The sequence below is a fragment of the Haemaphysalis longicornis genome, unplaced genomic scaffold, assembly GCF_048455015.1.
Source record: "Haemaphysalis longicornis isolate Haplotype H1 unplaced genomic scaffold, Haemaphysalis longicornis Haplotype H1 scaffold_4, whole genome shotgun sequence".
Lineage (NCBI taxonomy): Eukaryota > Metazoa > Arthropoda > Arachnida > Ixodida > Ixodidae > Haemaphysalis > Haemaphysalis longicornis.
Window position 1 is genome coordinate 221,700,342 of NW_027526361.1, and position 72,089 is coordinate 221,772,430.

At 47.6% G+C, this 72,089-nt stretch overlaps 1 protein-coding gene across 1 annotated transcript; it reads left to right on the forward strand.

The window, feature by feature from the left end:
- Window positions 1–10,529: 10,529 nt before the first annotated feature.
- LOC144180231 (gamma-secretase subunit Aph-1-like) lies at window positions 10,530–46,874 on the forward strand. The gene is made up of 4 exons (XM_077708610.1): window positions 10,530–10,751; window positions 14,281–14,773; window positions 24,659–24,870; window positions 46,860–46,874. The coding sequence occupies exons 1-4, from the start codon at window positions 10,530–10,532 to the stop codon at window positions 46,872–46,874; spliced, it is 942 nt and encodes a 313-aa protein (XP_077564736.1).
- Window positions 46,875–72,089: the final 25,215 nt, after the last annotated feature.

Below are 72,089 nucleotides of genomic sequence, written 5' to 3' on the forward strand. Positions count from 1 at the left end.
TTGCAAAAAACAGATCAACCCAGCACCTTAAAGCAAAAATGGTGACACAACAACAAATATGACACGAATAGCCTTTTCTTGTTTTAGGCTTGGTTCTTTATGTATGTCCGCTTTCTTAACAACAGATGTTTCAACCCAAATCTGATACGATTTGCATGAACCGGTTCAGTATGGTTGCTTAAAGAAGGCGGATTAAAGCACCTAAATCTATACTTGCTGCCCGCACTTCTCCTGTGTTGATGTTTCTTGGTATTGATTTTCGGTACTCTTTATTTTTTTCTCAGAATGCGGCATACTCGTGAGGATGTGGTAGTCTGGAATCAGCTTTCATGTTCAACTTGTCACGAAAAAAGAGTTGGCCGCACGAACAAGGTTGATTCCACTACCGGTGGATTTTGCCGTCTAAAACGACCAGCTGAAAAGTTATGGTAACCGCGATGACCATAATCACTCAGCGTGTGCAAACACAGACCCGCGCACACACACACGCAGAAACACACACACACGCACGCAGAAACACACACAAACACAGACACACGGACACACATAAACATTGTTGCACCAACTGTTATTCACAAAGCCATTCTGAGGGCCCCTGAGTGATATTTCCGCACCTACTGCGCATTTTATACAAGTACACTAACTGCGGAAATAACACCGGTATGAATACCCAGGCGAACTAATTGAGGCCGAACTATACAGAACTCACGGCGCTAGGCCTGAATACATACCACATACCCCCAACCCTAAACGAACTCTCTGACCCTTGGCACACAGGCGATAATACGGGAATACTGGGCGTCTGTCGAAAGGTCGGGGTGAAAATGACACTCACCTGGCGAGCAAGGAAACCGGGTGTAACCACGTCGTTGTTTACACCGATGCGAAGGTAACCTCTCTTGAAGTCCAATAATGCGGCATGACAAATAGTGCTTTCTGGGACAAAGGAAACCAAAGCACATCCAGCAAACCACAAGAACCAGGGGCTCTGGCCCCGGCCGCAGCTGTTGCCGCTCATCTAATCCGGGCTGTCCTTTTGGCGGGCACGAAGCCTCATCTGGCGTCAGGATGATAAAGCACCCGCGGCGCCTCTCTGGGCGCGGCCAGAGATCCGCTGAATAATTGCAGCGGCTACTGTACGTCCGTGTGTGGCTGCCAAGACTGCCACCTACGAAGCGACCGGTCGAGCGGCGCACCATCTTACACTGGCAGGATATTTATCTTTGCAGAAGCCCTTTCTTTGGACATCAGCGTTCTGTCTGGCGTGGCTTGTTTCCTGTTTTCCGGCTGAAGGTTTTACTTGCGTAGTGCTTGTTTTTTACTTGGTTAGCGTTATTTTACCTCAGGCAGGGCACTAGCGTACTTGATACCGCTGGGGTCGTGTTCAGCGGTTATCTGGATGGCTCTCCTTTTCTTGGTCAGTGACAGCTGTGGGGAGGAGCGAGGCTGAGCCTGAGGGACTGCCTTTGGCTGCGCTACGCGGCCTGGCAGAGAGAAAACGATGTGGTGCTGGCAAAGCAAGTGCTCTCCTAATCTGTAAGGCAGCAGATGGCATGCTACTCACGCCCATTACAGCGGGAACATTGGGTGTGCGCGTAAAGTTTCTTTTCCACGTTATTGGGCAATGTATTCGTGTAACCCTGAAAGAAAAACACTGCAAGAGACGGTGAGCAGTACCTGTTTTACATGATTGCTCTTACTTCTTTGTAAGGTGACCCCGGTTTTACAAACGTGGGTTATAATCCCTCAAACACTACTAATCTTCTTGGCATGTTAAAGGAGTACTGACACGAAATTTCTCGCTTTCAGTTTTTATGCTGTAAAGAATACCTATTGGCCCAGTAATTACGAAAATCGAACCGAAAGCCGTCAGCCGCCAACACAGAATTAATTATAGCGCGTTTATTGCAACCAATTTCAAATTTGGTTGCCGCGCGGGAAAATGGCCGTTCGAAGGCCAGCCTGCAAGCGGGCAGCCTTACGTCACGGTCTCACCCGTGACGTCAGGAACGTTTTTCTTTCCTCCATGCGTTCGCCGCATCGTCTGCTACGATTGCACATGGTCCGCGACTCGCCCGCGCAGTCGACATGTCGTCTGAATCTTCAGACTCGGATGAGTCACTGCCACCCGACAGACAGAACAACTTTATTTGGCCAGGCGATTAGGCCGGCGATGTCTTTGCCGTCGTCCGTTTTTTAATATCACTGCGGCTCGAACCGGCGCAGACCGTGATAGCAACAGCTTGTCGCCACTCTTCTAATCAATCTGATCACGAAAAAGAAGCTCTACATGCGAGAAACTAGATGTTAGTGTGTTGAAAATTGTGCTAGGAGTTGTTATCAGCGCTGAATTTAAAAGTGGCGTTCAGATATGTGCCGCGATGGTAAGCCTACGCTGACCAGCAGCGGAGGTTCGGCGTTCCGACCCAGCACTGTCGGCACCACGGTGCGGCGAGCGGTCGAAAGATGGCGCCACCTGCGCGCTAGAATTAAAGGGGCACTGACACAAAAATTTTGCATCTTGTTTTTGTTGCGATAAGTAGCTAGTGACCTACTTATAACCTGTAGAAACCTCATTTGCTTGAGCGTGCGACGGTTCTTTAATTAGAGGCATTTTCAATGCGGCCAGTCGCAGTTTCGGTTTCAGCGAGTGCCGCGAAACGATGGATTTTGTGGATTTTGTGTGAACAAAGCTGACCACGTGACCGTCGGAGGGATATCACAGAGCAGAGCCGCCGTAGCACTGTCGAATCCGCATCGACGGCAGTTTCTGCGAATGCCCCCACGTACTGATCTCGTGAGGCGCTTAATTAAAACGCGACCGTGGATGTGACGCAGGCGCTGCGAGTGCAAATGCTACCGCGGCTAAAGAACGACGCACGACGCTCGAGACGGTGGGTGGCAAGACGCGCGCTGGGAGCAGCCGGCCGGTCTGCCTACAGGTCCGCCTACAGATGTGTTCGGCTCAGCACTGCGGCGGATATTCGAGTGCCGCTCTCGTAAGCGGCGCAGATGACAATTTTTAATGCAACCCGCCATCGCATCATTAACTCCTTTCTCACCTAAGCCACCATGGTCGGGACTTGGGGACAATTTCGTGCAGCGGTAACAAGCTATCACTCGAGCTACCTGCGCCGGCCTGGGCCACTTCGCGGCCGTGGCCGCCGCCTGCACAGCGACCGTGCGGCTAGCTCAGTGAGCTTTTCGTGCCTCCGGCGCGTTTTCGCATCCAATGGTAATAAACAGTAATAGAAACAGAGTGCCTGGAATCGCTGTAGAACTTTGGTCGCGGCCAGCTGCCCGATTAGCTGACGAAATCACGGCGCCTCCGCCGCCAACGATCGGGTCGTTCGTTCTCGAGAGCAGAAGCTCCGCCCTCCGGCCCTCCGATTGGAGCGGCGAGCCGCGCGAGCCGGCGCAAAACGCCGGTAGTGCGGAAGCGGCAAACACAAACTCGTGACGTGTTTGGATGTTGTTTATTTACAATTGCGCGTGGTCCTCTGCTGGCTGCTCGGTTGCGTTTCGCACACTTCAAAACTGATTTTAAATATGTTCTAGGCTGTATTCGCCGCTGATATTTTGCAGATGATGTATGTGTGTTCCCACCAATCTATCTCCGAAGTTATCTCGCCTTCAAAATTTTGTGTCAGTGCCCCTTTAAAACAGGCCGCGGCAGATGTCTTGGTCACCGATCGCAGAAACGGAAATTATTGCCAAAATAAAGCTTCATATGCGAAAAAGGGGATGATAGTGTGGTGAAAAGTGGTGTAAGGGATGGTCATTCGCAGTTGTACAGATAACAGCGATCAAATAGTCGCCACGATACTAAGTTCCCAACACCCAAGGTGACCCGTGCAACCCCGAGCCCGCTGGCTTGGGCGACAGTTCTTGCGGCCGCCGGCGTGCACGAACTCCACGAAGTCCACATTTAGCGCTGCATGTCGTCGCGTGGAAAATAATGCACCTTGGCGTCGTCGTCGATTTGCTCGGGCAGGCTTCCACGAGCAGTACTTCGCATACCGCGAGCTTGCCATAGCACAACTTGGGCGAGCTCGGTGACGCGCACCGCCGCATCGCCGCGGTGCCCGTCGACATCGCGCACCACGCCGTTTTCGGCACCAGTGCCGAACACCATGCGCCGGAAACGAACTGAAGAGCAAAGACGTCGAACACGCAACGTTTACAAGCATTGCTCACACAGCTACGCCCACGTCTCCTGCCCAAACGAATACCACCGACAACAGCAGCGCAGGATATCGTTTCCGGTTCTGAAAACGATTATATGACGTCACCCTGAACCGGCCAGACACGTAGGCCAATGTTTCGTCACGCCGATAGCGATTGCGCTAGTGCTGCCGATTTGTGGAAGCTCGCGGCCTGGGCAATCAAAATCGATTTTAGATGTGATTCCGGCCTCGGATCGCTGCAAAAATTTCTGTGAGGCATCTGTACAAACTACTGAATCCAATTATATCATTTTTTAGGTATCAAAATTTGGTGTCAGTACTCCTCTAACGCTTCTCTAGAACAAAACTTGCCCCCCAAAATACGCCTGTGCTCGGGCATGCACAAAGTTGCACACACGAAAGTGTGGGGTCCTGGTACACCGTGGCTGCCAATGCAGATATGAAATTTTTTCCACGAGGGTGGGAATGAAGCTTTCTACAAGTAAAGGGCGCGCAGAGAGACTTGACTAGCCTAAATAACTTGAAACAACTCCCATAGGCGCTTTGCTTCATATTTGTGGACTAGCCAGGACTAGCCGCTGGTGCTTTCCGTCAGCGTACACATCGATTTCTCGGGCTCCCTTGCTATTGTACTGGAGAGCACAGTAATTCTTTTAGCAAGCTTGTATCGATTTTAGAGGTTAATTGGGTTAAAATGGCAGAACCGGTGACCATTGGAATCGCTCAGGGGTGAGAATGTGCGGGGACTGTGGAGGATGAAGAGTATCCGAGGCCAGTTGTATTCTTTGCTGAATGTTCCATTGCGAAAAACCACGACGACAACAGGTTATATACACGACACATTGCGTAACTTTCAACTAACTGCATTATGCAGTAAACTCCAGTTAATGCATTCTTAGGGACCGTAAAAAATGTGTTGATATTACCAGAAATTCGTCTTAAGAGGGCGGGTTTTGCGCTGTGCACGTTGCAAGGCAGCAAAAGGGTTGTTTGTCCTCACCATAAAATTTGCCTTAACCGAGTTCGTCTTAATGAGATGCGCTACTATATTAAAGAAAAACAGTTAAACCTCGTTATAACGAAATTGAACGGGTACCGCGATTTGCTCGCTATTACCAATATTTCGTTGTAGCCGTAGCGGGCATTTACTGCAAATATTTCGCACAGTAGTTACCCTAAACAGATAGGATAGCGGGTGAAATGGGATCTCGCCACATGGCGGTAGACTCTATATGGCAGTTTAACTGTATATAGATAAACATAAGGGTGCTCCTTCTAAATGCCTTACGATACTTCTGGGGCACCTTTCACCCCCGTTTTCGTTGTCTCCATAAAGACTGGGTTGTCTCAGAAAATACAAATCTGTCTACCTAGTGACAGGAAGAGTGTGTTCACACACACACACACACACACACACACACAAATCACAGGCTCGGGCAATTTCATCGGCATCTATGATCTCTCAAGTTATCAGACATTATTTTTGGCTATGACGCCACACTCAAAAACAAAGGGGGTGGGTACACAGTCACGACCAATGGCATGCTCACGGACTTGACAATTTATACAACGCCCCATCTTCCCAGCGTACGACTTGCTAAAGGACAACGAAATGACGCAGGCAACAAACGTCACCACCACCACCACCACCACCATCATCATCATCATCATCATAATTATCAGCCTACTCAAGTCCATTGCCGAACGAAGGCCTCTCCCATTGACCTCCGACTACTCCTGTCCTGCGCTGCTCGAGTCCCGAGTTTACCCCCGAATTCCCTCACTTCATCTCTCCACCGGAATAATGGCCTTCCCCTTCTTCTAGACCAATCTTTTGGTATCCACTCCATTACCGTAATTGTCCACCGGTTGTCGGTTCATCTCATTACAAGGCCAGCCAAAGTCCGTTTCTTTTTCTTTATTTGGACTGTGATATCCTCTATTCTACTTTGTTCTCTGATCCAGGTAGCCCGTTACTTGTCCCTAACATGATTCCTAACATGATTCGTTCCATAGCCAGTTGAGCCGCCTTAACTTTGCTTTCAAGTTGTTAAGTTAGGCACCAAGTTTCCGCTCCATATGTCATATCCGGCAGAATGCACTAGTTGGATATTTTTCTTTTGAATTACAGAGGTAGCTTACTTTTTATTATTTGGGAGTAATTGCCGAGTGCTCCCTAACCCACACCTATTCTGCGCCGGATTTCTCTCTCGTGGTTGGGGTCAGCACTAAGCATTTCTCCGAGGTAGCTATACTCTTTTACTTCTTTTAGCGTTTCGTTTCTTGGGCTGAGGCGGACGTAATTGACATGCTTATTCCTCATTAATTTAGATTTACTCTTATTTATTTTTAGCCACACGGCCGTGCTTTCTGATTGTAGTTGCTCAAGCATTGTTCGCACGTGTTCTGCGGTCTCACTCAGCAATACTGTGTCGTCTGCAAACCTCAGATGGCTCAAGTTGTCCCCGTTTATCCTTACTCCTATGTTTTCCCAGTAAAGCTTTCTAAATAGCCCCTTCTCACAAGCTGCGAATAGTTTTGGCGAGGTGGTATCCCCCTGTCTTACTCCCTTTCGGATCGGGAACTTATCGCTTTTCTTGTGGAGGCTTATCCTGCTCGTGCATTCCTTATATATGTCTTCTAGAAGTCTTATGTAGGTCTTCTCTATTCCCTGATATTCTAGTGCTTCTAAAACGGCAGCGGTGAGTACGGAATCCAACGCTTTCTCATAGTCTATGAATGCCATGTAAATGCGTTTAGTGTATTCTGCGGATTTTTCTATTACTTGACTGACAACATGTATGTCATGCATGGTCGAGTACCCTTTCCTAAACCCAACCTTCTCTCTGGGTTGTTGGAAATCCAGGCTGTCACCAATGCGGCTAACTATAACTTTGGTAAAATGCTTGTACACAAGAGTAGGCTGATGGGTGTCTAATTCTTGAGGTTCTTGTCATCTCCATTCTTATGAATCATACTAATGTTGGCGTTTTTCCAGGCTATGGGCACTTTCTGACTTTTCAAGCATTCCGAAAATAGTACAGCAAGCTTTTCTAGCAGAATATCTCCTACCTTCTTTAAAAGGCTCACGGTTATGCCGTCGTCACCCGGAGACCTTCCTCTTTTCGTGCCTTTGAGAGCCTTTTATACCTCCTCTTTAATTACTAGTGGGACATCGTAAGTTCAGCTTGTCCTCTCAGTAGTTTTCCTTCGCCTAACGTCACTGGCATACAGCCTGGTGTAGAATCATTCTGCTACTTTCGTTATCTGGTCCCAGTTGTCCGTCTGTTACTCTGTCTGCAACGGCTCGCTTTCTCTTAGTTGCTTTTAAGTCTTTTCCTATTTGCAGCGTTTCCTCGATCACTGCCATGTTATATGCACGAATGTCGTTTGTTTTACTTCTGTCAATCAGTTTCGGGAGCTCGGCTAATTCAATTCAATTTGATCTGCCGTAGTTGACAATTTTATATTCTACGTTTGGCAATTCGTTTCCTTAGTTTTTCAGTTTGTTCTCTACATGTTGCTTCTTGCACATCTACTGCTTATTGACGGACTGCCGATATTAGGTTGTCATTTAGCCGTTTTACACTGACCTCGTCCAGCTCATCTAGAAGCGCAAATTTGTTTTAGAGAGAGAGTTATTTTAAACTTCTACGACCTCGCTATGAATGACTCTATGCGGGGTTTCTTAGTGTTCGCGAGTTTTCTCCTTTCTCTTTAGATTTTTCGTTTTAGCTGCAACTAAATGATCCTATGATCGCTGTTCCGAATCTTATTTAGCACCTCTACATGTAGCGCGATACCTGGATTGTCAATTAAAATCAAGTAAATTTCGTTTTTTGGTGCACCATCGGGACTACTTCATGTCCTTTCCTACTCTTTCGTTTCTAGAAGAATGTGTTCACCAACCTCATGTTATTTCTCTCTGCAGGTTATTTATCTCTCCTCAACTGTTTCGATTGTCTATTCCAAAGTTTCCCAATGACCTTTCTCCCATTTGCTTCCTACCGACCTTTGCGTTAAATTCTCCCATCGCAATCGTGAACTGTGTTGTTGCCTTATTATAGTTCATTCGACATCCCCGTAAAAGCTGTCTATGGCTTCATCCTCATAGCTCGTTGTTGGCGCATAGGCCTGTACTCTTTTTAACCTGCATCGCTTGTTTAGCTTGATCACAACCGCCGCAAATCTCCCGCAAATGCTGAAATATTCTTCCACGTTTCCTTCTATTTCTGTCTGGAATAAAAATTCCACCCCGTGACCTTTCTTCTCTTTGGCTCCACAGTAGCTCACTAGCGGGCCTTTCGAGTGGGAAATGCCCGCTAGGGAGTTCCATGAAGCCTTCTCATGTCCTTCTAACTTCGTTTAACCCTATAATATCCCACGTAATGTCCGAGAGCTCCTCCAGTAATACAGCTAAGCTTCCCTCGTTAGGAAGAGTGCGTGCGTTGAACCTTGGCAGTGTCAAGTTCCGATAGTGGCCTGTCCGTCCGGACCCAGAGATTTTTACCACCCTCTGCTGTATCGCTATTCTGACCGCCGCCGTGGACAGGTGCTCTACAGCTGCTAGGGACTGAGGGCCGAGAGCTCGGTGGTTCAGTCATGGGAGGTGGCGGCCATCTGTACACCAGGGTGGCCAGATTCTTCTTTGATGAGGAAGTGCTGCTTGTGTCCCTAATAGCCTTCCTATCATGGTTGAACCTTTCTAGGGCAGCCTTTTAGGTATCCGGGATGATGGTTACTTCCGGAGCAGGCACCACTCCATACCTGACTGGGTACGGCACAGAGCCAGACGAAAGAGAGAGAAAAGGAGAGAGAAAACCTCACACAATGCAAAAATTTACCCTCATGCTTATTTTAACATGCTGGATGCTGCAAGCTTAATGTTTGGATTGCATGATTCCACTGGATCCCTCCAGAAAGAGCACTTGGATATATACGGGGAATAGTACTGAGATGGCCAGGTAGGCCCTCGTTACAGCAGGCGCGAGTACAGGAGTGAGTTTGTTGGTTGGTTTCTTTGTATCGTAGCAAATAATTATGTAGGGGGATATGGCCCAAACTGGAAAAAGTGGACCAGAACCTAGGTTACATTAGATAACAAAAAGTTAGGAAAGGGCAAGAGAACAAAAAATGCCTTCGAATGTAAATGTGTGATCAGAAAGAAGGAATAGCAAATGTGAATAAATAGCATATTACGAGGAGATATACATCGGATAAACTTTTATTTGAAGCAAGCGCTGATGCTGGGGCGCCCACACGGCGCGGAAAACGAGCCTGTCCGCGCAACGAATGGTACGCATAACTGTTATTAATGTTCACCGTCTTTTTCACCCTAAAAGCCTACTTCGAATGTATTTTATATATATTTCAATTCACTTCACTTCAATTTATTGTTCTTTGTGGCGCTACAAAACACGCAGAAACTGTTTGTACCCATAGCCAGCGGCTAGAAGGGGTCCAATAAAAAATGTAAGAATTGCAGACAACACATGTCAGTACACATGGTCGACAGTAAACATATAAAAACGTTACAAGGCACTCTAAACACTCGTTAGAGTACAGATTTCTTGAATCAATACAATTCTATAAGCTCATGAAATAAACAAGACCACATTAAATTTTTACCAGCAACTTACAACGGCAATGGTATATGTCACTCAGGTTACAATGAATGCATCATATCAAAATACAAGAATCACATAAAATTCAATTGGTTACCACACTATATAAGAAGTAGACGTCATTCGATAACGGGGGTATAAGTATGGAAGTACGTGCAAATAATAGCTGCAAGCATGAATTCAAAGTGCGTCATTCATTTTAAGGTGGCGCGTTTATATTGAAACAGAAAAATTGTTAGCAACTTTTACGTCATGCAGCAGGCTGTTCCAGATCTTTACCCCAGTAAATTTCAACATACGTTCACCGTAAACGTTTCTTTTTACGGCTAAGTTAAAATTTCCGTAGATACGGCCCCGTGTTGCGAGTGCATGCAGGAATATTAAGGGCGGACACGTCGAATGGAAGGTTATTTCTTATTATGTTGTGGATGCATTCAGCAGTTTTTTTTCTCACGAAGGAGATGAAATGGTAAGACCGTAGTTCAGTAAACAGCGTTTTGGTGGGTCGAGAGCAGCCAGAAAGCGTAGTTATTCCAAGAGCAAGAGCTCGTTCGTTCGCTCGTCTCAGGCGCTCATAACCCTGAGCACAGATTCTCTCAGCGCCATTTTGCTGGCCAATGCCCCTGAGTGGGTAATGCCAATCTTCTGTCAACACCACAACTGTATTTCACAACAAGAAAGACGAAGAATAATAAGGAGGAGATGAAGAAGAAGCGGAATGGCTCTGATCGAGTACGTCGGGTGCTGCCTGCTGGGCTTCGGCCCGGCCCTGTCTATGTTCCTGCTGACCGTGGCCGGTGAGCCGAGCCGCGTGATTGTATTCGTGACGGCCGCCTTTTTCTGGCTGCTGTCGCTGCTCACTGCATCGCTCGCCTGGTTCGCCCTCGTACCACTGCGCTCATACGCCGCCACGGGGGTCGCCATCGCTGTCCTCTGCCAGGCACGCAACGCATGCATTTCGCCCAATCGTACTTCTTGCTTGAGCGATTCTCAATGGTCTTACTACGTGGTCTTTCTATCATGGTTTTTCCATTCGCAAGTGTTAATAAGCTCAATTCTCCTGTCCAGAGTAATGGCGCTGGACAACAATGAGCTTACATTTTAAGTTAGCAACACTTGAACATCAGTTTTTGCACGGAAGGTGTTTAACACTATTTAAAATGATGTATTTTTCACGAGCGCGGAGGAAATTACATACCAAATGTATGTTTCATGCTGTCGACTAAAGCCATAGGCGGTCAGGAATTGGATTTTGCGGATGTTGCGTTCTGAATACGGCAATTGCTGAGGGCTTCGGACCAGTGCGGTTGCTCTTAAAGAGATGGGAACTATGAAATTTTATTAATGGGTTAAATTTCAGTTCTAATAAATATTCGAGACAGCTTCAATATTCGTACGACGGTTTAGAGTGGAAAAATTTCTCTACTTGGAGAAACCCGCAGGAACTGATCGACATTCGCAAAGTGTACTCCATCATCAATCATCATCCTGGGGATTCCTGTGGCATGTCAATGAAATTGTCTCAAGACGTTTCAGTGTAAAACATATAGACACAATACCAACTATTATTCCAGGTTATAAATGACAGTTTCAAAAAAATGTTTCACCTATCCACAATGCTGCCGCAGTTCAAGAATCCAGAAGTGGAAACTCTTAACAGAACCTGAGTATACACAAGGGACTGTGTTCTTTTCAGCAACCTTGGACTCAGACTAACCTACATATAAGGCTTTGGTCCGTTCTACAGGGTTCCTTTTTTGATCAGGCGTGTATTCACCTTCATGCAGATGACTCTGTTGTGCGTTTGCTTCTCATGCGATTGATGCTGAGTATTCGTACGCGTGAGAGAGAGAGAGAGAGAGAGAGAGAGAGAGAGAGAGAGAGAGAGAGAGAGAGAGAGAGAGAGAGAGAGAGAGAGAGAGAGAGAGAATAAATTCAACGGTGAGAGCAATGTTAGCCGAGCTGTTTCGGTTGGCTTGCTATGCCAGATGACAAAAAAAAATGCAAATGAAAAGACACCATATGATGCCCAAGGTGATTCTCAGTCACACATACATCAGTTTTTCACAAAATTCCGTCTAGCCCTGTGCTTCTCATCAACTCCAACCGAGCTTTGATTGTCCGTGAAGCCTTATCACGACCCGACCATGGGTCCAAAACAGCACTAGAGTCCCGCATCAGGTGGCCTATCCAATGATGAAGTGAGTGTCTGCCTGGGAATAATGGGCTTCGTATTATTTCGTTTATTAAAAGTACGAGTGACAAAACTGGATGTCAAATGACAGAGAACAGCTGCTTGTATTTCATCCTCTGCGCCGTTAAAATGCCAGTCGCGCACAAAATGTTCCAACTATCCGCGCTACTGCATTCCTATGGGGCTGAGCTGATAAGCTTAATTATGCCCTTCATGGGAACATACTTGAGACCGCAACTTACTATAAATACTTAGGCGTCTATCATCAAATCTGTCCAATCTGCATATAAACCACATAACGAACAATGCGAACCGTACACTGGGCTATTCACGATGTAATTTCTCTGTTATAACATTTTCGCTGAAACTACAACTGTCCAAAACTCTTATGCTCCAGAAACTTGAATACGCCGCTTCTAAATGGAACATCACTGCGAGCCGGCCTAGTTGGAACTGATTCATTTTGAAGGTAATAAACCACTCAGTTGATAGAAGGCGCTTGTCCGTGTGTTCCTTTCTTTGTCCCAGTTTCTGTGCGCTATTACCTTCAAAATCTAAATGGAACCCTGTCCTCGCATATTTAGCTGTCGAATCCGTCCGAAGCTGCTCCGCATGCCTCATCCTTCCGGAATACTATCGCACAGCTAGTGTAACGACCATGAAATCCCAGTTGCTACTACCTGATCTGTCTTTACGCCGCCGGATACAACCTTTGCGCTTATTTCACAAAATGTTTTGTCACGAGAGGCTTCACGGTTTGCTTCTATCAAGTCCATCTTTCATATCTCGTCGCTTGGATCATCGCCATAAGATTGAACTTATTCATTGTCATGTAAGTCCGTTCTATAACTCTTTTCTACCCCAACCAATCACCCATTGGAACCGCCTTTTCGAGCCGCTTGCATTAATCGGGACAATAAGTTGTTTTGATCAGCTTTGACGGCCCAGGCTTGTAAGCATACTGTATCATAAAATTTTATTTAGCGCTGTTGTGCCTTGTTGTCCTCATTTTGTTCTTGGTTTCGAGCTGTTCACACACCTCGCTTCTTTTCACTTGAATATAACTAGCCAAATTTATGCCAAATATGTACCGCATCATGAACAGTTTTGTTGCGATTTTTTGCCTTTTTATGTCCCTTAGGTGTCGTTTTTCAAATGCATATCTTTCGCTATGCTACAGAGGCTACATTGTTGTGCGTTTCTTGTGCCTCTTGACTTCATTTTGTTTTTTTGTTGTTGTTAATTCTTTATTTTGCCTTGTACACTTGTTTATCTTGTCTGCTGATTATTTTATGGTATACCTGTATCTCTTATACCCTCTTTCCTCGGGAACACCCTACTCGGGCCTCGAGGGTAACACGAAATAAATAAATAAATAAATAAATAAATAAATAAATAAATAAATAAATAAATAAATAAATAAATAAATAAATAAATAAATAAATAAATAAATAAATAAATAAATAAATAAATAAATAAATAAATAAATAAATAAATAAATAAATAAATAAATAAATAAATAAATAAATAAATAAATAAATAAATAAATAAATAAATAAACTATCTTCATTAGCGAAATGATGAACAGTGAGTTCACGTGTGGTTCAGCACCCCAGCCCAGAACTACTGGTCTCCAAGAAATTTGATATTGGTGTTAAGGCATCCATGGTGTACGTCCGCACTACAATATGTTCAAGTTTTAGGGTGAAATAATGAAGATAATCCTTACGTATTCGTGGTGCCCCAGGTCAGCAGGTAGTGCGGTATTAGGATGTAGCCTAAAATGTTTTCTGTGTTGGTCTGTAAGGGTTGCTGTGACCGACCATTTCAAGAACATCCACATTAAATAAAATGTGTCTCCAGTTGTGACACCGTTATAGCGATGTCTGCATGCTGTAGCGACTAAGTCGGAATTTAATCTGAAAGGGCACGTCTGGTTGCGCTCACAGGATAGTTTTTCTGTTCATATAAACAGTTTGCGAATATGGACAGAAATGTCAAGAATTGGAAGTTTGAATTGTAACGTGCGGATGACGTTTTAGTTCGCTCCGCGCCTGCAAACACACTAAGCAATTTTTCCCCAAGAAAACGCCCTACATATCAACGTGAAAGGGCTGAACTGCAGCGAGACATAGAAGGTCCGAAATTGTCGTCCACAGGAAGCTTGAAGTTTCTCTTACTCAAGCTCAACGTCGATTCCCTGCCGCTTTTTTTCTGCAGGCCTTTACTTTAGATGAAGTGGCAACTTTTCCTAACGAGACTGCATTGTTTGCAGGAAGGATTCCGACTGCTCTACTTCCGCGGGATGCGCAAGGCCGAGCTCTTGCTGAACGTCGTGACCGGAATGGACGAAGGTTCGCGCACTCGCGCTCGCCTGGCGTTCGCCTACACGGCTGGCCTTGGCTTCGGCGCCATGAGTGGCGTGTTCTCGCTGCTAGGCCCCCTCGCGGACGCTCTGGGACCAGGGACTACGGGGCTGCACGGAGGCTCTTCGCGTGACCTGGCTGCCGCAGCGGTCACCGCGGCCGGCTTCAGCGTCCTGCACGTCTTCTTGGCCCTGGTGTCCTTTAGCGCCCTCGACACCCACCGCTGGTCCATGCTGGCGTTCGCGCCCACGGCACACCTCGCGGCTTCAGCGGCGATGCTCTTCAGACAGAACGGTGGCAGTGCTTTCTCAGTGGTAGCCCTGTCAGCAGTGCTGTTCTCGGCATCGGTACTGGCCTTCCGCGCTGCGGGAGGGAGTGCCAGAAACGTCCGCGCGTGCTTTCGTTTGCCCTCCGTAGATGCGTGACAATAATTAATGGCTGTGCTTCCGGCAATCATTTGGCGTGCGCCTTAGTTTTTTTTCAACATCTGATTGATTGATTTTAAGGGTTTAGCGCGCCGACGCAACGCAGGCGATGAGGCGCGCCGTAGTGGAGGGCTCCGGATTAATTTTGACCACCTGGGGATCTTTAACGTGCGCCGAAATCTCGTACACACGGGCGTTCTTGCTTTTCGCCTCCATCAAAAAAGCGGCCGCCGCGGCCGGGAATCGAACCCGCGACCTCGTGCTCAGCAGCGCAACGCCTTAGCCACTGAGCCACCGCGGCGGGTTTTTTCAACATCTGACGCTTGAATTAAAAGTGTACCTTTCATACTTTCCCCAACGACGTTTCTGGCTTTCAGAGACCCAAATGCAGGTCAGATTGGATGAAAGTTTGCCTCTGTTCTTGAAACAAAAATTATTACACGTGGAAATAAAAGAAACGTTGCAATCCTTTTAAGAGGGCGAGGTGTCGCTAACTACACTAAACGAACTGAAAATATTTTTCAGTTAGAACCAAGGTGTTCTGTTCTAAAACAAAACTTTTAAAACTGGTGGAAATGCAGAGAGCGTGACACGGGAGTGTCTTAGAACAACTTTACACAAGACCCTTTTCCCAGCTCAGTCTTAGCACGTAGTCATCCAGTGTATTCCCTAACCCACTCTCGGTGAAATTACAAAATCGGTACCACTGGTCTACCTAAAAGATACATGACAATCTATTGCTAAGGTACACTTACTAAAATATAAACTGTCATATGCCAGGACCCAACCCCTCAGTCGGCATTGGAACTTTGGCAGGTGCGGCCATTCCTGGCGTGACTACGGCTCCTGAATGTTCGCACTATACAAGAACGCGAAAACTAAGAAAATTGAACTTATCGCGTTTTAGCAAAATTAAGTCACACTTCTGAACGTGTGCAAGCGGCAGCAACGCTTTACGTCTGGCGCGTCCAGAAGCGCTATTCCAGAATGCCCGAGATAGCTTGCTCCCGAGTTTCCAGCAGCTCGAGTTATCAAAGTAGTGATATCGCAGCATCCCATAAACCTCAAGCAAAACCGGCGCAATCGCGCGGAGGATGCAGGGCATTATCAGCGCGCCCAGTTGAGGCCGCTCACGTTGAAAAAACACGGCTTGTGCCGATGATGATGATGATGATGATGATGATGCTTAGTGGCTTCCCCTTTGTAACGGGGTGGCGTTGCACAGCGGCCTTAGTCGCAACGCCACTGTACAATCACCCCGATCCTGTAGATATCTAAGGACTCCTTCGCATCCATCCTCTTTTTTGAGGTCGTTGTCTCTGTTTCTTTCACTTCATTTATTATTGCCTTGGTCGTTTCCCCTGCACTTCCAGGTTTCATATACTTTGTCCTGAGCCTTCTGGTTCTTTTCCTCCACTGTGTGTCCACGCTTTTCATGTAAAGATACCGTAACACTTTGGCCGCCCATCTCTGATCATTCATATTTCTAAGTCGTTCTTCAAAACATATTTTGCTCTGTGCTTCTCTCACTTCGAAGGATGCCCATCCCATGTCTCCCTGCACTGCCTCATTTGTTGTTTTACTGTGTGCTCCTAATGCCAATCGACCTACGGCCCTCTGATGTACTTCTAGCGCTGATTGAATCTCTGATTTGACACACACTACTGCGTTACTCCCTTCCAGGTTCCTCTCACTACTTCATATCTGTTATATCCCCACAGTGCTCTGTTATTCATTATAGAGGCGTTTCTTCTTCCTTTCATTCTTAATGCTCCTCATGAGTTTTTAGATACGCCTGACCTTCGTTTAACCATATGCCCAGATACTTGTATTCCGTTATCCACGGTATTGCTGCTTTTTGGACGAATACCGATTCGTTACGGGCGTTGTCATTAAAAACTAGAACTCCCGACTTTGCTGTGCTAAACTCTAAGCCCAGTTCAGTGGCTCCTTCCCCGCAGATATCTGTGAGTTGTTGCAGACACTGTTTGCTATCTGCTAGTAGTACTATGTCATCTGCATATATCAGTCCCGGGATATGATGTACCACTTCCTGTCTTTTGCGGCTATAACATAGATTGAAACCTATTCTACTGCCTTCAAACTTTCTTTCTAGTCTAGCCATGTACAGCATGAACAGCAATGGCGACAGCGGACAACCCTGCTTTAAACCTCTATTTGTGGCTACCGGTTCCGTGCACTTTTGGTCCTCCCAGGTAATTTGCACCTCGCTCTCATTGTAAATTCCCTGCAACAGCTTTATAAAGTCCTGGCCTAATCCCTCCCGCTCAAGTATGCCCCATAGAAGTTCTCTATCTACGTTTAGAAGGCTCCCTTTATATCGAGAAATGCTATCCATAGTGGTCGCTCCTGAACCATTGACACCTCTATGCATTGGGTTAGGACAAATAAATTGTCTTCTAAGCGTCTGTCTCGTCTGAAACCATTTTGTAGTTCTCCCAGTATGCTGTTCCCCTCTATCCACGACTGTAGTTCCGCTTTTATGGCTTGCATTGCCAGCCTGTATGCCACTGAGGTAACTGTGAAAGGCCCGTACGAATTGGCATCAGCCCTGTCTCCTTTACCTTTATATATTATCTTCATCCTGCTCTTACGCCAATTGTCCGGTACTTGCGTAGTTTTTATCACTTTTTCGATTGCTCGAATCAGTTGTTTCTTGTTTTTTGGACCCAGTAGGTTGACCAGCCGTATAGGAATTTCATCCGTCCCTGTTGCCGCATTAGCTGGAACATTTTCTTCGGCTTTTTTCCAGTTAGATTCTCCAACTTTAGCTCTCCATTTGTACGCACTTCGCTTGCCCCACTCCCTGAATGCTGTAGCCCTCTCTCCGTTCTTCTGAACTTCTCTTGTATCATTGAGCGTATGTGAAAAACCGCTTCTTCCCCTTTTAGTACCTGGCCTTCGCCGTTTATGACATGACGTTGTACTTCAGTCTTTTTCCTTAGTTCCTTTACATGATTCCAAAACTTTCTCGGCACGCCTTTATCCTTCGCCCGTATATTCGAGACCCATCGCTCACTTTCTCGTTTAAGTTTTTGCTGTACAAGTTTTTGTACTTCCAGCTTCTTAAGGCGGTACCAATTTTACTTCAAAGTTATTTCCTCTGTTTGCATTCCCACTCGCTTGGCCTCCCTGTGCTCTCTCGATGCTTGCTGCCTTTGTGTTATAGCTTCCTTGATTTCCTTGTTCCACCAGCTTCTAGGTTTTCTTTTTCCTTTCCAGTAGTTGCGTTCTTTCGCGTTCCTTATCTTTCCTTGAATGAAACCAATCAGTTCGTTGTATTCCCAATCTTTCGTACGTTGTCTCTCGATTTCCGTCTCCAGGCTTTTGGCAATATTAGCCATTTGCTGATCGTTTGCTGACCATTTGCTGATCAACGTGCAGCGTCATCTAGAATCGAGTTGCAATAGACACTCCGTTGCGTAAAGCAAATAACCCAGCTATTCCTTTTAAAACTCCGGCCTGGCCCCAGCCTTATTTTAAAACTTAAATGTGTTTGCTTCCACTAAAATGTGTTTGCTATGGGGTTTCAGGGAGGCTTCTAGGCAGCTCAGCGCAAGCCCAAACCAAGTAAGCGAAAGAGGTCACTGCAGCGAAAGGAACGCGCCCTTATCCCGACTATCAGACGTCACAGGCTTTGTTTACGTGCGGACGGCTGGCGTAGTATCAGACATCGCCCCAATTTAGTGTGTCATGAGCGTGGTTCAACATTTTACGATTGCGTTTTAGATGTTGAAGGTGTGTCACCTGTCGTCGATTGTGTGTTTACTGTGTATAAACACGGCTGCCGTGGAAAAATCTTGTCATTTTGGCCGCTCCTATTGTTCGGACTAGAGCGAAGTTTTCGTTCGGGCCGACCCCCTCAACCCCCCACCCCCCCTTCCCTGCGACAGTGGCAGCATTTTACTGATGGTGGCCTGAAGACTTCATTCGTTTATTGTTTGCTGCTAAGCTTTGTTACCAGAGCATCAAATGCATGTGCCTTCGTGGCTGTGACGCCACCCCACCGGCGAAGTGGACGCCATGGCAGCCTTGGTTGGCTGGGGCTTCGGTCGCTACACCGCTCTCACGAATGGGCTGGTGTGTGTAACTGACAGGAGAATTCGGAGGACAACCGGGATAGATATTGCACGACAGAGTTGAACTTGTGATGCTTGCGTTGGCGGCTGCTGCGGCGTGATTTATTGTTAACGGTCGCCGTAGCAGGCGTATATCTATCCCGACAAAGTTTTTTCGTTAGCGCAGGAGGAATTTCAAGTCATTTTTTGTCTCTCGAAAGTACTATGCGTTGGCTGTGCAGCCATCTGGCACCCAAACCCTTTGCGACGTCTTTGAGGGGGCTTTTCCTCCATGACTGCCCAAAAGCAAGTGCTGTGTGCGCTGCGGTTTTACGCGACGGACACCTTCCACGGAAGCGTTGGTACCGCCCGCACCAGCAACCGCCCCCAGTCGACAGTCAGCCGGTGTGTGCGCGATAGGATTACTGCAGAGATGTTTTTCGCCTTTTTTAGGTGGCTCGCCGGACATGGCTTTCGCAGGTTCTACGAAGTGTTTATCCGTCTGCAGCCGGAGCGTACGCTTCAGTCCCGACCACTCGATGAAAAGGTGGTTTCCATCAAGTGGCCGTGCATCAGTTATCGTCTGCTAGCAAAACTTTCCAATGCGGCGTCGCACGACCGTGCGCTTAATTTATCGTCACTACGGCAGACGGTTTCTGTTGAGGCGTTGCGGGTCACACCATTCTTGCGAAAATTTTGCTCGCATGGTAGTATGTAATCAACGCCGTGTGTCTATTATCGGAGGTGATCTTTACGCATTTCAACAAGTTTTGTCCAGCGTCTTTGTCGTCTGGCAGGGAGAGGAGCATGCAAATCTTGCGAAGGGAAGATGTGAGATTGAAAGAAATAGCGTGACGCCAGAAAAAGGGTGAAGGTATAAAGTCCATAAAAAATAGGCTCCAACCCACGCTGGGAGGGTGGTTCGAAAGCAAAGCTTTTAATTAAACGGCACCCACAACAATTGCCCATGCGACATCACTTGAATTCACACACGTGGCTCTACAAAGAGTGAAACCAGAGATTCTTCAAGCCGCTACCTGGAATTCTGGGGGGCGGCGTCCCAAACGGGCCAGCAGCGTCGGCCACGGCCAGGCTATAGCGGCGGATGCCACCGCTGTAGCCCGGCCGCGAGTCGGGAGAAAGAAAACCGAGAGGAGCTTCTTTTGAAGGGTGAGACAGCGGAACCTAGCAATCGTGATGTTCTAGCTCGGGGCTGCACCACCCCGCGACACAAGCGCAGACACCGATACAATTCGGCATGTGAGTTTAGTAATTCCCATTCATGCCGATTAAAACTAGTTAGTTTAGTGAGTTTGCGAATTGCGGGAAAGCTGAGGGACCTTTTATCATTCTTATTTATTAGAACCTGTTGCTACTTCCGCCTTTTGTAATACCTCCTAAAACACATCCGAATTGGTAATCACCAATTTAGAAAACCTTGTCGCATTTGTGGCAAGCAGTGCGCAAAATTTAGCGTTTCTCTGGCGGCCAGATGTGGGTATGGGATCTCTACATTTTGGTTTCCCTTCCCTGCAAATCAATCCTTAACGTATGTTTGCCGTAAGACCACTTAATTCCGTCGGGTGGGGGTTACCTTAGAGGTGCTGTCGAACAAGTTGATCAAGCCATGTGAAGGCGCCGCGCAATGGACGCGAAGCTGCACCAAAATAGGCCCAAAACAACCGCCACTAAAGCAGACGACAAAGTCGTACCACCAACGCCGCCTCGCGAGCTGGCACTCCCGCGAGGGGAATGCTGGGTGAATTCGCGGCACCATCTCTAGTGTGGTCCATGAGTCAAACTCTCCGCCCCCTCTCCCAGCCCCCCCCCAACGCCTCCTACGCGTTAAGAGTTTGTTGTCCCTCACGCCACGAAAGAACCGTTGGCTGGTGGAGCTAGAAAGCTTGCTTTAAAACAACGACTGTCGAAAGCTTCGTTGAACAAGAGATCTAAAGCGCAAAGAGAAATAAAGGAAACAAATTTGCGAAGCAGTGGTTGTTGCTATTCCTTTCTTCGAGCACACCCGCCGCGGTGGCTCAGTGGCTAAGGCGTTACGCTGCTGAGCACGAGGTCGCGGGTTCGATTCCCGGCCGCGGTGGCCGCTTTTCTGATGGAGGCGAAAAGCAAAAACGCCCGTGTGTACGAGATTTCGGCGCACGTTAAAGATCCCCAGGTGGTCAAAATTAATCCGTAGCTCTCCACTACGGCGTGCCTCATCGCCTCAGTTGCGTCGGCGCGTTAAACCCTACAATCAATCAATCAATTTCTTCGAGCACATGCCCTTGTGGAGGAGTTGCCCGCAATTGGGTGCTTTTAGGAGCGAATGGGCTCGGTTTTTGAAAATTCACAAAACTGTGAATTGGAAAAGTAAATGTTGGAGAATAATCCGTGCCGCGTGACACGCGAACGTGATGGCACATGAGAAGGACAGGTGCACACCAGCCGTGCCGAACCCCGATTATAGGAAGGCTTGGGTGTGCGCCAGTCTTCTTGCTGACGAGTTCTCTACGAAATGAAAGAGAAGAAACGGACGCAAACACGACAGAGTGCAAAAGAAGCCGGTCAAAGTAGTGCCGAAATTCACGCCGAAAGACAAAAAAAATAAAAGCGGGGAAAATTACGCAAGTGCAACACATCAGCTAAGAAATATATTAAGTACAATGATGAGTTGTTAATAAGTATAACGAGTACAATGTATCAGTTGTTATTCAGTGTCGCCAACCTTTCGCCTTCAAATAACGTAAGCAGACTTAAGAGGCCCAAGGGAATTTCGCATCTGAAAGCGGACAGAGGGTTTCGATAACAGAAAGCAGCAATGGCTTTGGATGTGGCGCGTTTCCATCACACGCTTTCCTTTTTTGCCAATCGGCCTTAGTCACGTGATTGCGTTGTCTGGCACCGATGGCAGAAATGGACAGAATCTGCTTCTTAGGACGGCAGAGCTCAAACAAAAAGCTCCTAAGAACGCCTTAAATAAATAAATAAATAAATAAATAAATAAATAAATAAATAAATAAATAAATAAATAAATAAATAAATAAATAAATAAATAAATAAATAAATGAAATTTGTGGAGAAATACACATTAATAAAATAAAAGCGCGATAAAGTAATGTACTTGGATTTGCCTGCCCCCAGTAGCCACTAGTGCAGCAGTGGAGCGAGAAAACGCAGTGAAAAATGCGCCACGCCCTTGTCGCGCCTTCTTGGAACGCGCTGCCCTGGACAGGTTACGTCACCCAAATAGTCAGCAAATAGCATGAATTGTATTTTGGAAGCGCTTGAACTTCACCTCGAAATAGTATCATTGCGCTACATTGGCGTCGCTAGAGCTCGTGTTTCCCGAGTTCCGCTCAATCTCGGGCCTTCTGGAGTACCACCACAGGATGAGTAGCGTCGACCGTTGCGGGAACTCGGGGGTTATGGATGCTGCATAGCTTTTCACCGGATGTTTTCAGTTTTCCTTTTGAGTTTGACGTTTAAATTGCAACATCGGGACAAGCGTGGTGAAAATAAACGTGATTTATATTCCAGATTTGCACGTCATTGTGAATTCGCCATTTTTTTCCTATTGCCTGGAAACCCTTCCTCCACAGCCCCCCACCTCCGGTTTGCCGCCCGGCCCCGCCGTGTCGGCTTCTTGCAACTCAGCCCTCCACCTCATTTGATTGCCGACGCCTGCTTTACGAGGTTATCTGCTCGCAGTGTAGCACCTTTCTTTACAAGGTGGCCTCTGCGCAGAAGTTGCAGACTGCCTCGGTAGTTTTTAAGCATACGCAAGACGATTTTGATCTAAGGGGTTGTTTGGTAATGGTGGCCGATGGCTCTTGCCAAGAATGATGTTTAGTAGTACATGGTTGAGCAATCATCGTGCATAAAAAGGTACATTTGAACCGCGTTGGAAACGTGTGCCTATTTTACAGACAGAGCTAAGAGTCCTACTAGGTTCTGTTTTCTTTCTGTCTGCATGAAGGGGCTGCATGACTTGCCTCGACCAACTGAGGAAAAAAAAATGGAAATAAACACGCTCTCAATTCGATTATACAATCGCTACGATTTAGCAAAAAAACAAAACAAAAGAAAACAAAACAAAGGGCCGATGAGGACCAGCACGTAGGATGTAACCTATTTTGTTATTAGTTGGCTTAAGCTGAATATCATTTTCCCAATTATCCACTCGATTCAAGTAGCTACTACCACCGGTCCAAAATTACAGGGATGTGATTTTAGTTTTAAGCACACAGGCAATATTTCAGCTATGTTCTTCTTTCTGAGCCTACCGTTGCCCTTGCTTATTAGACGAACGGGCGAGTTCCCCATTTGGCAAAAATCCGCAGTTGCTTTTGCCTTTGTTGCAGTCGTCCGGTGAAGAAAATGGCTGCCGCTGCAAAGAATAAATAAACAGAAACACAAGTGATCCGATGGAATTTCAACCCGGGTCGCCACAGTAAGAGCCCGATCCTCTACCACTGTGCTATCTCCGCAAATTTCTTTAATCCTTATAAATTTTAGAATATTCAGACATGACCATTAACACACAATATAAAAACTGACAGACAGCAAAGAGCAAGCACATCAGTCAAAACTAACAGACAGTAAAGAGCAAGCACATCAGTCTCTACAAAGATCGGCACCATTTCAAAACTCACGCAAGCAGACGCACGCATCTAAAACATGCAAAAAAGCCCGCCAGGGGGCCGAGCAATGAGCACGCCATCACGTCGGCTCTGCATTTGAACGCCAGTTTCATCGCTTAAAGTGCCCACTGCTCACCAGCCCTGCACCGCCGCGTCCGTAAAGCTCTACGGATCGCCCAGACACCAACGTCAGGAAAATCGGGCCATTCAACGGTCAGTTACAGCCTTTTGAAGTTCCAGCCACGCCGCACAGCGAGCTATGCCTACTCAGGCCTAGCACACCGGGTCGGGCCCCGTCGCCGGCGTAGGAACGCAGGTGCACGCGCAAGCCGCGGCGCGCCGTTTGAACACCCTTCGACCATGGAGGTTACTGTGGCCGGAGAAGAAATTGACCCCACGGAACTCAGCCAACCTGGATGGGAGGAAATTTGTCGCAGACAGCGAGCCTTCTACGACTCTGCAAATGTCCCACCAAGAACACCCTCTCACTCGGCCCTGCCTCGCCCCAAAAAAGATCCGCTTCTCGACCGCCACCCCGCCAACATCCCACTTCGCCACTACCGGCCACCGAAATCAAAATCGATCTGCGCCCGCGTGGTGGACTGGACCTGAGGTCAGTGGCACAAGCTTTTCTCGCGGATGTCGTCATGCACCAAGCCGGCATACCCTTAAACCCCGCCGATCAAGTCCGCATCCAGCAGACAGCCAACTACATGCTCATCAGCACCCCATCCGAGGAACGCGCGAAGAAGTATGCGGCGGTAAGCTCCCTCACTATTCGGGGGCAGTGCTACGAAGTGGCTGCGCATGTGTCGGCACCCGACAACACCGTTGCCGGGGTGATTTTTAACATCCCGGAAGAAAATACGCCAGGGCAGGTGCGGGACAGCATCTGCAACTTCAATCCAGACCTTCGCATCCTAGAAGCGAAACGCCTAAACACATCGAATATGGCGCAAATCCTATTTGATGGTACAAAGGTCCCCTTCTGGATTCGTTATCGATCTACCGCGTACAGATGCAAACCCCTACGGCGCAAGACCGAAGCGTGCGCCCTTTGCTGGAAATCCGGACACCGAAAAGATGTCTGTCCCAGTGCACAACCATCCCAAAGGTGCCCCCGCTGCGGCACTTTGAACCTCCCAGATGAGCATCCGTGCAACCCCCTGTGCATCGTGTGGGAAGGCCCACACGCAACGGGCTCTGCGGACTGCCCCCGACGGTTCCAGCCTCGCAAGCGGTCGCCCACATCTCCCCAGCTGGTCTCCAACGGCCAAGATCCGCGTAATGCCACCCTCCAAGACCCCCCTCAACCACCAAGGGGACCCGGCACCTACAGTCAAGCCGTCCGAGGACAGGTGAGCTCCGCAGGCCTGCTCCCTACTCCTCCCGCACCCACACTTCCTCATAATACCTCCCAACCACCTCCTTCATGGCACATTCAAATGCAAACATGCTTAAAGAGATACAAGACCTCCGTTCCCAACTCCTACAAACCAAACATGAGAATGAGCGACTCGCCGAAGAAAATGCCCTTTTAAAGCCGAAGTCACCACCCCAACCTCCCTACCTGATGCACCACAAGCGGAGCCGCCTCTTAAACGTAAGGCCCTAATCCAAACTACTAATACCCCACCCGCGCCCGAAATGCAGTCCCTCCGCACGGATTTTGAAAATGCTTTCACTACACTCAAACTGCAAACACATGAAGAAATAGTCGCTTTAAAAAAGACAGTACAGGACTTACATAGTGAGCTCCTGAAATGGGCAAGGCATTTAATGACCCTCACTCCAACATCCCCACCTGTCTCACCGGAAAGCATGCCCTTAGCAGCCAATATCGATCATGACGCAGATCTATAAAAAACCGCATGTTATATGGCAGTGCAACTGCCGCGGCTTCAAACAAAAGCGTATGAATTTCCAAGCACTTCTTCAATCCCTCACCTCGCCTCCATCACTTATTGCACTACAAGAGGTAAATGCCCTCCATAAACTGCTCAATTACACTGTCCATAAATCTCTATTGCACCCCTCTGTCGCCATCTTTACCCACCGCAATCTCGTAGCAGCCCCTCACACCTTTACCTCACCAATCCCGCACCTCCTCGTCACCATCCTACCGCCAAATCCATCCCAGGCCAAAATGCACATCCTCAACATATACAGCCCCCCTAAAGACCCGCACACTAGCTTTGCCTCTCTTTTCAAACAGGCATTAACGTTTGCTGGGAAGGACCCGATTGTAATATGCGGAGATTTTAACGCCCCCCACCTTGCTTGGGGCTACCTGAGAACCACTCGCAAAGGTCGACTTCTATGGGAACTCGCGCAACAACTACAACTCACCACATACTCTGACCCTTCTACCCCTACCCGCATAGGCAATACCATACAAAAAGACACCCACCCAGACCTCACCTTTTCATATAACATGCACTCAGCAGACTGGCAAATACTACCGCATACACTAGGCAGCGACCACTACATTATTGAACTCGCCCTTCCCTCTCTAACCTACCGGCCCCCTAAATCTAAACAACCCTCAATTACGAACTGGGATGCGTTCCGCCAGGACAGCCGCAAAATCCCAGCCCCCTACCGCGGATCCCGATGCCCTGGAAGAATGGCTTGGAGCACAACTTACCACCCGCACCAAACATGAACACCCTGTAGACCCCGCTACCCCATCACCTTATGTTGACTTCCGCATGCAACACCTATGGGAAGCTTACTGCGGCATAGAAAAACGCTGGAGGCAGCAGAAACACAATCGTACCCTCAAACGTAAACTAGCTCGTCTCCAACTGGACATGCAGCAACACGCACAAAGCCTCGCCCGCACCAACTGGAACCAGCTGTGTGACTGCCTCAACGGAACGCTTTCTACTAAACGCACTTGGGCCATTCTACGTCACCTCCTCAATCCGGAAAACTCCAAACACCACACCAACGGCCGGGTACAACAACTGATGCACTCCCTCAATCAGGACCCCGACGCACTTAGCACACTTAAACAACTCTATATTCCCCCTGCTCCCGACGTACCTGAGCAGCCTGAATACAATGGCCCAACCAATGACGAACTCGATGCCTCCATCACTTTCTAAGAAGTGAAAGCCGCGTTACTCACACTCCGTCGCCATACTGCTCCCGGAGCGGATGGGATCACAAATACACTCCTCCGACATCTTGACGACCTCACCATTGACCACCTCACTACCGTGCTCAACACACACTGGCACAACCACACTCTCCCCAGTAGCTGGACCCACTCCGATATAACACTTATCCCCAAACCTAACAAACCTCTGGGCATCCTGCACCTCCCTCCAATCTCTCTGACTTCTTGTCTCGGCAAATTATTGGAACATGTTATACACGCACGAATCACCCACTACCTTGAATACAACAACATTTTCCCCCAAATATGCTAGGATTTAGACCGCATCTTTCAACCCAGGACGCTCTTATACAGGTCCACCACGACATTCTACATCACTGCCCTACACGAGACAATGCGGCCATTCTCTCTTTAGATCTTCACAAAGCATTTGATAACATTTCTCACACAGCCATATTACGTCAACTCACTGCACTCGGCCTCGGCCCCAACACCTACGCCTATATCCGGAACTTTCTCTCCCCCGTACGGCAACGATACGCCTTGGCACCCTGCAGTCCCCCCCTTTCCCTATGCCAGCCCGCGGCACACCCCAAGGGGCTGTCCTATCACCTCTTCTTTTTAACATAGCTCTTATCCCCCTAGCTACAGCCCTCCACACTATCCCACACCTCCCCAGCACTCTCTATGCAGACGACATAACTCAACTCTCTGGGTTCTTTCAGGCAGCGACGCACACATCGAGGAAACCTTACAGGCAGGTCTCACTACTACCCTGCAATGCATCCAACCCCTCACGCTCAACTGCTCCCCCACCAAGTCAGCCCTATTCGTCCTTCCACCACACAAAACTGCCCCCACACCTAAAATCGGCTTATTTGCACACAACACACCTACCCCCAAACCACCCATCTCCGTATTCTAGGGCTGCGCATCACCTCCACTCGCTCCCCTCACAAAGCACTCACTCACGTAAAACAATACGTCGCCCAAACCTCTCACCTATCCGCCGGGTGGCAAACCGCCAACACGGCATGGGCGAGTTCGACCGCATACGCCTTCTCCAAAGCTTTCTAATCAGCTGATTAACCTACCACCTTCCTGTCACCCCTCTCACACAAACCCAGCGCGCACACCTCAACGGCCTCATACTCAAAGCCTACCGCCACGCGTTGCTTTTACCTCCCAATGCCTCTACTACGTGCCTTACAGCTATGGGACTCCACAACACTACACAGGAACTGATCGAAGCGCAGCGCTCCTCCCAAATCCTCCGTCTCTCCCGCTCCTCCACTGGACACCACATCCTAGCCTCCCTCAATATCAACCCAGTTCAAACTCCCTCCCCCCACTGCTTATACCCCCACACATACGACGCCTACTCCTCATCAAACCCCTTCCTCGCAACATGAACCCTCTCCACCATGCAGGCCGCCGCATGGCACGTGCCAAGCGCCACGCCATCTCCCCCCCACCCTCCCCCACTGACATCTATGTGGACGCGGCTCAATACCCAAACAATCAGGCTTACGCCACTTCTATGCATGGTCCTCCCCACCCCGCAACTATGCCTGTCCTCACCCCCTCTCATACGGTGGCAGAGGAAGTTGCCATTGCTCTCGCCATAGTTCAACAGCCCCAACCCACCACCATCCTCTCCGACTCCCAGCATGCCCTCTCCAACTACCTTAAGGGATGTATCTCATCACAAGCTCTCCGTATCATCCTCCGACACCCTCCCCAGGATCCTGTGGAGCTACTGTGGACTCCGGCCCACACTGGCTTAGGAGGCAATGAGGCAGTACATTCACATGCTCGAGAACTCATTACCCGGGCTCCTGCTTCTTTTGCTCCTAACCACAGCATCCCCATCCCACTGTACACATACACCGACATTACACTGCACCACAGACTGAACCGTCGAACCCTCCCCCCCCCCCACAGCTCCCTATCACCAGAGGGCATGTGGCGCATCATTCAAGCGCACGCGTTCCCTCACCGCACGATCCTACAGCACTCCCACCCCCACCTGTTTCCCTCACCTCGCTGCCCGCACTGTGGTGCACTGGACGCGCATTTTCATTCCCTCTGCCAGTGCCCCAAGAATCCCTACCCACCCCTCCCCACCCCTCCCCACCCCCCAGGCCTGGGAGCAGGCCATGCGGAGCTCCGAGGTTTCGGACCAGGTGCTAGTCCCCTCCCGAGGTCTCCAGGTCGCTGCGGCCCTGTGGGCAGCCGCCACCGCCCCATAAGGGGGAGCTCTTTCAATAAATGTTATTTCTTTATCTCTCTAAAACATGCAGCCACTTCAGTGGATCACTTTGCTATCTCTGCATGCTGCCAGCGGTAGAACTAATGTTGTTTTAAGTGCAGAGCACTTTAGAAGCTCGCCTTGTCGTCGTAGCTCGGTTGCTGGACCCAAGTAGAGTCCCACGGCGTCCCGTCGTAGCGGCTGCCATCGCGGCGTAACCCAGAGGCTTAGAAAGCCAAGCGGTTTACATAGTCATAAGCGTTCGAAGCTCCTGAACCACTGGCGCTTGTCATACAGCTCCCCGTTGTTTAGCGCAAAGAAAACTGCAGGGGCATTTGAGGCAAAATATGCGTCAATAACCGGTAGCGTCCACGTTCATTTAGTTAGGAACGTTTGCTGGCCAGGTTTTTACGACATTAAGCGAAAAAAAAGTGGCAGTGCAACGCCGGCACGCGCGGGAGGAAAAGCAAGCACAAAAATAACTTAACTCCCGCTGGCGCAGTTTCAGCCAGAGGGCGCGCGAGCACTGCGAAGGCGGGAAACATGAATTGCATTGGATGTTAGCAGTGGGCGTTTAACGGTGGTACAGAACATTATGGCGAATCACTGCTCTGAACTTCCGACAGCTTTCACATTGAGTGGAATGGCATTCATTTTTTTGTTCCTTGAAACGTGTTACATATCCAGTCAGATGATTGGCCGGGAATGGGATAATGTGCGCGATCCACAAAATTCACAGAACTTTAAATTTGAAACGTAAAATTTGTGGAACAGTGCGTGCCGCGGGACACCTGAAGGTGGTGGCACGTGAAGAGAACAGATGCACGCCAGCCGCGCAGTACCCTGATTCTAGAAAAGCTGCGGCGTGTGCCAGCCTGCTTGCTGACGTAATTGGCGCTGTAGGAGTAAGAAACAGCGAGGAAAAAGCCGGAAACAAGGCGTAGCAGAACATAACCCGGTCCAAGCAACTCCCGCCAAACTACGAGCAAACAAAGCTAGGAAAGAGACGCAATAACAATGTAGCAGTAAACGAGTTGTTAATAACTTCGCCCCGCTTTCGCCTTCAAAACACGTAAGCAGATGTAGGTTCCCCGAGGATTTTTCGATATCCTTTTTTATGCAAACTTTCGCACCCTTCCCCCATTAACTTCACTAGTGTAGTCGGTAACGCGGCTCTCAGCTCGCCGAGGCGCGGCTGTGTTCTGCTGCCCGCCCGTTCAAATTTAGGCTAATCGTATCATATTAACAGATGCACATGCGTAACCTATTTTTATAGCACTTAATATGTTTTGCAAGCGCAACCACATTTTTCCTCAGCCGATTTCCCGTTTGTTGAAACCCACGACCTTGCCGCTTGAAAATAGACCGGGCCCTACAACGACGATTTATCATGCAAGCACCGCTTGACATGCTATGATGTTGTCTTTACTTTGCTGATTATAATACCACGTTGCGCCACTTCAAAGGCTCAGCAAGCGAGTAAAGCAACTTGAATGCAAAAAAACAAAAAGAAAAACGCGCCTACCCAAACGGGTACGCTGTTGAAATCCGCATATGAAATTTGTGAAGAAAGCAAGGTTGGCGCCTCGTAAACATAAACAATTACAAGAAAGACGACTGCGAGAGAACAACAGCCCGCTGGAGCGTAAACAATGAACGCAAGAACGCACCAAGTGGAATTCCTTGTACCCTGAAATAAACCCCGTCTCACAAGAAACTGCCGACAACAGAGCGATGGAGCGCCAAAGCAATCCGCTTTTGCATGTTCACCGATGCTGCGTTGCGTGCGTGGGGAGATTACTGGGACGCCGCAATAAGGTGGCCACAGCGTTGGGTGGCCACGGGAACCGGAAACGCCTAAACAAGAAGGGAAGAGGAACACCGCATGAGGACTCAAAAGCACCCGATTAGTATACAAAAGAACTGTGCGCTTGTATCTGCATATACCACATTTTATTTCACGCTGATCTTACAAACCCCATCCAATAACATCTTTCGATATCCCTCAACGTAATAAGCAAAAGGAGCTTACGGAGGGGAACCAACAAAACCACCGAAGAGAGCAGGTTTGGTAAAATCCGCGCAGAACCCGCAGGCGAGTGAAGACAACGCGGGAGAGCCGACAAAGGAAGAAAAAAAAAATAAACATGGCGACTCCGCTATTTTTTGAGCATATCGTTGGATCTTATTTGTCGCCGTCGATGAAACAACGTTACTACCGTAATATAAAAAGGGCGCAAACGGCCGGAAAACGAAGTGAACAGGGGGAGGAGGAGGGGAAACTACAAGGATAAGCAACTGAAGGTGCGTTTCCCTCCAGTTACAAACAAGTTACAGAAAAGGAAATAAAGAAAAAAAAAACTGGAAAGAAAGCAGCAATAAAAAGGGGAGAGAAGAAAAGATAGAAAAAGACAAAGAAGAAAATGAGATATAAAAACAGAGAGAATAAAGGGAAAGAAAAAGAAAAATAACGAGAGAAAGAAAGAGAGTGAAAAACAAAGAAGAAAAAGAGAAAAGGAGAACCGAATAGACAAAAAGAGGAAGAAGAAAAGGAAGAGAAAGAGCAAGAAAGAAACGGAGGGATATAGGAGGGAAGCAAGAAACGAAGGAAGAAGGAACGAAAGAAAGATAAAAGCGTAGCGCGTAAAACAAGATATCCAGGAACAAAAAAGAAATAAAAATAGTGTAGAAAGTAAGAAAGAACAAAATGAAAATAGAAACAAAGACACAAGATCACTTCTCGCCATTGCTCTTCAAACGCACGCTCCACTTCGGGAGTTCTGCCGCACCTGGCGTTCCTATCGCAACGTATAAATCAGCACTGCCCAAATAGTTTCTGGCGGCACTGCGGTGGAGGCTCGTAGGGAACCAGCCATTGTGGTCTCCAAAGCGCACCAATTCATTATTGCTGTGCACTGACAGCTGTAGAGACCTGATGATAGATGACCCGCAATCCTACCACGATGTTTGACCTTACAGGTAAATCGCTGGGAGTTCTTGCTCACGGACACGAATATTCTACCGTACGATAGATAGCCTTATACAACTTCGCTATAAAATTCCGCTGTGTGAACTTTATAAGGCCCATCCGGCAAAATTGTGTAGAAGGACTTCCGAAGTGATGATCGAAGGATAGAAATACGGTGACAACTCCCGCACGTGTGCGTTGTCGTTTTTTTTTTTTTTGATCTCCTGCCTGATCATATCTGTTTCTTGACCTCCTTGATATCTCTGGCATGAAAATCGCACTATTGGGTGACAGATTTTTTCGTGATCTGCGGTCGTTTTACCGTGGCTGAGAATCAGGGCTTCTCTATTTTCGGGAGACTACGGTCGAGAGCTGGTTGGTTGTTGAACCATAGCGCAAACGACAAGACAAAGGACGATAGCAAGAGGAACATCAACTCGCCTAAGTTTTCACGCTGGTTGGTTAGTTGGTTGAAGCCATAACAAGAATGGCACGTACCCACTCTGGGGGATTGGCAAAGTCTGATTGTGGTCTCGTTGTTGAAGAAGCTTGGGAATTCAAACTAAGAAAAAATAGAAGTGGGATGAATATTAGTGGGTAAAGTGATGCTAACAATCTGAGAACCTAAAAAAATTCGATACTGCTGTAACAACAAGTATTTTAATAAATGATTAAAAATTGATTGCTGCGATTGAATAACAACGTGAGCGGCCTGATTCGGCAATAAAAGAGTGAAGAGCGCGACAAACACCCCCGTTACATCAACCAAGCCCCACTGCCCCAAATGACAATAAATTAGGCACCGACATGGCGAGACCCAGGGGCCGGAGGGGAACCTCCAGGTAGCGATTTCGGAGGGAGGAGAACCGCCGGCAAGGCAACAGGAAATGCTCCATTGTTTCCTCCACTTGACAAAAGCCGCACATGGGCGATGGCGCTATGCCATCGGTGAAGGACGGCGAACGGACAGGAGGGGGCGCTAACTCGCAACTGTCCGTTCGCCGTCCCTTTCTTTGCTGCTGTAAATCTTGTTTCCGTAATATGAACCAACTCGCTCAACAACACGTCTTACTGTTTTGCTAATGTGTACCCGCCATTCCTATTTGGTGCATTGCTTATGCTGCTTTGGGTCGAACGAAGATTTTAATCGAAACGAGTAATCTAGGAGATGTAAGCGCTAGTGCCGAATGGAGTCACCTACGTAGGGAAATGATTGCCTTTAATAGTTTTGTGAACGCAGGAAACCATTACAGGCTCTACTAAATCGAAGTAACAATTTCAGAAAGATAAAAAGAAGCACTGTGTTGCGCCCCACAACAAATACGAATAAAAATGTGACATGCCCCTCGCCGTGTCCTTATTTATCATTATCAAATCGTCCATAAGCAACGACAACGCTCCCTGCAAAAGCAGGGTAGTCGTCGAGACGAGCCAACGCACGTAGGCCAGATGATCCTTACATATGGCTGGAAACGAAAACAGCACGATAAAAATATGTCCGCCTCATAAATATTTCAGGTAATACGAGAAACGAACTTATTACATGCTCATTCCAAGAACCTAAGTACAGAGGGGCGATGTTTCTCCCTCTTAGGATACACCTCGTTTTATGTATGGGTCCCTTTTCGACAAGTTGCTTTTCCTTCCTGCTTGTTGGAGGCTCCGCTGGTCCAAGTGGAAACATGCGTTGGCCGCCGTTCCGCTCCCTAATCTTGAGTGAACCCACAGGGCGAAGCTAGGAGCGAAGCCTGTTGCACTCGAAATACGAGATACGTGGCCCGTGTTTTCTGCGCCTGTTCAGAAACGATCGATGGGGATGTGCGCGGAAAACTTCGATTGCCAAATTTCAAGCTCGAGTCATCTCGGAAGAAATTGCATCCTGTTACCGGAGGCTTGCATGATCAAGCTGCATTTTTTGTCTCTTTACGGAAACTTGGTGCCTAGTGCTACGTCTGAAATTTTTATATTGATGCCCGAGCAGGGAGGCAGCGCTTGTAGTTTCGCATTCACGGAAAGGAGGTCACAGGTGGCTGAAGGGGAATCAGCGGCACGAAAGAGCTTATATCTGTACAAAATACGCTTATAAATATCTCGAAAACGTGGATGCAGCCTTGCTCCTCCAAACCCTGTACATCAGGTTACAAATAGGAGGATGTCATTCAAAATTGCGTAATAAAGAGGAAATGAAATATTGTGCTTGCGAAGTAACATTCCCAGAAAAATACACCACTTCCTCTGCTAGAATACCTGCTCTCAGTGGAAAATTTTCGCGTAGGGAATACGTGCTTACGCCAGACATACACCGTGCCAAAGAGACAAATTCAGGCGGATGGAATTCCGTGAGTTTTTTCCCCCTTTTCTTCTCCCTCACAGTGATAAAAAAACGCTTCGTTGAAACATAACAGTATTCGGCGGACTTTTTCGTAGGAATGCTGCCTCTGACGCAATAAACAATTCATTGCGGCAACTGCGTTTCGACGTGTAGCCTGGGTGATTGCAAACATTTAGGCTGCATTAGAAACGGACATGTTGTAAAAGGTTTTGGTTGTTCCTTATTCGTTTCTTTCAGACGTCTGCGATGAGCGAGCCATCGTTCGGATAAAAATCTACGGGAATTCTGTGAATTACCAGCTAATGCGTAAGCTTGCTTTCACCGCTCTTCGGTTTTAACAGCCTTATGTTTCTTCGGCAGCTTTGAGTGAACACGTCAACCTATAGGCAATGTCTTTTTCTTCCTTGTTCGTTTTGCTTTTTAATTAACAAATGGAGCTCTATAAAATACACCTCCCTCATTCTGTTAGATCAGTCTCGGTTTTATTTATTTTTGCCTATGTTTTTTGTTGTGATATGCGATCGTTGCCACATTTGACTATCAATAGCCAGAAGGCTAGACTGTGTTGTTACGGCGAAATTGAAAGGTTTTTTTCTTTGGTTACCTTTTGTGTTCTCTAGTTTGTTGCAGCGACTTATATTTAGACTATCATAAAGATGAAATGCCATAATTTTGGCAATCCGGCATTTTTGTTTCATGCAAGGCATTCACTGCTTGCGCAGGATATTCCGCAAAAAGGATGCTTAGTTTTAAAAAGTCCAAAAACTGTCACCACCCGTGATACATCAAGTTGGCCCCCGCCGTGCGCGTTGGGCAAGGGCTTAGCCATGTTACTACAGTTAAACCTGGATGTAACGGGCCTCTATGCACTGAATTCCTGAACTTAACGAAGTGTTTCAATTCCCTTTTGTCATAACACCCGTGTTTTTGCGTCTTCTACGTAACGAAAGCGTTGCGACGGTTCACCTTGATGTAACGAATTGGCCACGCTGATGAGCCATTGTTTTTTACACTTTTTCTGAAAAATCGGGTGTAGGAATGCCCTAAATTGTGCCCGCACCGCAAAGCACCGTGCGAGTGCGGTGTGAGTGCGGTGTCGGTTATGTGCTAGGCCTGCCTACCGGCGTGCAATCGCGCGTCTCTACTGCTACATGTGGTGTCGCTTCGTCGGTGATGAGTTCTGTTGCTAGAAAACGAAAAGTGTCATCTTTCCAAGTTCACAATTTTAAAAGCCGTCTCCGCCAGCGAGAAACAGGAACGTCGCCACTTGGTACAGTATCCAAGCTGGCCCACTCTCCATAATTTCGAGTACGGCAAAGAGCATCAAGATCGCGAAAAGGCGCGCCCCTATCAGCATAAGTTTGGTCCTTGAAGCGGATCAAGGCCCTGAAAAGAGGCAAAAGGTAAAATTGATACTGAAGTTACGTTTGTAAATACGGAAGTAAGTGTCGTTGCTTCTTTGGAGTGCCGTGTAGTGAATAAGCTCGTGGTAAAGCCGCAGGCGCAAATCACGCAGTTTTTCACAGTGGAATCTTTCAAGGGTGAGTTCACCGTCACTGATGCTTGCATTATGGTTTCGTTTCTGCTTCATTGACGCGAGCCCTAACTGAAAACTTGCATGTAACAAAGACCAGTATGTAACAAGAAATTGCGTATTTTTGTCAACTTCATTATGTGCAGGTTTGACTGTATTCGAATTATTTGAGGCATTGATGAAAACGCGTTTAAATGGTTTGCTGTGGTTATTTTGATGTTATTTTTACCACATTTGTGTCAAATTCAACTATTTAGCGTAGACTGCTAAGCATGCTTTTGCCACCGGAAACGAGCAAGCCCGCACCAATCATCGCCATGATCGTCGTCGTCGTCGTCGTCGTGTTATATGTAGCCAGCAGGTTCATGGCCTCTCCCATTGACTTGACTTCCAACTGATTCTATCGAACCATGTTTGAGTACATTCCGCCGAATCTGTTGCATCAGTACGAATCGATAAGCAGGTAAGCGAGTATTACTGGAACGCCCTCTGTTCTTCGCGGCTAGATCGGCGAGTAAGAGCTGCCTCGGAAGAGTAATTAGGAGCTGCCGCGAGCCCCGCTTCGCCTTTTTTCTCCTACCCCATCGTCGGAGCCGCGCTAGTCAAGTAGCGGCTGATAACCGTACGCCGTTACCTAGGAAACGACATCGGTCTGTCACTCGGATGTTTTGATGTGGAACTGAGATAACTCTACGGTAAGCCCCGACAAACCAGGCTCAGCGCCGTAACATGCGTGGGGATTCATACAAAGAAGATGACTACGAGGGCCCTGAACAGCATTTATGCTCAGCCCTCATACCCCAGCACTGAACTTCTTGAACTGGGCCAGGGCCGCTTTAGTGTTCCTATTTAGACATCCCGCCCGGATGCCTTGCCCAAGCGTGATGGCCGTTCTCAATGTTGACTTCATTGAGGGAAACATTGGAAACATGACCGCCCTGAAAGCTTAACGTTTCTACAAAACTGAGCCTCTGGCAACCATTTTTAGAAAACTCTTAAGCAGAGCTCTTATGGCTAGGGTACCATGCATTTTTCGTGTCCGTGAGCGAGAGCTCTCGCAGCCCCTGGTGTCTGTGAAGCACGAGCCATTCCATAGCGCGAGGCAACGGCAAAGCAACGTCTCGGTGTGTATGCTATTAGCACGCTGGTTGCCCCTATCGTCACTAACCCCTGTAATGACTGACTCTTTGGAAGAGCTAGGTTATAATCGTACTCCTCAAATAGGACGCAAAGCTCCGCAACGGTGACGCGGCAAATATTATTGCCATGTTCTTTGGTGTATTACACCTCCTTTGGTGACAGTGTCTCGTACCTTGTTTTGCCATTTACATCGAATAAACGAGTCACTTTTATCTGGCGCTTCCGTTTTCAGCTCACAGGCACCACCCCCGAGCTGTACCCCCTCGAGAATAGCTCCGTTTAACTGTTAAAATATCTACGGTCGTTCGGCGCAAGCTGATCGTGCATTACCAATGTGAACAGTGGTTTAAGTATTTTATATCAACAATATTTATTTGGTACACACAGCATCATACACGATACGACCTGAAGTTTTTCTCGCTAAAGCTGTCTCGTCTGAACAAAAGATTTTGGGCACGTGGGCTGACAACAGGAAACAAATCCTAGCCGTCAAAGGCCTGCTTACAGTTCTTGGTGACTCCTCTCCGGATTCTCGGCTCTAGGTTACGACAACATTGAATAGACTGCGAAATAATGTCTTAGCAGTTTTTTACTTTTTCATGGGCTATTGCCATGTGCTGAAAAGTGAACTGTAGTCTCCTGATTCAGCACCCGTTGTATGTGAGACGTTCATTGGTTTTACTGCTTGAACATAGTTCATTTGTCGCTTTCATTGTCATTTCCCATACGTCCCATATTCTTTCCTTTCTCTTTCTGTTCCCAGTATCCTCCCCCCAGAAGGAAGTAGCAGGCCCAAGATCAATTTCGCAGGCCGACCTCTTCTCCTTTTCAATAAACATTTACTCTCTCTCTCTCTCTCTCTCTCTCTCTCTCGCTAAAACGACAAGAAACATGCAGCACATGCACGCGTGACTACTGGCCTGGTGTAGATGACCCTTCCGATATAACATAGGTTTTCCGGCTGAATTTGATCCAAACGCCATTTCATTAATTCACCTGCCAATTTATTCTAAGCTCAATTTTACCTAATTCAAGTGGCAGGAAATTTAACTCATGTACCGACCAATTTAACCAAGAAAGATATTTCAACTGTGAGAAGGTTGTGCAGTGTTTTTTGCGCGACGTTAAGCGCCCATCGTTTCGAGATGTGTTGCATGTCGTCTGACCGTTTCTGCGCATCTGAGTGGATCTTGCACCCTAGGCGCACCAGTATGGTTCATCAAGGCCAGAAACCGCAGCACGACTGTTTTCACCACGACGGCACCGGGTGGCACCCAAGCGAAGTGCCACGACTGTCCGCCTAAGGGAAATGGCCCTCTTTGGCTAAGGCCGATACGGAATCCACACCAATACAGAATTCAGCCAGTACGACTGGGCAGTCACGCACTAATGAAGTCGAAGTTTGCATGTTCCGAAGGGGACAGGGAAGATGATGGAGCTGTGTCATTATTATAGGTGGTCGAAACGACGCTGTGACCTTTCACTGCTGGAACTTTGTTTAAAGATTATTACCATGTGTATATTATCCAGTTTGCAACCGACGTTATAAATATAAGTCAAGCTTCATGCAGGCTGCGACCGGAGTCTGGACGAAGAAAGTACACGTATTTTTGTGTTGCAGTTTAGAGGGACCGCCGGGCAGCAAAGGACCGAGGCTCACTAGACTAAGGAGAGGTCCCACAAAAAAATGAATACAGTTTAATAAACGTTAATCCTCCTCCTCCCGTTGCCCCGGAAGCTGCACGAGCTGATTCATTCTTCTGTCTCTTGTGCCTTGAAACAGTCCACGAAAACTGGATACAGAGTCCGCATTTATAACTCATTATCAATGGAGTTATAACGAATTATTCCTCAAGGCAGTATCTCAAACTTGGGCCAGAACATCAGAAATGGCTACTTTATTCCATTTTTACGACATTGGTTCTCCCACCCATGCGCCGTGATGCCAGTGAAAACAACCGTACAACGATCCCCACCTAGACGTAACACATTGTGCTACGCGCACCGGACATCGCCCAGAGGGCGACACGGAGCCCACGACATCCAGCGCCACCTTCGGCGGATACGCGCAAAACTGGGTCGGTCCCCGCAAGCCAGTACGTTCCTGGCTGGTACGCGCTCCTCGCGTTGCAGCGCGGATGAAGCGTATGAGTCGCCCCTTTTGGGTTTTTAAAGCAAAGCTTTCTAGCTCTACCAGCCAACGGTTCTTTCATGGCGTGCGGGACAACAAACTCCCAACGCGTTGATGGCGGCGGCGGGAGAGGGAGTGGGGGCGGAAGGTTTCACTCACGGAGCACACTAGAGATGGCGCGGCGAATTTGCCCAGCGTTCCCCGCGCGGAAGTGCCTGCTCGCCAGCGGTGGCGTCGGCGGTACGTCTTTGTCGTCTGCTTTAGCGACGGTTGTTTTGGGCCTGTTTTGGTTTAGCTTCGCGTCTATTGTGCGGTGCCTTCGCACGGCTTCATTAGCTTGTTGGACAGCACCTCCATGGTAACCCGCACCCGAGGGAATTAAGTGGTCGTACGGCAAACCTACGTTAAGGATTGGTTTGCAGGGCGGGAGAACAAAATGTACAAACCACATACAGACATCTGGCCTCGAGAGACACGCTACCTTTTGCGCACTGCTTGCCTCGAATGGGACTCCGTTGTCCAAATTGATGATTACCAATTCGGTTGTGTTTTAAAGAGGTATTACAAAAGGTGAAAGTTGCAACTGGTTCTGATAAATAGCGATTATAAAAGTTCCCTCAGCTTTCTCGCAATTCTCAAACTTACTGAACTAGTTTAGATCGGTACAAATGGGAATCACTAAGCTCACATGCCGAATTGTTTCGGTGTCTGCGCTTGTGTCGCGCGGTGGTGCAGCCCCCAGCTAGAACATCAGGATTGCTAGGTTCCACTGTATCGCCCTTTGAAAGACGCTCCTCGCCGTTTTCTTTTCGCCGACGCACGGACGGGCTAAAGCAGCGGCGTCCGCCGCTCTAGCCTGGCCGTGGCCGACGCTGCTGCGTCCGTTACCCCGCTACCGCGGATTCCAGGTAACGGCTGGCAGAATTTCTGGTTTCACTCTTTGTAGAGCCACGTGTGTGAATTCAAGTGACGTCAAATGGGCAATTGTTGTGGGTGTCATTCAAAGCTTTGCTTTCCAACCACCTTCACAGCGTGGATTGGAGCCAATATTTTTTATGTCTGCTTTTCATCTATCGTCGTTTGGTTCGGCAGGAGCTATATCAGACAGATAATGTCCCCCTTTCCAGCCTCACGGATAGAGGAAAATGTATGGCTTTCAGTCTATGTTGCACCCTCCGCCCATGTGTAGCCCAGCACGCCAGCGGTATGAAAACACGCCCCGAAAAAAAGAAACTTTCACGAGAAGGCTATCACAACAACTTCCATTGGGCGAGGAGGGGTAGAGGGAGGGGTAAGCAGAACATCTAAAAGGCATATCGGAATAAGTTAGAGTCCTCATATTCGGTGATTTTTTTCTATCTACGCGAACGGGTCCGGCATGAGATCTCTGTTAGGAAGGAATAATAGCGCTTTTATTACCGTCAACACCTTTGCAGCAAAAGTCACGGTGAAAATATTTAGTTCCCTGAGGACACCCCTGACTGGTCCGGCGTGACCACAGTCACAGCGAATGGCATACATAAAAGGTCCGTTCATTTCACCTGCACCCCGGGAACCAGTTCAGGCGGTGCAGCACTTCGCCGTTCGTTTCAGTGGGGAAGCTCGCGGTAAATAATTAAGTAAGTAAGTATTGTTGAATAAGGCGGACTTAGCCTTGCATAGCTGCCGGCAATTGCTCCGCCTAATCGTCCCCAATACCATATCAAAACTCTCAAAGTCATCACACCTCACTTAGTCCTAAAATAACAGGCACACAATGTCACCACACCTCACTTAGTCCTGTGGACTGCAATAATCCGAGTAGGAGATGAGACACCTCTCTTCGCACAATCCAGTGGTCTCTAGGAAAAATCGCGGCACCTGAACCGCACCGTTTGATTCAGGGGTGGTGCCGACGGGTGCAGGACGAATTCATGGCGTTGCCTCCACTCCCTTCCGAGGAGCTGTAAAAACAAACAAAAAAAGTGCATGGCTGGTTCCGCCACTTATGCAGGATGGCGGAACCAGCTTTGCACCGCTGTGAACTGGTTCAGGAGGTGCAGGCTAAATCGAACGAACCCAAAGTTTCTCCTACCTCTCCTCCTCCTCGAACGCGAAAATTTGGTCCTGCGTTCATATATTTCCAAATTTTAATGCTACACGTCTTATCTGCATTTTTCTTAGCTTTTTAGTGGCTTATACAACAATTTAACATTTATTTTGCAAGAAGAGACGATGATTTTGTGTTATCCGATAGCTCACGAAACATTTGGGAATGTCAACGCTTTTAGTGTTAGCACCATAGTTGGCTATATGTATTTAATAGGGCGATAAAAGCACATGATACATTAGATGAAGCAGAGTAGAACCGCTGAGTGATTAACTACGTTGTTATGACTGTGTTTGGGGGTCCTAGTTGTGAACAAATTTAATGCGCGCTTATGTGTATTTAGCGTCGGCTAGCCAGCCTGCTAACCATCCCGCAACAAGGTGCTCCTACATCACAGCAGCATTTAAACCACCCGTTTACTGAGGGCCTTCGAGATGCAGTAACCACGGTTTCCTATCTGGAAAAAAGAAAATGAGGAGAAAATTCCGCGGGAGAATAAAAAGCCTTGAACACAATCTTCCCAGTTTTGCGCCAACCTACGGATCGGCAGCAAAGTGACAACAGCGTATTAACGCATGGTTTCATTTACAGGCTTCCCCGTACGATATAACATTTCTGCCTGACTTCGTTGCAGTATGTAGTAGATATGCACCCTAATAACGTTATGGTACATGTTTTTGAAAGGTGCGTTTCCGGGCGCTGGAGGCTGACGGCGCGGCAGGACCGACCCAGAGTAGCGTGCGTCTGCCGCGGCTGGCGCTGCACTCGCCTGGCAAACTTCGCTGTCCTGACCATATAGACTTGCCTGGACTCAATGCCTTACACATACGACGTAAAACAGTACGTTCCCGATCGTAACCTGCGCACACCAGACGCCATGCAAGTCAGACGCATGTCTCCGATGTGAGTTCAAGGATGGAAAGCACATCTTATATCAATGCCTCGACTAGTAACTTCCCAGCTAGACTGTTGCTTGGGGCTGGTGTTGACGTCGCAGACATTGTTATTGCTGCCACCGTTTCTTCGCTCCCAACGCACTGTCGTCCTGTTTTTATTTACGCCCGTTCCAATCCACAAAGAACGTACTACTCTCGCGCTTAGGTCGCTTAACACCGCTTCTTCTTTCGTTTCTGCTGGGCACGTTTTTGTCCCAGGAAGAAACATAACGACCAACAAGAAATATTGACGAGCAGGGACGTGACAGTCACAGATGACGGGCGGCGTCCTTGCCTATATTGTTATAGCTGCCGCCATAAAAGTAATACCTTATAGCCAGCGTAACGGGGGACGCTACCATTGAAGGATGTCAAAGGAAGCGGAAAGGCCAGGAACGAATACCAGCTGCGGTTGACACAATTGTGATATCCGGACGCTCATAGCACTGGCCAAGCAAGCTATGAGAAATGCAAGCCTAGTCATTTTTACATTCTCATTTTTATGTTAGGCTAAAATAAGAGAAAACTGAATACGACTATACATTTTTTTGTCGACAGATGAAGATGTTGCATCTTTTCATATAAATCGCTTCGTAGGATGCTTCACCGTTTTCAAGGAAGATGTCCTCTCCATAGAGACCACTAGCAAAAGGGAAGCCTTGATAACATAAGGTTTAAATTACGACATTTATGTAACAACCCAACACACGCAGTCGCAAAGTCACGTGCGACGCCAATCAGCACTGTTTAAAGGAGAAAACAACGCTTTCTCGTGAACCACAGCTAGCGAGAGAACCTCATGTAAAATTCTGTTAATGAATTTTTATGACAAACAGCTATAATTTTGTATCTATCTTACACGCTACAAAACTTGGAATACACTGAGGGGATGGATAATCTACACTTGGGTACTCAAATATTTAACATGCAGCCGTGACGACTTTATTCCTTTATTCTCCTTTATTCTTTTCTTATAGCTTCTTTAGGCTTCTTTGATGCTGCACGTGTCTGCGTCTCATTCTTCAGTTTCCTTTATTCGAATTTTGGAAGTCCTTACTGTAATATTCGTGTGCTGGGTTTCGGCCTTGTTGGCGCACTTGCATGGTTGACCTAAACTACGGATACGTTTCACGTAGAAGCCCTTTTCCCCACGAGAGGTTGTCCATGCTGCTCGTTTGCAATCCCTAAACGTTATTCAGATCTTGGTTCTTTCTATGATAAGCTGGTCCATCTATATTTCATTTCTAAATGCTTATTAAGTACCCAGTTTCTGAACCATAGCAAATCAGAGGGAGTACGCATTGGTGGTGTACATCTCTTTTTGCTGGCTGATGTAGCGTACCATTCATTGGTCCAAAGTCCTTTCCAAAACTTACCCGGGCTCATAATAGCTGTATACCTGATTCTGTTCTTGTATTTTGGAGTGGCATTGACGACTTGCTCGAAATGTTTGTTCGCCCACCGTTTTCAGCTTTTCTTCGCTTACGTGCACAAACGGATCCTTTCTGCATGTATTTTTCTAATGAGTTTAGACTTTAAAATATTTTTTTCTTAGCGGCTACGTCACCTCTTATTAGTAATGTTCTTGAGGCATTGCCTAAATACTAATATATATATACATATATATGGCGCTCTTGCTAGTTGTACATTGTTTTTTTTTCTGTCTCGCTCTGTTCGATCTTTGCTTGACCACAATGTAAAGCCATTCACCTTTACGTAAAAACGGGTGATATCCATAAAGGTGGCAAGGACTCACAAAAGGGAGACTTTTCATGCACAGTTATCCGAAACTACTCAAGTAATGCGGTAATCTTCAATAAGTGGATGAAAGTTGACCCACAAGGCTCCATACTATCAAAAGAAAACCTGGGTAGACGCGCTCGTCGCTTCACCGCAAAGGCATCTTGCATCTTGATAAACTCTATTCACATACCATTAGCCCTTCACGGAAGCGGTCGCTTTCGGTAAACCGAAAGAGACAACGAAAGCGAAGGCAATCTACGTTATCCGTGCAAACACAAATGGCGTATGCCCAATCAAATCACACGGCTCCTAATCAGGTTCGTATCTCAGGGAGCGTGACCGGGGCTCTTTCCTCGGTGTCACCTTGCACGTGGCCAGATGTTAGAAATCCCGGCACCACTTCCATCGGGAGCCGTCTTTTCCCTGTGCCTCGCTTTCTTTCTTGGCCTGCGTTGACTCCAGGTATTTTCGCGTTATTTGCATGGTCGCACAAGGCCTCAGCGAGCACATTGCGATACACACGGACAGTCTATATTACAAAGACTGTACCATTATTTTCTTTTATGTAATTCATGCCGCGCATCCTTGCTTAAAACATGACGGCAGATTTTATGAAGGCTGCATTGAAGGAATTCGGATGTGTTAGCGAGGATGTTATACAGTGAAATCTCGATACAACGAATCACGCGGGACAACTAAAGATTGTTCGTTATTTTGAAATATCGTTGTAATGAAAAACTGGCGTTTATAAGCCAGTGCTCAAACCTAAGAATGCAAATGACGTACGTTTGCAGTGGACGCGTGGGCAGACAGGCCAACTCTCAAATCAAAACGTTGCGCTCACTTTAAGGCTACTTTATTTAAAGAAATCAGTCATGTTCTTCTTGCGCGTGCTGCACGCCCGGCCGATTAGGAATGTCTCGACATATTCCACATTGCACAACACCTCATCGGGTACGTCATTGCGCCTAGCAATGAAAGTGCGGAGTTTGTTCATGTGCACTAAAACATCAATGTTCGACATGATTTCATCGTATGTGTTCGGTCTGCCGCAGTAGCCTTCCTTCTTCTTCTTCTTCTTCATTTGGTAATGGCAGGTACCCACTGAGGGGGATTGGCCAAGGCTTGAGGTTTGTCTTCTCTTCGCGTCATTAGCGTCACTAAAGATGATGACTGCTCTCGCTTCTTCTTTGCTTTGTCGCTAGCTCCGTTCATCTTCAGATTTCGCACGACGTCGCTGCAAAATTACCCACAACAAAGAAATACCTGCCCGCACACGTGCTTAGCGTGAAGAACGACTGACCGGCCACCGTTACCCAGCACAACGAGAAAGAAAAGAGGCAAAGGCGGCTAGGCCGGCTGGCTACTGCGCATTAAACCGCAGCATGAACCACCGCTTTGTGGTGGCGCTACCTGTTAGCAATCGACATGTTGATGATGACAGCTACTGCACAGGGAATGCACAGAGAAACGGCGGTTTCTGTTCCATATAGGCAAATATAGGCAATCGGGCGATGATCCTTAATATATTCGTAAACTTGAGAAATTTGTTAATGTGTGGTTCGTAGTAACGAAATTTGACTGTATACTGAATGGTATAGTGTATTGTAAGGGTATGGAGCCATCAAGCTTCGCCACCTCGTGTAAAAGTATCCTTTAGAAGCGAAAATATACACCGAATATCCACGGCGTATAGCTTTAACTGACATCGGTTTTATTGCATTTGTGAAAAGTGTCTACAGCACAGTGAAGTCGTAAGAGATGTCGGAAATTTGCCGGGGTCTACATGACTAGCAGCATTGTACAGAAATCGGCGAATGTTAGGAATGATGCCATGCGCACGACCAGAGACGACGGTTGGTTGAAATCTCTATAATACCTTTATGGGATCCGTAAGCGCTCACGTACCCCAAAGCACACATGCTGTCCTCTTTCTCTTTTTTGCCCTACCGCTTTCCGCACCGCCTTTAAAAAAACCCTGATGAACAACAAGCTCAACGCTGTTCTACAAATCCAATATAGACCTGGAAAATGATTTCAGCAGGCAGTCTAAATCTCCCTGTACGTGGACGAGCTCTACATATGGCGTTCTGGGCGTAACAGGCGTGTGCTGCGATCAAGACTGCAGCGAGCGACCGACCGACTCCATTGCAGCGTTCCTGGCAACACGAGGCTTGGAAAGTTCGGCAAGCAAATGCGTTGCGTTGGCTTTCCCGAAGCGGGACATCACGCGCTCAAGGCTCACTGTCAGAGGCAACGTCATTTCATACGCGCCTGACGATAAGTTTCTCGGGGTGATATTCGACAAGGCTCTCACGCGGTCCCCCCTTTTTTGCCATATCAAGGAGAAGCTTACATCAATCTCCCGCATATTCTGTATGCTCTCCAATAACTCCGGTGGTTGCTCTGTATGCTCTATCCTCCGGCTCTGCGAAGCGCTATGCATTGGCCTCATACGCTACAGCATCGCTGTCGTGGTTTTATTTTCTAACACAACATTTATTTGCCAGGATGTACTTATATACATGACACACCTGCACGCACGAGGAGTTGACAACGGTGCGCGCGCGGGGCCCAGTTGTCAACATATCATTCGGCCACCTTCAAGTGAGCCTTCGCCTAGTCACAAAATACACAACACATAAGGCTGAGGCTGCAAAATAAGGTACAAACACGAAACTTTGACGTTGCAAAGCACTGAAATCAAAAGGACTGAAAAAGAATGCTGGGAAAGTACGGTGTTCCCTTGCGGGTGATACTCTGGGTGGATGTGAAGCATGCCTTATCAGTGGAGAACAGCGTTGTGAGCACATAATGGTAGGACCACCTGCGAGTCGCAGTTATTGCCAGCGATGCCTTTCTTTTTATTGGAAGTGCTGCAGGGATTGGCGTCCCTTTTGCAGTCAGGCGCGACGCTCTATGTCGGCATCTGTGTCTCCATCGCGCTCACGCTACATTCAAACTTTGCCGTAAAGTGCTACCAGGCAGGCTTTGGGCCCATAGCGCATTCAACTGCGCCTACTCTAGCCCTCCACAGAGAATGGAACCCAATGACAAGCACGCAGTTTCTTAGTGCCTTGTTCCCTGTGGGTGCATTCAGGCGCCGGAGGTCTGACCATGACAGGTCCCATCGCTCAGTGAACGCAGTCAGAGAAGACGGCTGCGGGGCTACACTCAATGAGGACGAGTTCTGCCGTGTCCCGTTTTCCGCAGAGGAGGCCACCCGTCTCACAATGGAGGCAGAAACACCTATACTACAAACATGCATTCGCGGCAGCACTCCCATGTGAAGGCAGAAGAAAAAATTAAAGCCGTTTCACTCAATGGGGAAGCTGTCAAAAGTGCAGAGCAGTGATTCGCCATAGTGGGCTGTAGCGCCGTTATACGCTCACTGCTACCACCCAGCGCAATTAGAATTTCCCGCCTTCACAGTGCTCGCGTGCCTCCTGTCTGAAACTGCGCCAGCGGGAGTTCTGTTCTTTTTATGCTTGCTTTTCCTCCCGCGCGTGCCGCCGTGCCGCGGTTGCACTGCCACTTTTGTTCGCTTGCTATCGTAAAAACCAACCTAACCAGCGTTCATAAATAAATGGACACAGGTGCCTCTGGTAAATTACGTATATCTTGCCTCAAATGTACCTGCAGTTTTCTTTCGGCTAAACAACGGGGAGATGTATGACAAGCGCCAACGGTTCACGAGTTCACCATGTCTGCAATGTCGGTTAGAGCAAATGTTTTCATATTGTTCTTCGGAGAGGAGGTTGCCACGTGCCTATCGAAGGAAGAGACGTGTGCAGCGGGTAATTAAGGAAATCCTAATCCTGCTTCGTCGATGCGGCGAATCCGGTCATCACCTGTCGGATTCGTATCAGTTGCGGAGGAGCGGATGCACCACGGTCGCAAGCTTGGGGAGCATCCGAGGCGTTGTGCTTATAGAACACCCGTTGAATTCACCACTCACACAGAAAGCTCGTGAAAAACGGGGTGCCACTACACCGGCAGACATAAGGTGGTAATAGGCAGAAGCAAACGAGGGCGTCGTGCTACTATAAGAGCCTCGAGCCCACGGCTCTCGGAAGCTGTTCGCTTAACAAAACGTCGTCGTTTGGTGAACAACCAAATACAATAACTGGATGCATTTCTGACGGAGAACTCGGACTGTGTGAAGAATTTGTCTCAACATAACACACACCTCAGAATGAAGTGTGACTGGAAGCGGCGGCGCGTGCTCAGTGTAGTAGCTTGGTTTGACAAGGGTTGCAAGGTTGGGAGTGTGGTCCCCACTGTGGTATGCCGGAAACAGCGCCCGCCGTATCCGGAACGTCTCCTTTGTATTTCCAGCATCTGTGCGCCAGCGGTTTCAAATTGTAGTGCTGCGGAATTCCATGCCCCCTTTTCGCCAGAAAAAACAAAAAAAGTATTGTTGACGCACGTTAAAATCTGTTGACGTACGTTAAAACGTGTTCGGTCACGTTTATGTCGGCAATGAGGCGATTTGCCGCCATTGAGAAAGCGCGATCCAACTCTAGTTGTGAACTCGTACGCGCCTTATTTAGTGTGTAAGGTGTATTTGGAGAGTGTCACAACGAGAACGATGTACTGCTATGTAAGTGCACAAAATTCGAAAGTCGTGAAGTTAAATATTTATATTCGTAAATTAATGTAAATGCAGATGATTACAAAAAATAAGCAATAAACAAGAACGAACAAATCACGAAACCCAGAAATTAGGCTGCGGATCCTAGAATCCACAAGTCTGCTAGTAATAACCAAACCTGGCCACCATCGTCCGCCGAGAAAAAAACCGAATACCGAAAAAGTAACCACAAAATACCAAACGTCTACCGAATCCACCGGCCTCGCTATTACCCAAAATACGCAAAAACGCAAAAAATTCAAAAAATAAAAGCCAATTGAACTGAAAAAAAAAATCACTAAGATGCAAATTCCAGTGCCATAAACAATTTAATAGAAAATTAGAAAGGAAAAATACGCGAGAAAAGAACATGAATACGAATCGCACAGATTTATCTAATCGAGTGTCCCCGCGCAGATTACTACAAATTTATGAAACGAGAAAAACACGTCGTCTAGGCAATTCTGTTGAAAACCTAGAAGCGGTGTAAAAATTAATGCTTAGGCCTTTCTAGACATGTATCACAAATTCTGTAGCTTTCTTTTTTTGTCGGAACGTTCTGTGTCATTCCTGCGACTAGAGACAATAGCGTCTGCGTATATAGGGTACCTTCGTTCGATTCACTCGAACGCCGTATGCAGTTGAATCCAATATGGAAAGAATTACTGTGTATATCAGTCGGGGCCCAACTGTCATTGGAAGTAAGCTCAGTGTGCGCCCGAAACTTGTTTTTCATTTACACTTTTCCCCTTGGTGTCAGAGTACCTTAAACGAGGTCGGTTCGTCTAGCTTAAGGCGCGCGCTGCGCAATAGCTTTATCCCTTGAGGCAGTGCGGTTGTTTTGTTCACAGGCTCCATTCCAGGGTGCAGCTCGTCGACAGTGTGCGTCGAGCAATAAACACACATAAGAGACAGCTGAAGTTTCGCCATGTCTCTTGGTAGACCCCTGCGGGTTCGCCGCTTATATCACAAGTAACGGCAAAATGAATTACAATAATGTAAAAGAACGAAGCAGTTGCGAAAGCGCCAAAGTGGGAACAAAGGCGCGCTAGACAAACATTAACAAACGCGTGAGGGACACCATCATCCCGTGTTTCCGAAACCTTTATGCAAAGTCCGGAAGGATACCACAGCCTTAGCCTTACCGTTATGACCCTCGCCGCGCTCTTCCATCTCCCCAAGTTAACCACTAGTAGTTGACAACCAGGTATTTCACCATGTCCTTGTTATTTTAACTTCCTTTTTAAATTTCACAGTTTACTATCTCGTTGTATTTTAGCGCACGATATGCGTCTTTTTGGTGGCTGTGCGTAGTGAACAAATCTCATTTATAGCGATCGACTGTTTAAGCTTTAGTTAACGAACAATTTACTAATTTCGACTGTGAGAAACATATAAATAACGTTCTTAGTAAAACCTGCCTCAAGAAGCACACGCAGCGCTCCTTATTTTAACAACGATGCTGCTTAATTGGGTCGGTGAGCGGGAGCAGGAAAACCTGCGAGCTCCGGCACCGCTCGGCCTTAGAGAACACTACCCAGCATTCGTGGCGTGATCTTTTCCGTGCTCTTCTCCTTGCCAGTTCACGTGCGTCGTGCCTCAAGTGAGAGGCACAAAAAAGCTCGCGATAGAGACACCTAGTTCGCGAAGCTAGTTTCCGCCGGTTCTAGCGCGTGCTTACGAGGTCCACTTTGGGAGAGATGTGAAAGCCTGCGGACAAGACGATCCCAGCCTAGCAGTCATGGAGGACTTTCAGCGGCAAGTTCGGAAGTCCATGTGATGAGCAACAGCCGCATATTGGACTAAGGGAGGGATGAGCTAGCAGAAGAAGAGCGTCACTCCCGAAGGAGAGGAAGCGAGGCGGGGAAGCCAACGCACCGCTACTCGAGAACGGATGGGACGAGTTCTCTCCAACCCCGAATATCGGGCCCTTGAAGGGGCGGCGAAACGCGAGCGACCTGCGGAAGATCCGTATTTACGAGCTCGCGTACATTGTACATGCTTTAATGACCGAGGGTTCATTGCTCTTTGGGGAAGGGGGGGGGGGGGGGGGAGGGGCTAACAACACACCAGGAAGACTTACTTTATATAAGAGCTATGCTGTAAGAATATCGGCTGTGATGGGTGTAAACCACAACATGCCTGTTAAAGCCGCATTCCGGAGGGCTCTGGTTCGAATCCTAGACAACTAACTTTATTTCCTTTATTATAATTGTCCTTTTACTGTAGACGCACTATTAGGATCATTTTTCCCTCACGCATGCTCTACGACACGGGTTTTTGGCGCAATGTGGCATTTAATGATTTCACAATAATACGGGAATGTACACTTGGCACCTTGGCGTTTTTGCCAACGGATATGAAACCGTTGGGGGGTAGAGGTATACAGCTCTACTGTAAAAGTCTCTTGACTTTGAAGCACGAAGCACTCTAGCGCGAGGCGTAAACGAGTGTCCCGGTGTTTTAAGTGCCGAACACTTTATGGGCTCGCCTTGTCGTCATAGCTCGCTGACAGTCGATGTGAAGCGACTGCCGGAATCAGGCGACGCAGCGAGATAACGGACCCAAGTAGAGCCTTCTGTACCGTCGTCAGGGAGTCACGCTGAGGCTTCGAAAACCAGGCGTTTTAAATAGTCATGACCGTTCAAACCTCGTGAACCGCTGGCGCTTGTCATACATCTCCCCGTTGTTTAGAGCAAAGAAAACTGCAGGTACATTTCAGGCAAAATCTGTGTGTATAACCGGCAGCCTCCACGTTCATTTATTTAGGAACGCTCGTTGGTTTGGTTTTTACGATAGTAAGAGAAAAAAGCGGCCGGGCAAGAAAAAAATGGCGCGTTCGAAATAACGCAGAAAGGCTCCAGCCGCGCAAGAAAAAAAAATTACGCGTTCGAAATGACGCAAAACAGCTCCAGCATACGAAAGTAAAGCAAGCACAAAAAGAACATAACTCTAGCTGGCGCAGCTTCAGGCAGGGGGAGCGCGAACACTGATAAGCGGGAAATTTGAAATACATTGGGTGGCAGCAGTGAGCGGATAACGGTGGTGCAGCCCATTATAGCGAATCACTGCTCCGCACTTGCGACAGCTTTCACTTTGGTTGGACTTCTTTAAATTTTTGTACGCGTTACTTTCTACCGCGAGGCGTAAACTTGTTTCCCGGTGTTTTATTACCGTTACTACATGAACCGAAGATTACGACGACGACAGGAGATGCCAACAGCCCCAACCCTAAGGGCCTTCTTTCCTAAAATGCTCCCAGTGTGAATGAAACCTACCTTTTATAACTCCGTAGCCACACACTCACTGCGGCTGACTCATGAAGTACAGCAGAATATCGTCATTCATCTTCAAGATGAGTTGTAACGCAAGCCTGTCAGCATTGATTAACCGCCAGCGCTATGAATTCCGCAGCAAAAAAAAAAAAAAAAAAAAAAAAAACTCCAATGGTTCTATTTGGCTCATTGCTTGAAGTTGGATATTTAATCACTTCTGTATCAGAGACTGTCGCTATCATCCGTGGGCATGAGAAAAAAAGGATGACTACTGGAATATACATAGACTTTAGTAAAGCGTTCGATCGCGTCAATCCCACCCCAGTGCTCCCTCATTAAGAAAACTCTAGATTTCAAAGAAGAATACTTGACCTTGTCAGATCGTACTTGTTCTCACGCACCCAATTTATTGAAGTAAATGAATGCAGATGGAACGTTAGATGGGTTGTTGCACGAGTGCTGCAGGGCAGCATTCTTGGTTCTTTTTCTTTTCCTGCATATATTAACGACATTGTTAACCTCAGTACAAAATGCGATTTTTTCGTTTATGCTGACGATGTACAGTGTTTGTTTATGGGATACCATTAAGAGACATAGCAGAACAAGCACACAGACTTTGTCACGAGTTAATAAATTGGTCTCAAATGAACATTGTTTTCTTAACGAATGTAAGACCAAGTGTGTCATATATCGGTCTCGAAACGCACCTATAGCCGACCGCATTCTTATTCTAGGCACATATGGTACAACTTGCCGGTGGAAACACTCGGGGTAGTATCCACGGAACACATGTCCTGTGACGATCACGTAGGCTTCATCTGCTCAAAATATCGATAAATGGTTAGAATTATAAGCAGAAATTGTTATTTTCTCTCTTTTCAAATTAATTTTTTTGTATAATTCAAAATTTCATGCACAACTGACTTAAGGCTCATTATTATGGGGAAACACAACAGCGAATATTCTAAACGGTTTTGCAAAAAAAGGGGCAATTCGGGGAATTGAAACGGTTCCCTATAATGCACACACGGAGAAATTACTTTAGGACATGGCATGGTCCGCTCATTTGAACTATATAATCAGCAATTAGAGGAAATTATAAAAATGCAGTACAAGAAAAACTAGCGGCGTTTCTCGCTATACAGCCATGCTGCCATCGATGTGGCATTTCTTGGTATGTTCCATTTTCAAGCACTAAATATGGGTGCCAGAGATCAAGCCATACCTTACCCAACGCACTCCATGAGTTTGATAAGCGACACATAGACCCTATAACCCTAAGCAATAAGGGCAATTTGGAAATGTGTTAAAAACTTCTTTTCCCGAAGGTAGTTAGGGAAAACATGTCCCTCGATGCAGAAAATATCACTCGCACGACTCATTCATTCTAATGCACTTTCGAATTGCCTACACCAATTAGAACTTTCTACGTATGTACCATATCTTAAAGTTTGACACCGCTACTTTTTAGCATCTCCTGTGTGATATTTTTTAGAATAAAATTATTTTTAACTGTGACAAACAGTACACTGATGCGGGATTACTTTTCTTGTATCTGGCATTATGATGCCTGTTTTAGTATTGTATAACTAACGCAATCTTCCCACATGTATCTTCCTTTTGTTATGATGTGTTAGCATGTACGTTGTCGTAGTTGCTGCGATCCGCTTTTCAAGATATCACTTTTTTACTTCTTTATACCATCAACCTACGCCGGAAATATACTCAATTATATCATGCAGAGTTTGCGCCTTTTTGCTGCCTGTTCACGGCGGCTGGAACCCAGTCAAGGTGGTGTAATGCAGCTTTTCTTTCTGGTCACTGTTTTTTTCACACTCTGTATTTTAGGGGAACAAGACAAAACAACTGAACCTATTGCCAATCTTTTGCTGAGTGTTTGCTTCAGTTATTTCAAGCGTCGCTTATTTGCTCGAGCGAAGCTTGAAATAACTGACTTGAACGTGCGATGTGTGCATGCTAAACGCCACAAAGCAAAGCCCAGCATAAGAAACTGTAGTGGTGATGATGATTTGAATTTTTATGTTCGCCGGTCTATAGATGGGCCACGAGAGATTCCTTCAACTGAAGTAGTAGTAGTAAAGCTTTTATTTGGGGAAGGGAGGGCTAAAGCAACCTGGTGGGGAAAATGAGATATGAAGGAGGGGATTAAACGGGTTGCTTCAGTTCCAGGCACTTTTTCTTCTATTCACTGTCTCTTCGGAGGTTTCGCCGGGGTCGTCCTTCGTCAGACTACTCGCTACAGACCACTTTTGGTTGCAAATTTGCCTATTTCGCGTAATAAAGACTTATCTAATGCGGCATGCGCTTCTTGGTGTATGGTGTTTAGATCAATGTGTCGAATAGTGTCTGAACGATGTGCACCGAAGAATGGGCATACACATATTAAGTGGTGAAGGTCGGCTTTGGTGTTCGTGTTACAGCAGGGATAATGTGGGGGTGAGGGTGTTGTGGGGCCCTTTGTCCACTTCTGAATGATATGTGGGGTGTAAGCTGCATTGGCACAAAGCTTATTGATGAATACTTCTTCGGCTCTTGTTAATGAGGGCATGCTAGCGAGATAACCAGATGGTGTCACTTGTTCGTACCGACATTTCTTGCGCTTCTTGAGTCGCTGGATGAGTAGGGCAGGTGAAGTAGCCGAGATATAACCCAGCGGAGGGGTAACGTTAAGACTCTCCTGCGCCGCTTCGTGAGCGGCCTGGTTTTCTGGGCTGGCCTCTCCATGACCCGGTGTCCAGTCGATTCGGATGTTCACTTTGTGGCGCGTTTATCTGTGTGCGTACCCGTGAGCGTAATGGCGAAAGTGCTCGTAAGCGTCCCAGGGACACCGAAGTTCGTCAGGTGGAAGTAGAGCCCAACAAGCGACGAATACCTCTGTTGTCAGCATTGCGTATTTTTCATAAAGCTGCGCTTGCTTTCCCTTTTCGTTCAGGAAAAGGCCGACTAATGTTTTGGCCATAGGGAAGGGCGCTTGTACGCAGATGTTTCCCCGAGAGGCGCTGTTATCAGTGTGAAAAAAAGAAGTGCGCCGTAAAACTAGTTGTATTTCGTAAGAATACAGAAATGCACACCGCAGCCCCGGCAAGTGAAAATGCACACCCACATTTTTGGCGACATTTGTACTCTTGTTCTTTTGCATGGTAGTTTTGTTTACAAGTAATCTTACAATTGTATTATGCACGATTTTTTTCCTGATTAAAATACATTTCCCAACGCTACCCAGACCTTTAAAAGTTTGTTTAGTTTCGATTGAGAATTACACACATAAATGTCTGTATTTCATTTTTTTTTCACTTTGGGCATAGATAAATCCAACGGGCTTGGGTATGTTGGGACACGCTGATTTGAGCCCTAGGGAAACTGGTGCAATCGCTGTTGAGTTTGTACAGAGATAAATCCACCGTCCTAGGGTACGTTGGGGCACGCTGGTTTGAGCCCTAGGAAAACTGGTGCAATCGCTGTTGACTTTGTACAGAGGTAAATCCAGTGTGCTTGGGTATGTTGGGACACACTGGTTTGAGCCCTAGGAAAACTGGTGCAGCCGCTCAACCTAGGAAAATTGGTGCAGCCGCTCAATAGTGTGACTGCCAGCATTGCGACCCAAAACACTGCATTTGTTTGTTAGTTTTCATGTTGTTTGAAATGCTATTTTGAAGACCTCTGGGACGTCTGAGCCAGAGAAGGAGTTGGGAAACAGCCGACTGAAGACTGAAAACTATTTGTCAGATGTCTCAGAATGTCTTTAGTTCTATTGGTTCTTCAAAACAGACAGAACTAAAGGTCCCTGATCTATACTCCGGCTGCAGCACCACGTCGAGCAGCGATCGTATTGCAAGCGCCGAAATTCACTTCAAAATGATTTTGCATTTTACCTATCGACGAACATAAATGTGAATAAATATTTATTTTATTTCATTACGCACTCCTGCAAACAGGCTCGTAGAGAATGTCTAGTTGCAACTTTGATACCATTCCATTCCATTGCGCAGAAGCCCAATGCCATCGCGGTTAGCAAGTAAAGATGTACCGGTGTGATGGAGAAATATTCAGCCTAATTAAATAATTGGCTATAATCGGCTTGGGCAAAGCTTTAATGTCAATAAAAAAAGATTTTTGGCCCACTCAGGCGTGGGCTACTGTTATTTGTGAAAAAATAAGCCTGCAAAAAAGTGTAATTTTGGAAAACAAAACATTGCTTTCTTTTTTACCATTACTTGCGCATGAACTATTGAAAGGCCAAGTGAAGATAACTATTTGTCATATTGTACAGCACTGACGTTTCGCGAAAAAAAAGACGCGCAGACGGCTAGGAACCCATTACTTAGCGCAACTTGCTTTGCATCCAGATAAATGTATTTACGGCCGAAAACAACTTATCATGAGCCGTGACACTTGTGAGTCGAAGAGGTCACGAACATTATTCATTGGGGCGTATTCCATACCGCTGCCCGTGTTGGGCTGCGGGACGCAGCCGCCTTCATTCGCACCAGAGCCTCCCGCATCTTTGTGCCGTTTCATGTTTGGGTGCAAAAAAAGAGCTCCCATACACAGAATCCATGCACCCATTTAAGGCGCGAGAAGAAGCCATCGGCTGTAATTAATGCGCACCCGGCAATAAATGACGCTGGAGGTCCACTCGGATGAGTACTGCACAATGGCGTTGCTTTTTTCTACAAAGATACAGTCATTACCACAGGGGTTGTGTGCCCCGTGCTTAATCCTTACAATTTGGTTCTTTTGAAGGCACTACTTAGCAGGACACCCAAAGAACACAAATAAGTCGCATCGCAGGGATTTCTCTCACAATTTTAATGAAAGGGTTCTCCCTGCTTGCTTTGTCTTCTGCATTTGTGTTTTGATTTGGTTGAAATTCTCACATTTTACTCGTACGCGAGTCACGCTTTTTACTTACCACAACATCACGCGCGTTTACGATTAAATGACGGGGCCCCGTAAGAAAAGTTGTTTCACGCTTTAGTCTTTTTTACTGAGATAGAAACAAACAGCGTGGGTGTTAGGTTCGGGCCCCTCACTTAGTAGTTAAAACCGCCCGGAAACTGGATATGTTCCGCTGGGGTTAGCTTGTTTATCTGTGTTGTGTTTGTTTCCCCGCCGGCCGAGCTGAGTTAGGTGCGAGGGGCTTCAGGAGAAACCGGGGAGGCTTCTTCGTTATTCGCCACGCTATTGTGTCCACCCGACGAGCGGGCCCAGAGACGACGCATAGAAACGCGTCGGTCACTCCATAATAGCTGAAAGCGATGGCAGCTTTCAAAGAAGGATTTCCTTGCGAGAAGCCGGCGGAAGGGACCGTTGACAGTTTAACAACCGCGATTACCGCCACGAGAATCCCCGAACCGGACAGGGAGCTGAAGGTCGGTCAACGGGTCAAACCTTGGGATAAACATAGGAAGAGGTCACGAGACGCGCTGTCTGTCACAGTTGCACTACACAAAGTTACTGGGCGAAGTTGCCATTCGTCACACTTCTGAGCATGGCGACTCGGAGGCCGGGATGCGTGAATAGGTATAGGTGACCAGGCTTTGTTGGGCGCTCCCCGTGTCTACAAGGGAAATGAATTTTGGCGGCGCGGAGCACAAACATAGGCGTGCATGGTTAGGTCTGCTTTTCTGTCGTTAGGTCTACTTTTAGTGGTTGGTTTTCATTTCTGGTAAGTTTGTGTTTTGCGGAATACCTTTGGGTTTCTGTATGAGAGTGAGAGAGGTGGGTAACGTGGCTATTTTGAACTCACCTTGCTTTGTTTGTCACGGTGGCCAATCAGTGGCCTAGTGTGGGCTAATGAATGGGCCATCCTCACTCTCAAGTTGTGACGTCCCGTTTGTGGGCGGGGTTTTAGTGGTAAAAATGAGTAGTTAGATGTTTTTAGGACGAACAGACACGGGGGCAGACAGAGGAGAGGAGAGGGGGAGAGCGGTGGAGAGCGGCGAGCCACGCTCGACGCGACCCTTGCCCGACCTCTTGTTCACGATCACGAGCCATGAGAGTTATAAATACGTAATGTAAATAAAGAATTTACTGGCACCGCCGGGAATCGAACCTGGAACTAATGGACTAACAAAGCGAGAGCCCGTTGTCTTACCGATTTAGCTACAAGCCCACGGAAGTATAATATGGAGAGGATCGAATACGCTGTAAAGAACGGAGGTAGCCTGAAAGCAGTAAAGAGACGTCTTGGCGTGGGGAAAAATCAGATGTATGCACTTAAGGATAAGCAAGGCAATGTCATCACAAATAGGGATAAAATAGTCACAGTGGCCGAGGAGTTCTATAAGGATCTGTACAGTAGCCTGGACATACAGGATAATGCCGAACGAGACAGTAGCTCAGAGGAGATAGACATCCCACCAGTAACGACCGAAGAAGTAAGGAAGGCTTTGAAAGAAATGAAAGGGGGCAAAGCACCTGGTGAGGATCAGATAACAGCAGACCTCTTGAAGGATGGCGGAGAAATTGTACTTGAAAAACTGGCAAACCTGTATACGCAATTCCTAATGACCGCAATGGTACCGGAATCTTGGAAGAACGCGAACATCATCCTAATCCATAAGAAAGGCGACATGAAGGACTTGAAAAACTACAGGCCGATCAGCTTACTGTCAGTCGTCTACAAGGTATTTACCAAGGTAATCGCTAACCGAATCTCTGCAACCTTAGATTTAAGTCAACCTAAAGAACAAGCAGGGTTCCGTAAAGGTTATTCAACAATGGACCATATTCACACGATCAATCAGGTGATAGAGAAGTGCGCTGAGTATACTCAACCCCTATATATAGCCTTCATAGATTACGAGAAAGCATTTGACTCAGTCGAAACCCTAGCAGTCATTCAGGCATTACGGAACCAGGGGGTAGAAGAGCATTATGTAAGAATACTAGAGGATATCTATAATGGGTCTACAGCTACCGTCATCCTCCATAAGGAGAGCAGTAAAATACCTATAAGAAAGGGTGTCAGACAAGGAGACACAATCTCTCCAATGTTATTCACAGCATGCTTACAAGAAGTATTCAGAACGTTGGATTGGGAACAGGTGGGAGTAAGGGTTAATGGAGAATACCTCAGTAACCTCAGATTTGCTGATGACGTTGCCTTGCTAAGTAACTCGGGGGACGAATTGCAAAGCATGCTTTCCGCACTGGGCGAACAGAGTACAACCGTGGGCCTGAAAATTAATATGCAGAAAACTAAAGTAATGATCAATAACCTCGGGACAGCACAGCAGTTTGAGATAGATGGCGAGGCAGTGGAAGTGGTAAGCGAATATATATACTTAGGCCAAGTTGTGACCCCAGATCCCAACCATGAGGCAGAGATAATTAGAAGGATCAGAATGGGGTGGGGTGCATATGGCAGACATTATCAGATAATGAATAGCAGCCTACCATTGTCGTTGAAGAAGAAAGTGTATGACAGCTGCATCTTACCGGTACTCACCTACGGGGCAGAAACTTGGAGGCTCACTAAGAGGGTTCAACTTAAATTGAGAACGACTCAGCGGGCAATGGAGCGGAAAATGATAGGTGTAACATTAAGGGACAAGAAGAGAGCGGAGTGGGTCAGGGAGCAAACTGGTGTTAAAGACATATTAGTAGAAATTAAGAAGAAGAAATGGACTTGGGCAGGGCATGTAATGCGAAGGCAAGATAACCGCTGGTCATTAAGGGTAACAGAGTGGATCCCTAGAGAAGGCAAGCGCTGCTGGGGGCGGCAGAAAGTTAGATGGGCAGATGAGATCAAGAAGTTTGCGGGGATAAATTGGTCACAGTTGGCACAGGACCGAGGTAATTGGAGAATAATGGGAGAGGCCTTTGCCCTGCAGTGGGCGTAGACAGGCTGGTGATGATGATGATGATGAATGTAAATAAAGTGTACATATTGTACATTTCGAGTTTGCTTGGAGTAGACCATCGTCGGCTATGTGCCGTCGGCCAACAAGACAGCCAATCGTCGTTTCAGCGACCATCTCATCGGATCATCGCTTCGATCATCGATTTCGGCGACCGATCCACCTATTGAAAGTTAACTGTGTGCTTGGGCCATCGCGCAATATGGATATAAATGTACCTTACCCCCTGCATTTCTTACGGATTGGTGAATAATTGTAGGCCATTCGACCCTGCGAAGCTGCAACAGCAGCCGAGCTGCGTAGCGCTATGAGAAGTTCGGAATGCGTACTAAAAAATTACACCATCTTTCCATAGGGGAACCCTGAGTAATATGCGAAGCAGCCATGAGGTCGACTGAAGTTCCCATTAGTTTTCAGTTCGTCGTTTTCGTTGACGTTCAGCTTCGCGCTCCTTCGTTGTATCAGTAGCTTCTTGACGTACTTTGAATGATTGAAGGACATAAGGCGCGTTCGTAGCACATGCTCCTGTCTCGGTATGTAGCGCAGTGGGAAGAGCGCCACGTACCTCCCGTTGCGGCCAGAGAGTCGTGGGATCGAAACCGGGCGCCGCCTAACTGTTTCTTTTTATAGTGGACTGCGCGGACGTCAGCCTGAACACTGACGGGACTGAAGGACTCGCATGCGCAGTAGAGTGCGGACGGTGGACAACGACAACGAGGGAGGGAAGGACACAGCCCCAAGCATGAGATGCTCCGCATCTAAAACACTTTGCAGGGTCTAGTGCAACAAGAGGCAGTCTTGGGACCGCATGGTGATTTGGGTGGGTGAATTGGCGGGTTCGAGCCATGGTATGGCCGCAAAGGTAAGGTACAAGTACGATGGGCAGCCGCGCGGGTTCTAAGATCAGTGTTTATGCAACGCCTCTCCGTTAAACCAGTTTTATTGTCAGAACCATAAAAATAAGCAAGAACCAAGAAAACGTTATTTCACTTTATGCAAGTTTGTTTCCCCCAAAGACATATTAGAACATTGCAGATTGAGCAGACGGAAATATCCACCTCCTCATCCACAGCTCACCAAAGAAGAAGCGACGCAGTTAAGAAGACTCCAAACTAACTCTTTCCCGCACGCCTCACAGTTGCACATGATTCATCCCAGCCTGTACAATTACGACTACCAATTCTGCGGCACCCCCAACACTCTCTACCACATGGTGTGGGAGTGCAAAGGTGTGAAGGAACTCCCAGAGGTCCTGGCGCCATCGACGGAGCAGTGGGAGGCCCTTCTGTCCAGCGAGGTCCTGGATGACCAGCGTGGCCTGGTGATCCGGGCCAGACAAGCAGCTGAGGGCCATGGCATCCTGGACTAGGGACGCCACCCACCATGGATGGTCAACGCTACTACACTGAAGATCATCCCGCTCTCAATTTTCCTTTATAGGAATCAATAAACGTTTATCCTCCTCCTTCCCACAAAGAGACTGCTATGGCGGGAAAGTCTGATTTAACTGCAAACTGTGGTGTATTACGATACACAGTAAGCAAAAATAACCCTTGAAGGTATTGCCCCGAGACACTTTTTAAATAATTAGCCCAATTGCATGGCACTTAGGAGAAGAATAAGTGCGACATTCGGACGCTAAAACAAGCACGCTTTCAGGACATAGTTTATGCTCCCTGGAACATCAGAAAGTGGGCACGCAACATTCTGTTTCCAAATTTGTGCAGAATGAGCGCTTCCGGTTCTATGGAGAATTTCAACTTAGCATAGTGATAGGCTCCTTTCCGCCCCTAAAGCGACCTAACAGATACTAAACCACCTTATTCACAAAAATCCTTAAAGAGATCTAAGCGAGATATGTCCTAGTAACAAATCATCATCACCATTATCAACAGCCTACTTAGGTCCACTGCAGGACGAAGGTCTCTCCAATCGACCTTTAAAGGGGCCCTGAAATACCTTCCGCCGATGCATGGATGTACATGTAACCAAATAAGACAATGTATTAGCAATCTCCTCCCGCAAGAATTTTGCTAAAGCGATGAGTATTAGCTGAGACATCGCAAATCAAAAACCGCGCATTATCGTCCCGCCGCGTTTCCTCCTCCTTTCGCTATTGACGGCGCGTGAGCCTTCCCTCCCATGATGCTGCGCACTTCAGCGGTGACGTACTTCCGCTATGGCGCTCCGCATACTGCCGTCTGCTACGGGCAAGCTTGTTGACACCACGAATCCCGCACTCCACTCAAGGCTGGAAAAGCGAACTAAAAATCTGGCCGCATTTGTGCGGTGGCCTGGCCTTGCCCTTTCGAGGTGTGCGTTGCTGCAGGGCAGGACGTGACTTTTAATCGGCGGCGAACTCGCAGACGCTCGGGGTGAATCGTGCGCTCGGTCCCTTTCATGCACCGCGCATTGTTAATCCAAAAAGCGCCGTATCAGATGTGGCCCCGCTGGTGCCGGGTCTTATTTTGCGGTGGTGGTAATTCCTGCCGGCGGCATGTGAAAAAGACATTTTAAACCGATACAGAACTTTTGCACAAAACGCTTCAATCATGTGACCCATGGAGGAAAGAAAAGGTTAGGAGAGGCCCTGACGTCACATTTGTGAAGCCGAGTCCCGCCATGACTTGAGCCCATGGCGCCCAGCACTCTATCCCATCATCTTTTGTTGTTTCCGGTTTGATTTGACTAACATGGCGTCGCCCTGCCCTCCCGCTTCGAAGTGACAACAGCTTCGTCGCTAATTCCTCGGTGCGATATCATGCTCTAAGCTGTTGAGTTCGCCTTCATTTTGCCCATTCTAACCCTCACCCAAAGTTTCAATCGAAAAACGGCCTTCGTTTTTGAGATAGAAGGACGATTTTTTAGCTCTTAAGCCTGGCAAAGTAGCGTTTGTCGTCGCCATAGCAACAGGCTCGCGGGATGGCGAACGCAGAAGACGGGAGCATTGTTTGGGGTTGTACAGCACTGCGGTCTTTGCGCGCTACGTCTCAGCAGCGATAAATTTCACTTCACTTCACAATGAAGAAACACAAAGTGAGCAAAGAACGAACTGTGGCTCTCGCCAACGCTGAGCGAAGGGGATTTTCCGGGCAGGTCGCCGGCGGCGGCAGAGGCTCGCTCCGCCGATCTCGACGCGACGTAACGCTGCGGCCGCGGTACGAGTTAAGGCCGCCTCCGACAGCGGAGTTTTCAAACTGGCCTAATCTAAAAACGTTTGTCGTAGCGACTGCGCTGGTTTGCAAGCGTAGCGAGGCAGCGACATACCAAGCGCCTTCAAAATTTGTTCGTTCTATTTGCCCAAATTTGGCCACCACAGTTGTAAACAAGTAAGCAACATTGTCCACGGGCTCAAGCAAAATGACGTAACTTCCTCCACATTTTTCGCAATGCATTGGATGCTGGGGGCCTCTCCTTAATTTTTTCCTCCATTATGTGACCAGTTAAGCTTGGGGCACTGATCTCCACTAGAGTTGGCTTGGGGCGACGCGCGGTGGAGAGCGGCAACGTTGGCAAAACATGCTCCGGCGCGGCTCTGAGCTCTCTAGTGCTGGAGCGAGCGCCATTTCTTTGACAATCTCAAACATCGGTTGCCTTGGCAACAAGGCACAAACCTCCCCAGAAGTCAGTTACGGTTGCGTGATTCCGGTTCAGCTTGGGGCCCCACCTCGCGACATGTGGGCACTGCAGGCGTACCGCTCACTCCCATTGGGAAGTGTGAGATGCATTTGGCATTACAGGAGGCGATGGTTTGTGTGTTGTGGACGCCTTTGTTTCGCGATGAAATGCGACGTTGTGCTTCTGTGGGTGGATAGTGCTTCCCATGGTCTGGATTATCTTTCTCGAGCGACGTACGACTCAACCTCGCATGGGGTATGTGCAGTGTGCGTGGCTAAAAGCCATCTCGGCTTGCGCGCCAGAGTTAAGTGACTTGCTGTTCGTCCCCGCAAACCGTGCGCGATGTGAGTGCCGAATTTACGACGGGCAGGAGGAGGCAACCTATCGTCTGTCAATCGCGGTTCAGACTTGCAACGCATGTTGTGACGTTGTGTTCGTTCGAAACGCATCTCTGGATTGTTTTGAAGTGGAATGAAATGCATCCGTCAAACCCGGGCATTCGGCTCAGGGCGTTCTCTGCGATTGCACGAAAGAAGTGCCACGGGGCTTCAGCGCTTCCTTTACGGAACGTACTCAGGTAAGAGAATATCCATGTCGTGTTATGGCCGTATTGCATTTAATACGAACGGTTAAGCGTTTGTTTACACTTGTTTCGTTTGTCGTAAAATGTCCAAGCACTCCGACACTCCGCTGGCAGATCAGCCGGCGAGCCGACGCTGAGCAGACGACTCATCTCTTTGCCGGAAGTGCGTGAAAAAGCCGCCCAATAGCAGGATGTCTAGCTCATGACGCACATCTGGGAATCGATGATGTAGACATGTGAAGATGGCGGCGTCCAAAAACACGAAGGAAAGGGTGAGAAAAAAGCGACAAACTTTGCAACAAAAGTGTGAGCTTTCCGCTGCGCGTAAAAGAGTAATACTTGTCCCATATGACCTTGACGACCCAATCTAACGATTGCGCTACTTTGTTTAGTGTGCTCAAAACGCCTTTCAGGGCCCCTTTAAGGATCCTGCCCTGCACTACTTGAGTCGGTTCTTTCCTCCCGATTAACCTTATTTCCGCTCTGCATCGAATGATTCGCCTTCCTCTTCTTCTATACCCGTCTTTCGGTATCCACTCTGTTACCCTGGGTTATTTCGCCTCATCACATGGCCAACCCAAGTCCATTTCTTTATCATTATTTGAACTATGATATGCTCTGTTCAAGTTTGTATCCTGATTCAGGAAGTCCACTTCCGTTCCCTAAGTGTTACTCCTGTCATTATTCATTTTATGTCCCGTTGAGCCGATATAATTTTGGTTGTATATTTTTCTTCTGGGTGATAGAGCTAGCTTACGTTTTATTATTTGGGTGCGCTTGCCGAGTGCACCCCAGCCCATACCCATTCCGCGCCGGATTTCTGTCTCCTGGTTGCGATCAGAAGTGACCCCCTGTGAGAGGTAGTTTTATTCATCTACTTCTCCTAGCGTTAGATTACTTATGCTGAAGAGGCTGCTTTCAGCATGTTTATTTATCATTATTCTACATCTAGTTTTATATTTATTTTTAGGCCCACGGCCATGCTTTCTGATTGCAGTTCCTCAGGAATTATGCGCATGTGTCCTGGAGACTCACTTAGCAAGACTATGCCGTTCGCAAACCTCAAATGGCTCAAGTATTCTCTGCTTATGTATAATCTTGTGTTTTCTCAGTCAAGCTTCTTAATACCCCGTCTAGACATGTTGTGAACAGTTTTGGCGAGGTGATATCTCCGTCTCGTACGCCCTTCCGGATGGAGAAAATGTCGCTTTCCTTGTGAAAGATTATCCTTCCCGTACATCACTCATATATTTGGTCTAGAAGTGTTATGGAGGTCTCATACTTTGCCAGGTCTCATGCTACCAGCCCTGCTGCGCTGTGAATTGAATCCAACGCTTTTATGTAGTCTTTAAATGCAATATAAAGGGGTTTTGTGTACTCTGCGCGTTTTCCTATTTTTTGATTGACTGTATGTATGTGATTCCTTGCTGAGTAGCCTTTTCTAAACGCAGCCTACTCTCTGGGTTGTTGGAAATCGAGGCTGTTACTTGTGCGGTTAACGATTGTTTTGGTAAAGAGCTGGCCCACGACTGAGTACGTGAATCTCGTGAATCATTATACTGGCGTTTTTCCAGACTAAGGACACTCTTAGAGCTTCTAAGCATTTTAAGCATCAAGTTTTTCCGGTACAATAACTCTACCTCCCCGTACAAGTTCAACGATAATGCCGTCTTTCCCTCCAGCTTTTCCTTTCCGCATGCTCTTGAGAGCCAGAAGTGCTTCTCAGCGGATCGCTGCTCTGTAGGTCTTATAATTTTTGCGTTTTTCAGCGTTTATCTCGCCGTGACGCCGCTCCCTTGTAGCGGATATGATGGAAGTGGAGTCTGCGGACATTCCGCCAGGTAACCCGCCGTCGGATAGTGCCACGCCAAGGAAACGAATCTGCCTGCCGAGTAAGGCGGGCTCCGAGGACACTGAGCTGTATTCTGCGCCCAGCAATGACAGCACTGACGACGACTTCAAGTTGGTTCTCGGGAAAAAGGCGAAAAGAAGGCTGCGGGCAGCGGCTTCGCGGTCGACTGGAGCGTCCTCAACGTCGAGCGCATCGACTGTTACTACCCCGGCAAGGCCCCCTGTTCATACCATCTTGTTCGTGCTGGAGTCCCCGAACGACAACCTCAGGATGCTCAACTGGCAAGCGATTTCTGTTTCCTTGGAAGCGATTCTGCCGGAGGAAATTAAGGAGTTCAGAATCAACACACGGAAGAATATTTTTGCCATAGACATCGAGTATTCAGCTGCAGTTGAAACGTTGCATCAACTGGCTACGTTGGGTGAAATTAAAGTTCGTGCCTACATATCTCCAGGCCAGGGTGGTTCCGTGGGCGTCGTCTATGATGTCGACGTCTCCATTCCAGATGCCGACTTATCCACTCTCATAAAACCGGCGACGGAAGGCGTGACTATCAAGCAGGTCACTCGTCTGGGAAAATCACGCTGCGTTAAGCTTGTGTTTCAAGGTGACTGCATCCCGGCCCACGTGAAGGTTGGCCACTTTCTGCACGCAGTTCGACCTTTCGTGCCGAAACCATTACAGCGCCACAAATGCCTGAAGATCAGCCATGTTCTGGCCCTCACGAATGTTTTGGGCCTTACGATGCCAAAGCTTGCACCGTAGGTGTCCTTAAATGTGCCAACTACCAAGGCGCACACGGCGCCTCTTTAAAGACCTGCCCTCGCCAAGAAGAACAGAAGGTTCTGATGCAGATTGTAAAAGACCACTCGTCACATAAAGATGCATCTGCAAAAGTGCGACGACGCCGACGATCGCGACGGCGTAGGTAATCGAGCGCTGTCGTGACAAAGGAGGGCCACGACCTCACACGGGAGGATCCCCCAGCGTCACAGGCATTGCCTCCGTCATCGCCCCAGTCGCTACCTCCACCTGCAACGCCAACACCAGCGGAGTCAACAAGCTGCTTGGCCGCAGCTTCAACTGGGAAAGCCAACAAATCTGGGAAGTCGTCCCCACCGGCGGAGGATTGGCACAGGCTGTTGTTTCTGTCACCTGCGGAGCCCCGATGGGAGGATGCTAAGTCTCACCAGACTTCGAATGCCTCTTCAAAGAAAGAAGATCTCCAAGTCATCGCAGTGCGGAGGGCGCTCATCAACGCCACTCGCAAGTTTCTATTATACTCTGAAAACGCCAACCGCCTCGTGCGCTATGGAAGTCCTGAATGCCCTGGATCCACTACTTGCTAGCCTCGAGTGAAAATATGGCCCAGGTGCCCTCATTAGTACGTCAGGAAATACGTGGAGCTTCCATTTTACAGTGGAATGCCAGAAGCCTAAAACATCGAATTTCTGATTTTCGCCAGTTTGTGCTTACAAATCTCTTCCCGTTAATTTTGATATGTGAACAAAACCTACCCACTCCTCTTAGACTAATCACCATCATCATCATCACCACCAGCCTATCTACGCCCACTTCAGGGCGAAGGACTTTCCCATTAATCTCCAATTACCCAGTCCTGTGCTAACTGCGACCAATTTATCCCCGCAAACTTCTTGATCTCATCTGCCCATCTAACTTTCTGCAGCCCCCTGCAACGCTTGCCTTATCTAGGGATCCACTCCGTTCCCCTTAATGACCAACGGTTATCTTGCCTTCACATTACATGTCCTGCCCACGTCCATTTCTTCTTAATTTCTGCTAGTATGTCCTTAACACGCGTTTGTTCCCTAACCCACTCCGCTCTCTGCTTGTCCCTTAATGTTACACCTATCATCTTCCGCTCCATTGCCCGCTGAGTCGTTCTCAATTTAAGTTGAACCCTCATAGTGAGCCTCCAACTTTCTGCCCTGTAGGTGAGTACCGGTAAGATGCAGCTGTCATACACTTTCTTCTTCAGGGACAATGGTAGGCTGCCATTCATTATCTGAGAATGTCTCCCGTATGCACTTCACCCCAATCTTATCCTTCTAATTATCTCTGCCTCATGGTTGGGATGTGGGGTCACAACTTGGCCTAAGTAGATATATTCGCTTACCACTTCTACTGCCTCGCCACCTATCTCAAACCGCTGTGCTGTCCCGACGTTATTGATCATTACTTTGGTTTTCTGCATACTAATTTTCAGGCCCACTGTTCTACTCTGTTTGTCCAGTGCGGAAAACATGCTTTGCTTTGCCTGTTAGACTATCATGCTATCAAAACATTGAATCATTTACCTGTGGTAAACGCAGCAAAGTAATGGTATTCATACGCCGAGAACTCACCTATAGCGTGCATTCATTACGGCCGCATGACACCAACCAATATGTGTGCCTCAGTGTAAAGAACCACAAGCTCTCCTTCACCCTTCTGGGTGCGTACATTTCTCCACCAGCTAATATTGACATGCAGAGATTGAAGTATATCTTCAGAACAGCAACCGGCCTTTGGCTCATCACCGGAGATATGAATGCCCGCCACTCACTCTGGGGAAGCCCCAAGATGAACCACAGGGGCCGAAGGCTGGCATCGTAGGCGTCTCAATGTGGCCTGTGCATACTGAACGATGGCAGCCCTACGTTTCTCTGTGGCACATCATAGGGGAGCTCTCTGTATCTTGCCTTGGCTTCAACTCGTTTGGCTGGCCGTCTACGCTGGTTCACTGATATTGAAACTCACGGCAGCGACCATATTTCGACATACATCAAGATTATGGTATTCCATCACGCTTTCTCGCCCTCTGTAACCGCTTATATTGACTGGCCTAAATTCCAGTCCATGATGGAGGACGCCTGCCGAGATTGGATTTCAACAATCCTCCAGGTTCTATCAGTAATGCAACCCAATCATCCAGGAGATATACTTCGTTACCTGAAAAAGTCGCGGATTTTGACATCGAACTCGAACGCCTGCGAGCAATTCGACGGCGCGGCGAACGACGGTACAGGCGAACAAAATCCATGCACGACTTAAGGGCTGCCAGACGCACACACAAAAATACACCGACGCATCGCGCAGATCCAGGCACACAGGTGGAAATCATTTTGTGAGTCCCTCGACCCTCGGAAGCCTCTGTCCTCTATATGGAGAACAGGACTGGCAACGCCTGTGCAGCAGCGATGCCCGTTGAAGGCATTGGCATTCCATGAACACCATCGGGGGTTGGAAGTTGCGGAGGATTTCTGCGTGAGGGCTGCTGCAACAACCGATAACGTTGGATCTGCGAGGAACAGCCAAGCTCCTCCTTCCCGTGATGAACGTATGAACGTTCTTTTCAATGTAAGAATTAGAGGCAGCCCTGGCATTCTGAAGGCGTTGTTCTTCACCGGATCAGGATGAAGTACCGTACTCCACCTTAAGGCACCTTGGCCCTGGCGCTCGACGAGTGCTTCTGGACCTATTTAACCAGAAATGGACAGCTGTTGTCGTACCCCCACATTGGAAAACAAGCCGTCTGTTTCCATTGCTAAAGCCTGGCAAAACTCCCCTTGATCTGGCATCGTACCGTCCTATTGCCCTGAAAAGCTACTTTGGCAAGGTCATAGAAAGAATGATCCCCACGCGGTTACAGTGGTACCTTGAATACCACAACGCATATCCCGAGGCTATTGCCGGTTTTCGACGAGGGAGTTCTATTGACTGTGTGGTAGATTTAGCCACGTTTGTACAGCACGAAAAAAGCCGCAAACCGCTCTCAACAGCCCTCTTTCTCGACGTCAAGGGGGCCTATAATAACGTGCTTCATGAGTGTACTAGACGCCTTTCAGCACTTTGGACTCGGTGGCAGAACTTACAAATGGATACGCAGCTTCTTGTCTGGAAGATCATTTTTGTAATGACAGAAGACGGCCCAACATCGCAGCACATCATTCAACGTGGTGTTCCTCAAGGTGGGGTGCTAAGCCCAACTCTCTCCAATCTAGCGATAATCGGGCTTGTCCACGCTCTACCGAAGAATGTCTGTGTATCTATTTACGCCGATGAAATATGCCTTTGGGTTTCGGCTGTTAATCGACCTCAGCTGCAAGCATGACTTCAAAAAGCGGCCAATGTGACCAGGGCATACCTCTGAAAGCAAGGACTCAGCATTTCTAGTGACAAGTGCGCGGTGGTTGCATTTACCCGCAAAACCATGTCCCGATATGCCATAACCATCAATGGAAAGTCGATACCTTACTCCAGAAATCACACATTTCTTGGCGTGGTCATCGACAGGACCTGTCATGGAGTGCACATGTTCATATCGCCTGTCATCTAACAAATATGTCACATATGCAAATTCCACTGAGACCAGAAGCAATCACACCCTTAACGTTTCGCCGTATCATCCCCGCACAGACACGTTCAAATATAGCTTTTTCCGCGAACAATTGAGCGTTGGAATTCGTGGCCTGGCCACATGCGCTCTCTAGACGCGTGCATTTCCTTCTAAAATACAACTATTGTAAGCTACGCACGTGTACCGCTTTGTTTCCTCTCCCCCATTGTACGAGTGCACTTTTGTACTTAGATGTGTATATTAGGTCGATCTACTGTAACCCTTTACCATGCCGCTAAAACTGTATACTTCCTACTATGTTGCGTTTCGAACACCTGGTTTTGTCGTTACCGTGTTTTCTTTCTTTCTTTTTGCTTTTGTTTCATTGCTGAACTTGTTCGATGCATGGTTTTGTGGGATGTACCCACTCCTGCTATAGCCCTAAGAGGGGCTGCAGTATGTAAAAATAAATAAATAAATAATAAATAAATGTGTCTTTCTCAAAGAAGAATCTCACCGCCATCGCACACATTTGCGAATTTCTCGCTGGAAAGACGGGGGGCACACCGGTAAGAGGAATGCTGCAGCTGTACCAGGCACTTTTTCTGGAAGTTTCGCGCTACAGCTTGCCAGCGATATTCGGTACATACTGCACTAACCTTCGGTCGATCCAGAGCATCCAAGCGGAGGCTCTCCGCAAGTGTCTTCGTTTGCCGCGGTGTGCGTCAACAGTGGCCACAATATACATTGCCCAAGACTATCTTACAGCAACTTATGTGGCCACTGAGATGCTAAGCTTACACATCAGGCTCCTCACGAGGGTACCATGTCTCCACCTTGTGCAGCTTCCTCAGAGTCGACCACGCTCTTCCTTTGCAGCCATTGTCGCAGCGCGCAGGGCTTAGGCACCGTCAGATTACACACCTGCGGTCACACCGTTATCCTCGTTGCGGTGCCTGGCAACACCAGAGATGTGTCTCCATGTTCCGGGCATTGGAAAGAAGGCTGACTTGCCACCACTGACTCTCAGACAGTTTTCCATGAAGTGCACGAACAACACAATGACTGGAAGCATATATACACAGATGGTTCTGTGACGTCCTCGAGCTCGGCAGGTGCGGTGGTTATACAATCAGGATCAATCGAAATTCGATTTAGTGTTGCCCATGCATGAGCTCGACGGCTACTGAACTTGCAGCCATCCGTGAAGCTCCTCACTACATTATGGCAGCTCCTCCCCAAAAATGGTCCATTTTTACCGACTCCAAAGTCGCCTGCAAAGTTTCCGAGCAGCCTTGCGCTGCGGTCGTTTCCACCAACTTGTGACGGAAATTCGAGAATTATTTCACATTTCAGTGGCTGCCAAGTCACTGTGGAATAACTGGCAATGTTTTGGCTGATGCTGCTGCCCGGACAGGCCATGAGTGTGAAAGGACCATCTTCCTTCCGCTTTCAAGGACTGATGCCGCAAGGCTGCTTCGTCAGTTCACGCGCAAAACCTCCATTACTCAATGGAATACGTCGGACTTTTTTCATCCGCGCCCCCACAACCAGGACTCGCTACTCCCGCGCCGTCTTCCGTGTGGGCTGTGTCGATCACTGTCTACTACTTTGTAGGCTGTGGTTGGGAGTGGCTTTCACAAAAGCCTACCCCTTCCTCATCGGGATGGCCAGTAGTGCCCAGTGCGGCGCCTGCGAGGTTGAAGAGGCAATCGAACGTGTGCTTTGTTGTTTCCCCCCGTATTCATCGGAAAGACGCGTCTTGGCAGCCGAACTCAGCCGATTGGACAATCAATTGTTCACACTAGAAACTATTCTAGGACACCGACCCCTACATTCGACTTCGTGGAAGGCAACAGAAGTCCTTCTGTGTTTCATGAAGGACACACGCTTGGACGAAAGACTGCAGTGCCCACGAAGGGACTAAAGTGTGTGCGCGACCCCGCTCCTATCCCCTCTTTTTCGCCTGTCCTCTCATTATCCTCTGAACACCCATTCCCCAGTCCCAAGTAGCAATCCGGGCTCTAAGCCTGGATAACCTCTCGGTCATTCCTTTCGCTTTTCTCCTCCTCCTACTCCGTGAGTGCCGTTTCTACGTCCTATAATTCTTATTGGGAAATCACACGCTAATTGTACACTCAGTA

Coding starts and splice junctions, on each gene's coding strand:
- LOC144180231 (XM_077708610.1), top strand. CDS start 10,530: ATGGCTCTGATCGAGTACGTCGGGTGCTGCCTGCTGGGCTTCGGCCCG. Junction 10,752..14,280: donor CCATCGCTGTCCTCTGCCAG/GCACGCAACGCA, acceptor CATTGTTTGCAG/GAAGGATTCCGACTGCTCTA. Junction 14,774..24,658: donor AAACGTCCGCGCGTGCTTTC/GTTTGCCCTCCG, acceptor TGAACCTCCCAG/ATGAGCATCCGTGCAACCCC.